This window comes from Hyalella azteca, unplaced genomic scaffold, assembly GCF_000764305.2.
Source record: "Hyalella azteca isolate HAZT.00-mixed unplaced genomic scaffold, Hazt_2.0.2 contig13248, whole genome shotgun sequence".
Lineage (NCBI taxonomy): Eukaryota > Metazoa > Arthropoda > Malacostraca > Amphipoda > Hyalellidae > Hyalella > Hyalella azteca.
The window spans coordinates 231,322-293,995 of NW_025943177.1; the positions used below are offsets into that span (position 1 = coordinate 231,322).

General features: G+C 39.1%; 3 protein-coding genes across 4 annotated transcripts; all 3 read right to left on the minus strand.

Moving 5' to 3' along the window:
- Positions 1-2,694: 2,694 nt before the first annotated feature.
- LOC108672894 lies at positions 2,695-7,262 on the minus strand. The gene is made up of 4 exons (XM_018160650.2): positions 5,548-7,262; positions 5,012-5,185; positions 4,758-4,826; positions 2,695-4,275 (listed from the first exon to the last, which is right to left on the minus strand). Exons 1-4 carry the CDS (start codon positions 6,451-6,453, stop codon positions 4,042-4,044), a joined length of 1,383 nt encoding a protein of 460 aa, XP_018016139.1. The 5' UTR covers positions 6,454-7,262; the 3' UTR covers positions 2,695-4,041.
- A 9,967-nt stretch (positions 7,263-17,229) lies between these two features.
- Positions 17,230-40,487, minus strand: LOC108672881 (glutamate dehydrogenase, mitochondrial). The gene is made up of 12 exons (XM_047883574.1): positions 40,346-40,487; positions 36,542-36,768; positions 35,821-36,028; positions 28,983-29,183; positions 27,617-27,742; positions 27,353-27,360; positions 25,095-25,262; positions 24,080-24,241; positions 23,434-23,638; positions 20,526-20,617; positions 18,803-18,865; positions 17,230-18,317 (listed from the first exon to the last, which is right to left on the minus strand). Exons 2-12 carry the CDS (start codon positions 36,758-36,760, stop codon positions 18,198-18,200), a joined length of 1,572 nt encoding a protein of 523 aa, XP_047739530.1. The 5' UTR covers positions 36,761-36,768; positions 40,346-40,487; the 3' UTR covers positions 17,230-18,197.
- Positions 40,488-43,411: 2,924 nt separating this feature from the next.
- LOC108672889 (high affinity copper uptake protein 1) lies at positions 43,412-50,737 on the minus strand. 2 transcript variants are annotated; one of them, XM_047883575.1, is made up of 6 exons: positions 50,534-50,737; positions 49,718-49,851; positions 48,850-48,951; positions 47,062-47,091; positions 45,050-45,957; positions 43,412-44,949 (listed from the first exon to the last, which is right to left on the minus strand). In XM_047883575.1, exons 1-5 carry the CDS (start codon positions 50,681-50,683, stop codon positions 45,756-45,758), a joined length of 618 nt encoding a protein of 205 aa, XP_047739531.1. In that variant the 5' UTR covers positions 50,684-50,737; the 3' UTR covers positions 43,412-44,949; positions 45,050-45,755. The 2 variants fall into 2 exon arrangements, with proteins under 2 accessions (XP_047739531.1, XP_018016134.1); XM_018160645.2 differs by lacking the exons at positions 43,412-44,949; positions 47,062-47,091 and having other exon boundaries at positions 45,553-45,957.
- Positions 50,738-62,674: the final 11,937 nt, after the last annotated feature.

Genomic DNA, 62,674 nt, shown 5'->3' on the forward strand with positions numbered 1-62,674 from the left:
CGGCATCAGATGTTAGGCTTCCACAGCCTTCTTCTACATGAGAGTTTTTGCAATAAATTCCAACGAAAAAGTAGTGTACTACGGCAAGCTTAGTGATTTGGGTTACTTAGCCAATTGAACTGTAAAAGTTTGGATGCTTGATGAATTTCATACATTATTTTCCTATGAAGCTAATAACTTCAAAAACATTTCTGCAGATGAAACAAGAATGTTAATCATGTAAGTGAGAATATAAATGAACAAGAGGCATCGGTGCCCGTCTGCAGACTGCTTTCATACATCAGAATTGAAACATCACATTACGAAATTTTATGCAATCTCTGTTAGCCCCAGAAGTTAAATAAAAAATAAGTGTTGGGATAAACGTCAACATTAATACTGAAATTCTCATTTCAGTTAGATTTTTGCCATATATACCACCACGATTAGGGGAACTCTCCGGTCAATTATTTTTCCACGCCAAAATAGCCAAACTCGAAAAGTTACGATCAAAAATCAATTCATGATGTTGCTGATGAAGTATACACAAAGTAACGGGTTGAGAAATTCTTAAAGCAACATAGGAATAAATTTAACATAACATTATTAACATAGTGATCTCGGCGCTGAATTGTAGGTCTGATGTGGCCTGTCGCCGATTCTTTTCCTTTTCGTGCCGTGTTCACAGAAGATCTAAAATCGTGTCATTTGACCGGATCTTTTCTTGACTGACGATAGTTTGAAATAGCTACTCGACTTCCACCGGGTTCGATATGTTGCTAGGCATTTCAAATCTGAACATATATTTTTCCATAGCTTTATCTAGTCTGTTCTTGAACGCGTTTATACTTGGAGCGCCAACGATGTCATCGGGGAGGTTGTTCCACATGTCGGCGATTAGAAGCGAGAAGAAATATTGGCGCGTGGAGAAGTTGCAGCACAGTTTTTTTAGTTTACAGCCGTGGCCCCTGGTGTTGGTTCTTGTTTCAAATTCTAGTAATCCTTCTGGGACTCTGTTTAGACCATGAGTATACTAGTATACTTCAATGAGGTCCCCCCACAGACGTCGATAACTGAGGCTTGGAAGCTTCATAATCTTTAATCTTTCTTCATAGGACTTGACCTTCAAGCCTGGAATAATCCTTGTTGCACGTCTTTGAACATTCTCTATTAAATTTTTGTCTTTTTCAAATTTCGATGACCACACAACGTTTCCAAACTCCAGATTCAGGCGCACGATAGCAACAAACAACTGCTTCATCGCTTCTGCATCTAGTAACTGGTATGAGCGTCTGATTTATATTAATCAGCCATGTGATTTTTTCTTTTCATCAGCATTCCTGGAACGGTGGCATTGCGTACTCTACCCTGGAGGATTAAATGATAATGTAGACACTAAATCTATATAAAGTGTCAGAAAAAAATATTTGTGTAAGAGGTAAAATCTGCGTGTCATTCAGTTGCGTACAGCTTGAAAATACGAAGTAAAGCGATCTTTCAAAGAAATGGCATTGCAGCCTGACTATACTCCGGCATATATATTTTTTTTAATTTTCAACGCAGTCTTAAAGGATGTAGAAGTTAATGCAGTTTGATATCGGGCAATTTTTTGAGACACTAAGGTGACACCATTGCAATAAGTCGCATTAGAGGGCCAACAATAATCTATGAAAATTCTAAATACAGGAATTTTCCATCATAGAAGTACATCCATCAATAAATTTGAAAAAAAAAATTCGCGACCAAAATTAGCACAAGCGTCTCTCACAGCAGCCTTTACCTTGATAAGAAAACTTTAGAAGGTCGCTCCATTCAGAAATTAGAAATCAAATTTGGCACCTTTTCAAAATTAGAAATTCTAGATTAAGTTTTCCGATTACTTTAAGATTAAGAAATGGATACTTTACGTGGCATATAAATTTAAACGAAGTAGTGGACACTAAGACCAGATCCGATGGTGACGCCTACGTGCGTTCTACTGCAATTTTTCAATATTACAATAAATTATCATTCTGCATGCCATTCACTTCGTTAAGATTATCCCGGTCAATTAAACTAAATTATATTACTAATTGCATGATAATACCGGTCCTTTAAAACTTTATTTTGGGCTAATCTTGCCTTATTCACCTCAATTACTGTCTTACTTGTTAATCATTAGAGTATTTGGTAAATTTGGCGACTTGCTTCTTAAATGGACCAATCACTTAATGTATTTTTTTTAGTTGATAGGATCACTCAATTTGCGGATTTTATTTGTCCTGAAATTCAGTATAATCTGTGCATATTTTGTTGACAATTATTAAAGTTTACAGCTGTTTGCAACAGAACACCTGGGTGACGCAGCCATATCTTCCGAACGCGCCTCATGCAAGCGTTGCAGCTGCCCCTGATCATTCATTAACAATGGAAGAAACTGCCGGCTAAAACCTTATCCACATTTTGATGCACATGAGTAACAGCGAAGCTGCTACAGTTGGAACTATTCATTTCGTTATTCAAAGGATCGTACCTTGCTAAACACATTCAATAAATAACCCGAACTGCTCATAATTGTTTTTGTCTTATACTACCATTACCAAAAGTCCATCGTTTGCGTGGGACAGCAGTTATCAGCTCAACCCTGACATGTGAAAATTTTCAAGTTGACTGGTTACGCCACATAAGAGAATAGAAATTTGACGTTTCTCCCAAAATTTATTAAAGTGGAAATTAAAAGAAAAGAGTCATTATTTAATGCTTAAGCCTCTTTCAAGCATACATGTTTTGTTACTTTGAATATCTTTGTTCTTAGAAAATATTACCGAAAAATTGTCCATCAGCTGCTGCAGTGGAAAGTTTTCTTAGAAGGACACGCAGTAAAATTGTAAAGATGTTTCATTTGAACAAATACTATATATTTATTTCTTTACAACTTTCATTCTAATTAAAATAAACTTCTCAACGTAATTATGGTCAATTTATTTAAAGGATTACACTCGTCAATTGATTCGATAACACGCTATCTGAAGTAACACATTGTGATTTACTCATAAACATACATTAATATCAATTAATAGCGCGTTCATATGCATAGGTTCATTTTGAATTAGTTTGCGTATTAAGGGCGACTACATTTAAAAAAATTCATTCATTCATTAGCTACTCATTGCTCCTTTTCTGGGAAAACGACCAATAATAGCTGAGATTTTATCCTCGTCAAAAGTTAATCAGGATTATGTTGGTAATCTGAGCCTGAGACCCGACCATAAATATAATTCTATCGGTTTAATGCACATTGAGTATAAATACTAAAGTATTCAACAGTTATATTATAATTGCGATTTAAACCAAGTTGAAACATTAACAAGTGAAGCTAGTTTAACTAATATACAATTTTGAGACAAGGTGGATTTTCGCAGAACTAAATTTGAAAATATCTTGTGTCGTGACGCACATTGGACTAGCTATAACAACTGAGAATAACATCAATTATCAAGGACCCGGCCTGATCATCGTTTCTTCATAATCGTTAATAATTTAGATCATTCAGAACGCAGCCTGTAGGTAGTACTCTGAACAATCTGTGCGTTCTCGTGCTCCATCCACTAGACAACAGCGAGAAGTAATACAATTGGAATAGTCAATTTTATAAATAGAGTCCTGCGATTATAGGCAGAGCCCGTGATAACTTGAAGTATGAACCTCGCATCATCAGATAACGACTGCATAATATCAAGTTTACCGAAATATTATGTCCACAGAAGCATGTGCTTCCTCAATAACTGACCCGTACCTATGATGGGTGTAGAGTTTTATACAACTCATGGTCACCATTTTTCTCCTCATTTCTTCCTCTTGACCCATTCATTTCTATACTCAGCAAATAAATTCAATTGCCTATCAACTTTCCTGCTGGTTGATTATTATCAAGGAAAAACCACAATTGTTGCGAGTAGAGCTGCATATATCACTGGACACTTCCGTCCACCGAAGAAACATATACAGCTTCAGACCTAAAACGTTGTACAAAAAGACCGTCTTCAACATATCAAAAGCACAACATTGACCACGCTAAGCTCCTTAGCGCCACCATTCTCCGGGTATTTTCTTGCGTTTTGCAGGTTGCGTCGCTCCGTTGTCGATGAGATGCCTGAGGGTAGCGAAAGCTTCATCCAGCCCGTCGCCCGTGACGGCGCACACGCAAGCAACGGCCCAACAGGAGACGGGCACGGCTCCACTGGGAGGTGCTTGCCCTTCCACGGGCAGCGACAAACATTTGGCGATAGCTGGTGCAGAACGCGCCTGTTTACGGTCCTGGCAGAGCAAAGTAAACACGCATTGAGAAATATTCTAGAATGCCCACACTATTTTTCTGATGCAAGTTTGAAAGCTAACATGAAGAGCGATATAGCTTAAGTTTACGTTTAGCTATTGAATTTAATTTCGTTTATGTCCTGATGTCTTAGCTAATAATGCAATTTTTTCAGATCTCAGAGGGAATTTCTTAATTGTGTGGTTCTATAAAGATAAAATAAATATGCACTATTGTGATCATTTTAAATGAGAATTCATATGCAAATTCATATATCAAAGAACTTATAACGCTAAAAATGTGATTGCTGCGTCACCACTCTCAGCTAACAATTTCCTCCAGTGTTTGCTTAAAATGCAATCAACTTTGAAATCGTCTTAGTGGAATCATTTTTATTTTCGTGTCACCTATGAAATTCAGGAATATTTTTTAGATCAACGAACCATGCCATGTGCTGCTTAAGTAAACAAATCGCACTATTCACCTGAAAGTTTGCCATGACGAGTAGCGGTGGTGGAGTCCGACCCATTTCTATGGCGATCGCTTTGGCGAGCTGTCAAAAAATCGAATCTTGAATGAAATTGAAACAATAAATCAATATTAATCATTAATAATATTGCAATGAATATCATATATAACTATTACTATTAATAATAATCGCCAATGGGACCAACCCGGTAAATTTAAACAAGTACAAAAGACAGTAACTTTTGAACTGAGCCATATCACCAGCTGTACCTTCATTATTCTCGCCAGCTCCAGTCGAGCTTCCTCCATGGTGTCCGCGTTCGCGGATGCGTCCACCACGAACACCACGCCGTCCGTGCCCCGAGTGTACGTCGCCCACAGTGATCGCACTCGCTCTCCTCCCCCGACGTCCCAAGCCGACCAGCGGAAACCTCCAGCGCGAATCTAGAATATAATGTCCAGCAAATAATCTCTGTCTCTTTTATTGTATTCAGCTACATGAAATACTCAAATAAACTTTATGTTTATTATAGTTATACTTAATGCACCTGTTATACATATTATATTTTATGTTTTTTATTAATATTATTATATTATAAAGTTCCGCATGAGCCCAAATGCCAGAAGTAATTTTGTTTCTCTATTTTCTCTTCTAAATTAAGTTCCACAAGCGAACTTTATTTTTCCCGAAATGATAGGGTATAGATTCAAAAAAATAGGTAAATTTATGTATTCAGCAGAAATTTGAAATGCTAAATAATTCAATATTTCAAAGGTTTTTATACAACCAAACTCTTGGGACCAACCTTCTCGTGGTTGAAGCCGACAGTGGGAGTAGTGTCGAGCTTAGCGTCGTATTTAAGGCGCATGAGTATAGTAGTTTTACCCGACCCGTCGAGCCCGAGCAACACCACATGTTTCCTCCTCTTAATCACACGTGCCACCGACCGGGACAAAGTTCCAGTGACCGACGAAGTGCCGCCTGCGTTGCGCGCATAGCTGGATGCGGTAGATGGCCGTCGAGTGCTGGTTACTTTCTTTTCCGTCACGCTCGGCGTTCTTTTTATTTTGAAATCGCTAAATCCATAGTCTTCTTCCATAGCAGGCGCCTTGTAGTTCGGATTGGAAAATCCTAAATTGCATAAATTAGATTTTGGATGGTCGTAACGTATCTCGAAAACGGAAGGATCGAATTCTTGTCTGAGTTCATATCTCACTGGACTGCGAATTGCTCTATAATTCAATTCATTCAGAGTACGAAACTCTCCGGTAGTTTGTGTCTGTGAAACAAAAGACATGTCGTGCGTATTTTGATGCTGCACTGAGCCATCCCAATGAACATTCTCGTAATTCGTCCCATGTTTCGACCAACGTCGCGCCGGACGTCTGTTTTCTTGATCCAAATTACGGTTATGAGGCAACTCGCTGTTTCGCCGAGCATCCCTCAGGTGTAATCCTTGATTTGTGGTGTCTTGCCGGTGGTATTGAAAAGGAGAAGCTTTTTGTAATTTAGCTTTTTTATGTTTCAATTGAAATTGTTCTGGAATATTTTCCTTATAGGGAAGACGTTCGGTAAAACTTGAACTGTTCAGTGTCTCTCTGTAGCTATCGTTTATCAGACCATTTCGTCCATCAGGCGGTCCTGTGCGGTATCTAATCAAAAAAGGGTTGTTTGTGCCGTCCATGGATTTTTTCCTGTAATTTTTCATCATTTTGTAAACTGATAATTTGCTAACGCAGAAAAACTTAAATGTTACTTAGCAATTTATCTGGAAAGCGAAATTCACACCTTCTTTAAAATTTTAATATGTCAAGAAGTACCTATCCTGAAGTTAAATTCTGGCATTTCTTCTTATGTCAAAATGAATCATAGAGTAATTCATTGTTAGCACTTTCGCTGAAAATCCATACTGAATTAATGTTTTCACTTCCTAGAGGAAGCAAGTTTCTATTACCTATCAGCCGAACGATATGTCACAAAATTACAATCGATCGAACAAAATTCCACTGATTTGATATTAATGAAATCTATCGAAACATTTTTAAAAGTCAAATTGAGGGTTGAGACAAATAACCAACTGGTGTATTTCGTAGCATATATTAGTTCAGGTATTTTATTTTTGAAGATTAAGAGCGCTTTGAGGATCCAATAAAGCAGAAATAAGCCTCACTGTCGATAATAATAACGCTTATTAAGCGCCTCTGATAACGTTCGTAAAGCAAGCTTGTGAAGCGCACATTGAGAACCAATAAAACGTACAGTGGCGAGTGCTTCTGATGTTCAACTCGATCGTTGCCAAAAATGTTATATTTTTTCATTTTTGTAACTTATATGAATGAGTTGAACATGTTGTCATTCACTGACAAGAGAGAACCTACATATGGTTTTCAATCCTCCACAGAACATGTTTATTATGGTCTCGAAAGCACTTTGTCGAACACATATCGTGTGAGGCAAGATTTGCGCCAGCCTAAATAACTCCGTAGCGCTAACCATCACACTGACATGACCACACCGAGCCGAAGCTCTCAGCAGACTGACGAAGGCTGGCTTCCTTCACCTACAGAGGCTCTAGTGGCAGTCACAAGCTTATCCACATCGATGACGTTACTTGTGACCTCATATGATAGTGTCACTGTTAGGATCGCTTCTTCTTGCCTCTTATGTGTGGTGCTATGAGCCTGCACCATCGCCTTCAGATGACTTTTCGGTTCTATTTTGGCAACCTGTGTTGCTCCTCAGAAAGAATTATTGCCTCTCTTAATTAAGCTAGCAATTACGACTGTGAAGTGTGAACAGCACTTTGTTAGGGTGCACTCACAAGATGATTCAGTTTTTGCTGCGCGGGTCTTCAGCTGAGATGGTGCATTCAACCATGAACAAGGTATGCGAGTTGCCCATTTTACTAATTGCTGTTTAATGATTATTTATACGAGATTTTCAGCTATTCCTTCTTTTATAAAATTCGTTTGGAGGCAGGCGGCAATTGATGCGTAAAGTCTGCTATGAACAAGGAGCCGTACACTCCTCTTGACATTTTCTTGATTTACCTGTCCATCTGAGGGACACGATCAAAACGTGTGAGGTTTTGCCTATCAACGCGTTATCTCAACTGATTAGCTATCAGTTCACAATTTCTATTCACCTTGCAATTGTAATGAGCAAGTAGCTTCAAGCAAATCGTATTTTTCTCAAGTTTTAACCTGGGAGCTCTTTAGTAGCATCAATAAACTTCGATTTATTTGCCTTTTGTTAAGAAATGTCTCTTATTTCTTTTGAAACGCTCTGCAGCCTGCAGGTAGTATATACATCATCTAGTTCGTTATACTGTATAATTTAGAAAACAATTTTTTTTCAACCTCAATATCGAGGATTCTGCAAGGTCGTATATGAATGACAAAGAAGGAGAAGTTATCTCAAAACTTCAATAATCATTTTCATTTGATACTGGTTCACCCGAGTCAGTATATTCTTTCTATAATTCATTGGACGCAGTACTTAATTTCGAACTTACATTCACTTCAGCTTCTATCATATCCATGTTTATAACATACACATTTTATTAAGATGAGCAACATAGAATATGACGTCATAAGGAGCAAGGCGGCACCGTTTTTTCGTTGCCGAGGAATGTGAGTCTCGCGTGGCATGCGGCTAGCGCTCTCAGCCTCAACGCCGATCAAGGCTTCCCCACTCTTCCTGTTGCGTGGGAGCGAGGCGCGCCTGACGCGAGTGGTGCAACCGTGGCGCACGCATGCTTAGAGCGAGAGCACTTCACATCCGGCCGGTGCAACCATTTGAGGCGTCAATTGCAGCCATTTGGGCATGACGTGGAGCATATGACAGATGACCAAAAAATATAACTTAGTACTCATTGCAGTGAGTGACAGAGAGCGCATTTTCTCGTCGACGAAAACGTGAAGTTATGGACGGACAGACAGACGGACGGACATAATGAGCACAATAGCGCTTTTTTTCCATAAATGAGAAAATGCGCTAAAAAAGGCTAATGATAATTGAAGGTTTGGGGAATCTAAATTTCCATGACATAGTATCTCTTTCATTCATAAGTTTGAAGGAATAACAATACTTCCTATAAATGATTTATAATTGAAATTAAGTTCGCATGGCGCTGAAGAATATAATAGGACATTCCAAACTTCAGTGTAAGCGGGAAGCATTGCCTCATTATGTGTTGGCTGTGAGTGACTTATTTTTTTACATAAGAAGGCCTTGTGGCCACGCAGCGTCGCAGGAATGTGGCCGGAGACGCTGTGGGGCGCGGGCCATCCCGGGCTATCCCCACAATCCTGCAGCGCGACAATATTTGATTTGGATGATGATTCTTATGGCAATTGATTGGGATGATGATATTTCTTCTTCAGCTGGATTAATTTGCCGTTGAACAGTTAGTCACTACTATAAAAAACTGTAATGGTGAAATGCATAAATGTATGCTTATTTTACTGCAAAACCATTGAAAACTCTTTAACAGTGTTGGCTGGGTAGACACTGAGATGTTGCGCATGTAATGACGTATCACTTGCGCTATTGACAACTCCTCGATCAGCCTGATATTTACGCGTTTTTAATAGCTAAAGGAAATTTACAAGTCAAACGAGATGTCGCTGATGTATATTCGTGTACAAGATAACTAAGAAATCCAATTAAAGAATATTGCATGTATGCGCCCAATTTCAATTGATAAGATAACGTGTCCACCGCGCATGAGTACGGTGACGTGGGTGGCCTAATTTTCGACCTACACTGGAATGCACCGGCCGCCCCCGAGCGTGACCTGGGTGCAGGATCTTGCACGCGCGTGTCGAGGGAGCAGTCATTCAAAATTAGCTACTATGGACAATTTTTAGCGCATTTTCTCATTTATGGAAAAATGCACTATTGTGCTCGCCATGTCCGCCTGTCCGTCCGTCCGTCCGTCCGTCCGCGACCTCAAGTTTTCGTCGACGAGGAAATGCGCTCTCTGTCACTCACTGCAGTGAGTACTGAGTTGTATATTTTTTGTTACAGACTGCATCTCATCATAACTGTTGTTATGCGAGAGATAGTACATGAGGAAGGTTGGATAGGATGGTCCTATTAAATATTTACATTGGAAACTTACTCACTATAAGACTGCAAATATTTGTTTCTCACATTTCTGGAGGCGAATTAAAGTTGTAGATCAAATGTTGGATTGAATGAGTCTGCTTTAAATAAACATACATTTTCTTTGAAATTATTCACTGTATTCCGGCTCGCGAGAATTCCAATTCTCTCCTGAAGTGTGTGTAAAATTAAAATTTTAAATGATACAAGTTAAAATTTGCTTGAATTTCACAATTGAGGATAAATGGGATATTGCTGTGAATTACGGGTGTGAATGGATCTTTCGTTCATCACATACATGTATAATTATCATTTGAACTCGGGATAACATATTTCTGAAATCTCATGGAAAATGTCTCAATGACTATTATGGGAAAATATGTTGCTGTCTTTCGGCGCATGTCTATAGAAAATTAACCAAACTATTTAAATGTCTTAAAAAAAGCATAATGTTTGGACAAAGAATTATTTCCCTTGTATCCCTTAATTTATTGAAATCGTGTTTTATAATCTCCCGCTTTAGACCATCTGCTATGTACTAAAGACATTCTGCCGACACTAATTTTTCCCATACACAAGTTCACGCTTTCGCGAGTCACTGAATGCCAAGTAATGTATTTAGCATGTATGTATTCAGTAGCAATATCAGATTTCTGCATTGAAGAGTATCTTCTAGCCTTTACCTTATGTGAACGTCTGACACTTCAGATGAAGTGTCAGAGCTTCGTTGAGTTTGAAGGAGCATTTATGTCCTGAGAATCATACATAGTCTGGCAAGCAGGATGGCACCTACACATCAGACATGCCACTGCTTGTATTCACGACCGTTCCTGTTCACTCTTGTACTTGCAAGGTTATCCGTGTTTGTTCGCGCCTGCTTTGTGAGGTGATGTGAGGATTTAAATAAACTTTGATGGGGTTATGACTAACTTCAATAACGGTAATAGAAGCGAAGCTGGCTTTAAGAATACAGGCGCCTAGAACATTTTTTAGACAAAGACAGTACATGTATCGTTGAAAAATTTATTTATGATGACGAAAAACTAGAAAGTTTATCCATTTTGAAATGCATTTCACATTTGTCAAAGGTCGAGTGTCACTTTATAGAATAGTGGTTTCAGCGTTATTAGGCCGTAGGCCTGTCGCCGATTCTCAACATCGCAGAACATTCACAGCATTGTGCGGTCTCGAACTCGCAACTCACTGCTACAATATACTGCTGTGCTTAACCGCCCGGCCTCCTTGCCGATTCTGACCAGAAACTGGCGCACAGAGCTGGGATCGAACCCACGCCTCTCTGCGCCAATCTTGGTACTCTGAACTTTAACCACTGGGCCTTGAGATGATCCGTCTCATCATCTCAAGCGTCTAGAGAATCACAAGTCGTTTGATATGACTTTTATTGCCCACTTATCAGAGGTATGCTATCTGAACCTGAAATCATCATAATTATAACGTACAAATAAGATGTACATCATATTTTTACTAATTCAAATGCAAGATACTGAAATATGGAGCGCATTTTATGTACTAATATTCCACCTTCAACCTATTTAAAAAATATTCTACATTCTGATTCTAAGCGGGTGGTGGGCGAGGGTTTCCTAGATAGCTTCTTAAACAATTATTCTCATATTTAGTATGTCCAGTTAGTTGTACATGGACTATGTTGAAATCAAAGGATTTGTATTCAGCACAGAGCATGTCGAGAGCTTGCCTAAGTCTGAATAATGTATCAGTCCCAAACGGCATCGTGGTAGAGATGTGATCTGTGCATGGTAAGCTTGGACGCTGCGTGCCTTGCAAGGATAAGCGAGGCATCGCTCAAGGCTCTGAAGTGCTCTAGAATGGCTTAGAGACTTGACTTCTGATACTTTTGTTCTCTCAATCACTGGCCTTCTCTGCTCCTTGAAAGCTTGAAGAAAGAAATCTCTCTGGTGGCTGTCCTTCTCCTATAGCAGCTCCCACAATACGGGGCTCATGGTCCCACTTGAGAGCGGTTCTCGCTAGCAGCCATCAGTCATGCCCTCTTCGGTCTCCTCGCATCGTGGGAGTGATAGGGGAAATGAACCCCTGTTTTTAGCTCCCGATCTCAAGGCAACAAGTTTATTAAGAATTAAAAGTTGAGCAATATTTATAAGTGCCCAAATTAAAAAACTTTTGGTTCACAATGAATTGCTGCTAACGATTATTGGGGTTTAAACATTATTGTTAATGCTATAAGTGTAAGTGTAACTTTAAACATATAACGTGCAAAATGAAGACTTTATTCAACGTCTTGGCATTTGTTCTGCTAAATTCTTTTACTGGAACAAGTAAATGTAATGGAATTGTTCGTATAGTTCGTTTTACGACAGCAATTCATTCTCTGCCTATTGGGAGTTTTCTTAGGCCTTGGATAATGATCGGTTTGGCGAGGTTTTCAAGTGAACTCCAGTGAAAGTTTTGTACGTGTGAATTAATTTCAACCTTATTACAGCGTGCGATAGGAACTTAGTTTGCACCCTTGCATTCCGAATTAATATATGAAACTTTACTAAACAAACAACCAGTACAGTCCGAATTTGCATTTAGTCCGATAGTTCTTACAGTCCGATAGTTCTTACAGGTATTCTCTAATTCAGTACGTTATACTACATGATCTCGTAAGCAAGTGTTAATTTTTTCAAAACTCCTCGTCGAGGATTAAAATTTGTCAGCATCGAAGGGGAATCCCCACTTGGCCTAGACAACACTCCTGCAGTCTTGTGGCCTACGGAAATGTAAAGAATCTTGGAGGTATATCGAACCATGTTAACAATGCTAGAGCAAATAAATTAAAATTCATGCGTTATCAACAACCATGTTCAATTTTAAAAGTGATTGCTAACTTTAATGATTTTTCAGATCACCACCCACCTAGATGCTATGCAAAATATAACTCAATATATAATCCTGTCACGGTTGACTTTGAATCTTGCCACATTTATGCCTCGTATGAATAATATGTTTCGCCTTTTCGGTGCTTAACGGCTGATACGAGTTCTAAGCATATCAGATTGTGTGTTTGTAATTCTTGTCCCATCGACGGCCGCGCTGTTGGTGGGTGGTGCGTGTGGGCCGAGCTACACGGCGCCGAAGCTGTCCTGTGGTGCCATAAAGAGCAGCGGCGACATCTTCTGCAGGCCGATGACCTGTGGTCTCCTCAACTTGCATCCTATCTTTTCTTCCTCATACTTAGACATCTGATGACTCAGAACAAAATCTCCTTTTTATTTTCTCATTGTAAACGGGAAGAAAAAATTACCGTGCAATTAGTCATCTGATGTTAACGGCGAAAATGAAGTCATATGAATGATATGAGCAGGAGACGTCTGTCCGAAGAGCTCCAGTCTTGAACCATCAAACTGTGGCTCTCTGTTAACGACTTTGCTCGTTACTAAAGTGAGCCATAACGTGAACAGTTGAATCAATACACAAATCGGAAAGATTCCTCTATGAATAGCAGGTCTTGCTGTTTAATCATTCTCGAAGTACGCGTGCTCGTGGAACTGAGATTTCAATAAATTGATTGGGAAAACATTTTTTTATTGGCATGACCAATAAAGAACAAATATGGAAATTGGAAACCATATTTGTTTGACCGAAAACATTCAATATGTGCAATAAAAAGTCTGACCTCGCTAGGCTTTCGTCACTCAATCGTTTGTGGTCATTTATGGTCTAGCTTTCTTACAAGCATAATGTACTTTTATGCTTTACTGGTTGGAAAAGTAGGGAGTTTAACCGAGAATTTTAGGCATTAATGTTTAATCAATAACCTTTTTACATTTATATGCCACTAAAGGTATTTAATAACTGATTTTCATATAGTGATTTCTCTCCTCGCAACAACAACCAGGCGGAAGCGCTAATTAGTTTAATCGGATTTGATTTAAAAAAAAAAGTCAGACAATGTACAATATTATTGAAATTTAATGAAAATTTTTGCCTTCACGTTGTTTGAGGCAACCAGGAACACAAGTGCGCACATGTACAGTTGATCACATGGCGCCGTGTGAGTGGAGCTATCAGAGTGCAGTGCAGCCACCCCTTCCGTTCGTTTGGACAGTTCGCTTTGCGTTTAAACCTAAGCTGATTTGCGCGTTCAGTAGAATAACTACAATGAGTGGACAAATTTTTCAGTTGAATGATGGCTCTGTTGAACTTCATGCGAATAATCAAAGCTTGTTGTTGATAAATTCATTAACTAGAGTTTGTATTCAATGCAAAGAAAGATTTTCTCCTGGTTGTCGAGAACTATAAAAGCCTCACAAGAGTAAAGAGGAGAATGTTGTAAAGCATTGGAAAACCACGAGGGCGACCGGAGATGAAGCTCAATTGGTGTTCGGGGAGCCGCTGCCACCAATTACTTGCATGACGAAATGCGTCGTCACGGACTCTTTTATTGAGCATATCCTTCCGCCACACTATGCTCGAATTTCCTAAGTATTTACTTAAGTTTAGAAGTTGATTTTAACCCTCTACCGCCTGACATGAGTAACCGGAACAATATTGTCACAAGCTTACTTCCTAAAAAGGATACGGTCTAGTGAGCGCAAAATGACTTGCGCTGATGGTTGCCGCCGCGTACATCTTAACATGTTCTCTTTTGCGTACAAACGTTCTCTGATTGTTACACTCATTAGTTAACGTATAATTTAAGTTAAAAGTTATGTTCCCGGAGAGTGACATATGGCAGTAGAGGGCATAATTTCAAACTCTAAATAGCCGTTTTGTAGGCTCATTCAGTCGAGCGGGGCAACTTTACTCATGGTGAAAGATAATCGTGGGCCGACAGAAAATATTTTTACACATCGGTGGGTCGCCTGCCGAAGATCACCACTGCCCTGGATGTAATGGACCATCATGATTCCTGCCTTCCGGAACGTAGCCTTCAACACTTAAAGCCGTCCGTATCTAGGCCGTGGGTCGAACCAGCCCTCGGTCGAACGGCCACTTGTCGAAGGACGATAAATTTTGGAACAGAACTATGCTATCTGAAACCTGACCTCAGATGCAGTGAACGTAAAATTACGTAATTTAACGATGGCTGGAAGTCATATTCGATCCGCGGCCTGGTGGTGCACGGCAGGTGGTGGTCAAGGCCGGAAGAGGACAAAGACGAGTGGTGCACGGCTGATTGGTGTAGGTCAGGAGAGATCCAGGGCGTTCGATTCAGGGCTTATTGGTGCACGGCTGCGCTCCCCACATGGGTCATAATTGGAGTGATAGCACAGTTAACTTGTATCATATTGAAAAATAACGAGCAAGCCTTGCCAGCATGATCATATTGCACAACATAAAAATACATCGCTGTTCCCATTCAATTTAATAATCAAGATCTTGCAAAATTATCCAAGCTTTCAACGACGTTGTGGAAACGCCACTAATGTTATCGACAACTTGAATTACAAACTCAATTACATTTGCATGCCGGCAATTTCTTTCGAAAATCGTCGTTTTTAATTCAAGATTGTGTACTTGAGTAATTACCGTTATTTTTCCAAAAGAATTATTGAAAACGAAACTAAATTGGGAGTGCAAACAAAGTTCGCGATGTATTTGATTTGCGGTCTTAACATCGTAAAGTCGATATGTTGCTGTTGCTCGCGTTCCTGTAGTGGACGAAGCAGCTAAATAAATTAGTCTGTCGATTATTTATTAGAATTATTAGCAGGATTTAATAAATATTACGCGATGGTCAGAACTCAAAATGGTTCTGATTAACTATTTGCTTATCTTCAAGCGTTCTCGTCTATATAGCCTTCGCGAGGTGAAGTCTTTTCAATGGGATAAAGAAACCATGGGAAATGTCAAGCATGTATAGTGCGAAGCCAGACTGGCTGATTGTGGTCAAGTGCCTCTCCTGAAAAGTCCACTTGATCTGGCGAGCGTAACTCGAGAGCGTTCGATCAGTGCTACGCTCACCTGACAGTTTCTCGGTAGAATAGCATCAGCTTCGTAGACTTCTGGCACAGTCTCCGCATGCGCCCATCACTCAGACTGATTAGGTTGGTTAACACGGTGACTCTTGTGCTTTCATAGGCTGTTGAGCCCAATATACTCGTGCGCGTGGTTATTTTTGGTTTTGTTATGGTGATGGGGATTTTCTTCAAGGGAATATCTCTTCAGACCGTCCCGTAACGTATAAAATATACAAGGTTATAAACGTACAGCTTGTTTTATCAATTACGTGAAATTAAATTGTTATGTAGTGTTGCAGTAACTTTTTATGATGAACATACCCTCGTTAAGGTTATTTAATCTAGATTTTGAAATTATTCAATACAGGACTTCATGCCCAATTATTGCACTGGTTGGATAAAGACTAAAAATTACGGCAGACGAGAAAATACTTTCAGTCTTACAATGACGAATCATTGACATGCGGAAGAGTTGGAATTGTGGTGAGAACCAAAAGCCGCATTACTTGCACTTGCTTGAGCCACGTCACCGTGCAACCGCTGGTGACGAATTCTCAGTTTTCTCCACTTTATAGAGCCAATCAAAGGAGTACCGCAATGAGTGGCATAGCCAATGATGTTCTCGCTTGATAGAGGCATGTCATAATCATACATGGATATCAGTCTGGAAGAAAGAACAGCCGATACATTTTTTGTCACAGTTTTCCGAAGCTCGAAGCTATCTGGCACTCAGGTCAACACGACAGTAAAAAGTTTGACTTTTAAGGCTTGTAGTCAGAATGCAGCAACGTCTGAGAGCAAGGTTTTCGCGACCATCGTGTGAAATTCTTGATTTGCCGAAGCTCGGCTAGTCGCTACCCTCGAGCTTGTACTCTTGTACACTCAGCAGTTTGTTTTCAATTCATTCGCGAAGCTCAAATTCCATTTAATGATTCAGATTCTCGGATAATCCAGTTCAAGACACACCCGCAATGTGCATCAAGTTTTCAGGGTAGATACAGTACTCCAATTCAAGGGGATGAGGGGCCGATGAAGAGTTCGAAATTTAGCTTCAGATAGTAAATTAGCCAGTCTGCCAGACATTTTTCGGCTGTCTCAAGCATTACAATCCGAATAATCTCCATCGCCCCACGCTGGCGTGTGTCGTGGATATGCATTGAGGAAAAAGTTATTCCCATTTGACCTGGTTTAGGGTTAAATTATTACATACATTTCCAGTGCACCACAGCAACACATTTTATTCCCTAATAGAGCGCTATATTTGAACTGTAGCTTTCTAGTGAAAAATTAGCTTCTTTTTAGCAGAATCAAATACTGTGTACATGCAATGCATGAATATATTCCATGCATCGTTCGGCGGTTTTCCTGTTGAAAACCAGCATTTCTACGCTACGTAAAAACAATTCTGCATCGCATGAATGAAAAAAAAATTAGAAGGTTAGATTATATTTATTAGAAAATCAGGTGCAGCTTAAAGCTCGTAAATCAGAAACCGATCTGTACAAATCAGGGCCAGAAGCAAAGGCGGAACAGCTAACTTATTACGGCGACGTCGGTGCAACATGCCGTGTCCGCTGCAGAGCGTCGAGATATCACAATGCAGGCAAGTGAGGCGCTTAAGCTTATTACTTTTCAGTCTCTTTAAAACGTAACAACGATCGTAGATAAATTGTGACTCGGCAAGAATTTTTTATCACCAGTTATTTAAAATTAAGCAAAAGAATTCTATACACTGCTAACTAGTCGAACACATAGACAATGAGTGGAAACAAAACATTCAACGTACCAAATGCTAAAACCTGCCAGCAGTGAAGAGCCCAAAATATTTTAAAGAAACTGGTGTGGCTGACAAAATAAAACAATATACGCGTCAGAAGAGCACTTCTTGGAATTTCAAAGTTTCATCGTCCACTCATTTATTCACCTAATTAAAATCTCAGTGATCTTGTCAATACACAATACACATATGAAATTATGAAATGAAAATGGATGAATATGGTATGGAGGCTTAAAAATTCAGAAGCACGAAGAGAATATCAGCCTAGTTGAGGCTGAAACTAAGGCCTGCCTCTCAGTAGACCATAACCAGTCGTCTCTCCTATCCATGCTGTTGTGATATTAACCTACATTATCGTACGAAATATTGGGCCGAGACAACAAAATTTAAAACGTTACGCCGTACAGAATCAGACAATTTTTTTAATGAGTACTTAAATTCTTTTCGTCCATGACAACAATCTCATTATTTATCCTTCAGTTTCTCAGTGAACACACGTACAATCGACATAGAGCACATTTTATTAGTATGTCACTGGGTCACTGGTAGAAGAACCTCGAGGTCAATCCTGCCGCCAACGTTCAGTTGCGGACACTTAGGGGTGGCGCCTGCTGGAGGGCACGTCTACGTGAAGGTGAGACCCGCTGAGTTGTAGGTCGTGAAGATCTTTTCAATTGAGTTGATGTAGGCAGCCAGCCTCAGATCAATTCCAGTGTTGTATTTGATGGCCGTCCTCATGATGGCCTGCAAAGTAGGGTCTACGATTAGTCCAAATACAATGAGCATTTAACATCGAATGAACGGAAGATATTCATTGAGCCCTAAAACTGCGACCCGCGAAAGTCTCGTTGGCATCTCAGTGAAATGAAGAAGGAATAGGAGAAGAGCACAGAAACGAAGACAAGAGCATTAGACGTCAACCAGTCGAAGGACAGACATGTAAAAGAAAGGTAAAAGTAAACCTGCCTTCTTAACAAATTACCTAAGAAACGCTAAATTTCAACAAACTTCCGAGGCGCTAAGAACTTCCGAAGCTACTAAGATGAAGGGATGGGATACTAAGGCTGAACCAAACAAAATAATTACGTTTAAACCAAATCCAAAACTGGTGAAACTAGAATAATTTGGGTGGCTTTCTAACATTTAAATAATTTGGTTTGCTGTTATGAAGATGTTAGCGATACAATGCATGGCCAGCGCAAGTGACATGGAGGTGAGGCCTGACTTACCCGGGCGGAGCGCTCCATGGTGTAGTCAAGGCCCGAGTGGACGATGTCCTTCTCGCTCGCGCCCTGCACATGCAACCAGAACATATCAAACACAAATTAGTATGAGTAGTACAGATAAAGAATCGCTTAACTAATCGACTCAATAAGGCAATCAACTACTTGACTCAAACTAGCATGTTAGAAGCTGGGATTTTAAAAGCAAAGATGATGCCAAGAAAAATTAACAATATTTTTATTGGTAACGTTTGAATATAAATTTTTCAGTAATTTTCTTTCCTTCTGAATTTTTGCCGGCTTTAACACGTTGACTACGATTGATTCATCTTGTACTATTATTTCATTGTTTGTACTGTTTTTAAACAGGGTTGCCAGACGGTCTTTTCTTCCGGACGAAATCCGTGATTGAGTTTTTCTCAATTGCGTTGGCCGGCTTAAATTTATGATAGGGGGGGGGGGGGTACTTCCTTATAAATTTTAAATGCTGCAAAAAGGAAATAAATGGATTTTTATAGCGGAACCTACAAATAAACTAGAAATATATATTGAGTTATCGGGCTGTTTTGGCCTTTTTTGTTCTCGGATTTGGCCGATTTTAGGCATCCTGAATTATGTACCACTATGTCCTGAAGAAATACATTTCGTGGTACGCATATGTACCACTTCGTAGTCAACGTGTTAATAAAAAGTTATTTAAGCTATAAAAAAACAAATACCGTAATATAAATGTAAATTTAAAAATTTCAGAACTTAAAATTATCTGCAATAGGATTAAGCAGAATAAGATAAATAAAAATTTTAATAATGGAACAATTTTACACTAAAGAAAATGAACTTAAATTCAATAATCATCGATTAGACTAGAGTAATCCGTAAACCTTTCAATCATTCGGTTAAAGGGTTAATCCAGCAGGCAAAAATGCATTAATGAAATTAAAATCAGGCGTAGATAAAACGTGATAAATTTTGAGTAAATAAGAATGCAACCCCGAGTGTTGATAGTAAGAGAGGGAAGTGTGATTGCTAAACGAAATTTCATGACATGCAAGGAAAAAGTTATCATTATAGATAAAATCTCAGCAAGATATTAGTTTTTGAGTAGACACAAGTTAGTTTACAAAGAATGGCGATTTGAAACCCGCAAGCGCGTGGGCTGCGAGGCGAATTTACTGAATAACTGAATGGTCAAGGAAGACCTATATGACAAATGGTTTCAAACAAATAAGGAGGCGCTTCTTTTTATGTTAGAACCAAAACACGAAACACGTTAGAACAACAGGCAACACGAAACAAGAAGTATTAGGACGAAATTCTAGACACAGGTCATTGTAGCGTGTTGGGTAATCACACCAAAGACTCGATCAGGGGTAAGGTCGAACACAACACACAGGACGTCACAACAGCACATTAGGGACAGGAAATTTACGAATACAAGATAACTTGGAGGCGCGACGCGTCTAGATGGATTACTTTTTAGTGCTATCCTTCAGCAAAACGACAGTCCTATGCATGCTCGCTATCCCTCCACACGAAGGACTCGTCCACTGTCCCTTCATCGCGACACGAATAGTACAGAAATTTAGCGAGACTATAGCTATGCGTACTGCACTGTAACTCTAGCGTTCATTAGTAAGCGGCAACGCCACACCAAAGTTGAGAGAAGCATTAGAGAGAACAAACAAGACCAGAAGTAAGTCGGCGTTTCAGTATCTCAAAGGCTACGTACAGAGATCCTCGATTGGAAAGACTCTGAAGGTTCGATGGGGATGCGTCCGCCCACACGACCAAAGCGCCTCTCCAAAGACTCCTGAACAGATTCTGTGGAACACCAACATCATCAAAATATCGGCCCATGTACATGCAGCACAAACAACCTCCACGCGCGACGACTGACTCGACACAAACAGAAGGTCTAAATAACAAAATATGTAAGCTGAGCTAATTAAGGAGAAGCTTGAGCTAGATAAGAACGCACAGCAGCCGTTCAGTAATCAATACCACACAACGAATACGAATGCACTGTAGCGCGCCATTTACTGAGAGAGTAGGAACGGACAAGGAGCTGCAATGCAACGGGAAGCTCACCGTACCAAGAAGAGCGGAGAAATGTCCCGGAGGCTTTCATTTGACGACGACAAATTCATGCACGAGTAATACACGACAGGAAGCAATCATGCACCAACTGTAGAACTGAACTGACTTAAACTGACTCAACTAAATCGACTTATTTTCGAAAAATAAAAAACCGAGAACAGGAAAAGCATGTAAAACAAAAAGCATCAAGCACAATAACATGGAAGACATGAAGACGTAACCGCTTCCAAACCTGTTCTCAACAAAGATTGGTAATTAATAAAGTTTTAGCAAAATTACATAGGAAAGAATAGGTAAAATGGGGAACTTAGGCGAAAGAAAAAATGTTCGACTTTAGAGAAGGTGTAGAAAGTGAGGCATAATAGAAATAGTATGTAGGCCATAAAATAAAATAAGGGCTGGGAGCAAGGCATCCATGAAATTAATAGTCGCAAAGGGAACAAATGCCGCTCAAGCCCAAGACAAGACGACGGCGAGACTCACGGCGATGCGGGCAGCGAACTTTTCGCTAGGATTCACTCTAAGGTCTGCCTGTTTGAAGTGTTTGCTGAGAGACTGCGCCACCGAGTCTGCAAAGGAGCGTTAGTGAAGAACAGTCGAGGCTACAACACACAACCTTAGCGTTTCTTGAAAGGTTAGCTAGAGGAAACTGCCAACAGTTATTCGTCTATGGAACATTTGTCATTTCATTGTAAAAATATCACCCATAAATATATTGGAGCCGAAGCAAAAAGTCAGTCAATTTGGAAACTATTTGTAATTAATTTATGTAAGTAATTTAAAATGACGTTGACGGGGAAAAAATGTTTAATCATTATTTGAACGATCAAGAAACGCCGAACGCAATCGACCACAATAAGCTCTCCGTAAGTCAAAACACAAGCACAAAGTTAGTTGTCAACTTGTCATGCTGAGCAATTTTTGAACGACCTACAGAGTGGCAGAAGATCGCTCGTCAATGTCAGTCCTCACTCTCATTCGTCCCTCTCACGTGAGAAACGAACGCAATACGACGTCATCAACACGAACAAAAAATTAAGACGCATATCAAACACAAAATTTGAGACGCGTATCAAGGTTTCGAATGGCATCCATTGAACTGTAAATTCCCTTCATTCACATAAAGAGAACAACATTAACACATGTAAAATACAATAAACTCTTAAGGTTTTCCTTTTTTGCAATTTTTACAATATTTTTAATTACACTTGCTCTTGCAACGAAAGTTTCGTTGGGGTTAGGAATTCGGCGCATTTGAAAAAAATAACCGCACTATTACTGACGACATCGCTGGTTTGAGAGTCTCATGGGTGCACGCACTTGGACGGTATGGCGTGCGCCACAAAACTGAGCTTCCCTCATATCTAATACAATAAAAAGATGCAATTCAAGTACAAACAACAATCGACAACTTCGCAAATGTTAACCTACGTGTTATATTGGTCAACCATTTTAAAATCGGTTCTTTTTTTAGGTACAAAGATACTCTCCCTATGCATATGCGAGCGTCCCTAGTTTATGAATATAGTTGTGCACGATGTGCATCTGCGTACGTCGGAATGACGTCTCGCAATCTTTATTCTAGGGTCGCAGAACATAATAGCTTTTAGCTCTTACCCGCTTGAAATTGTAAATAGATAGGTTTTACAGCTTAGGTTTTTTGTTGCAATCATGACTGTACTAATTACTGATTTATCTGTGTTCTAGAATTTTCGAACTGACGATGGAGCTGGACTCCGAAACGTTTTCTTTAAAGATACTATGAATTTTTGTGGAGTTTTCTTTGCTTTTAAGTATTTAGTGAATTTGCGATTAAAGCAAACAAGTGACATTATTACTTATATAGATTAAATGCTCATAAATAATATCCAGTTTGAACACCATTATTCCATCATGAGAAATCTGAGGCGTAAAGGAAACCCCACTTCCATATGACCGTGACTTCAGATAGCTTCAGCAATATGGTTTAACAATAAGAAAGGGGGAACTTGGAGGTTAAAATGAGTGCGGGTAGTGAATCACGACTACACATAAGGTTCGTGAAACTTCCGAAAAAAAGAAGCTCCAATTAATCTTATCTAGTGTCGATCAAGTTACAAGTGACATCAGAAAATGTTATTGCTAATAACACATTACCAAATGCACAGCAAAATATGAGGCGGTGTGTTATTCATCAGGCTTGTATCGAGTATCGACTAGGACTAGCTATGAAAACGGTGGACGTGCACACACACTGAGCTGTTAGAACAAGAGTTCGAGGCAGACCTCAGGAGCTAGTAATTTACTTCGTGTGAACAAGCATAAATAAAAAAATAAAGACATCTCAAATATCACTGCGCGGCCATAAAAAAATTATACCTGGCTTTGATATGTAGTCCAGTTGACACAAATAAAAATATGATATCAAGATGTGGCAATGATTAATTTCCCCATCATACAGTTGTGAAGACAGCACCGATGCGTACATGAACATTGAACATAGTAGCCTCATCATGAGCGTGACTTTCATCAAAGAATAGATGAAACGAGGAGAAACTTACCCAGCAAGTGGTAGTTGGACTCTCGCTCGTACTTGAAGGTGAGTCTGCCGTATGAAACGTGGTTCAAGTTCTTGAGCCACTCGAAGTATGAGACGGTGACACCTCCAGCGTTGATGTATAGGTCAGGAATGACCAAAATGTTGCGTTGCTGCAAGATTTTGTCGGCAGCAGGTGTGGTGGGGCCGTTCGCAGCCTCGGCGATCACCTGATGTCAAATATCCAGAATCAGAATAGTTTCGGACAACTAAGAAATGACATTTTGGTTCATATGAACTACATTATCTAGCTAGTAGTATTTATGCATGTAACAACATCAATTGATGCCACAAGAAAAGCGTGCCTACACCATTTCTGTTGAGCAGCGTGAGGCGGATAGTGTAAGACCCTGCACAACCTTAATTTAACCCTTGGTCTACTGACAGTAATTCAAGTTACCAGACCTCATGGTACGGTTAGCGATTATGACGAATAATTTATCTGAAGACGAAGGTTTAAGACAAACATTCTTGGACATGACATTACAAAGTCCCCGCAGTTAAATAGGTTGAAGTCGCTTATATCTACATCTACCAAAGTTCCTTTGCAGCACATAACCTAGTCATTTTTGTTTAGTCACGCCGCAACCTAGAATGAAGTTATGGTCAACCTTGCAGTTGATCTTGTGGGCGTTGTTCTTGTGGATGACTTTCTCGATGGCGGCAGGGATGAGGATGTCGCAGGGCTCATACAGCAAGTTCTCCCCCTCGTAAACTTTAGCGCCGGGGTACCCAACGATGGTGCCGTGCTCCAGCTTGTAATTTTCCAGCTCCTGCAATAATAATGTCGTGTTTCATTGTTCGCACACAGATAATATTTTTTTATTTTTCGCTCGCTATTAATCTTATGTGTGACGTGACCGCGAAGTTCGTTTGAACCAGACGCCAACGATAAATGCTTCGTAGAATAATAATAATACCTACTAATAATAATTTCTTAATATGTCATGCACATCTTCCTTTAGACTTCTTTGGCCAGAAACTAAGATAAAATCAAGAACCAATATCAACCTGAGCACATTTGTTCAAAGTACATATCTTTTTCCAAGCTGCATTTGATGCTAAAAAACTCTCCCAATGACTGAATACTCACAGTATCCCCAAAAATATGGTATGGATGGGAAGTGCGACGTACTTAATTCAAGATTTTGTAGGTTGTATTCAGCACGCTACAGGATTACTGAGTGTTACACCCGTGACAAGTTCCAACACAATACCAGGGGGGACAAAAATCTATTTCGAAATACACGAACACCAAAAACTCTACACGTAAAAGTTGGGCCAAATTGTGAAATGTTTCAGAATGATATTCCAATTATGTTACCAAATTGTAGTGCTACGATGGTACAGAAAGTGACAAAATGATACGGTATATGGCACCAAAAATCCAAATCGCACGGTAAACATGTACCCTAAAATAACATGGGTTACGAGCTGCCTGTGGTAGAGGGAGGAAGCGTCGTCACCTTAGGATCAATGCCGTCGGGGTTGAAGATCTCGCCGTCGACTTCCTTGACGTCGAGACGGTACATGGCATAAAAAATCAAAATCGCACAGTAAACATCTACCCTGCCCTAAAATAATACGGGTTGCGGGTTGCCTGTGGTTGAGAGGAGGAAGCGTCACCTTAGGATCGATGCCGTCGGGGTTGAAGATCTCGCCGTCGACTTCCTTGACGCCGATGCACGTGGCGCCAGCGCGGTGCAGGTAGCGCATCGTGTGCAGGCCTACGTTACCGAAGCCCTGAGGCCGTACAAACAACGCTGTTAACACCCGCTCAACAAGCATTAGAAACTAACTACATGGGTATATAAAAAGTACTACAAGCATTATAAAAACTACTACATAGATACATATATGTTGGATTTTAACACGTTGACTACGTATTGGTACATATGCGTACCACAAAATGTATTTCTCCTGGTACATAATTCAGGGTTGCCAGATGGCCTAAAAACGGCCAATTAAGTCCGTGAACAAAAAGGCCAAAAAGGCCTATAACTCAATATGTACTAGTATATTTGTAGGTTCCGGTGTAAAAATTCAATTTTTTTTATTTAATTAGGAAGCGCACCTTACAACCCCTATCATAAATTTTAGCCGACCACCTAAATTGAAAAAACTAAATCGCGGAATTTGTCCGGTAAAAAAAGAAAGTCTGGCAACCCTCTTACATAATAGTACTAGAAAAATGAAACAAAAGTACAAGATGAAGCAATCGTAGTCAACGTGTTAATATGCAAGACTTACGTATTTAGATATCAATATGCACAGTTTAGGTTAAACCAGCTGTCTCGAAGGTAAGGAGGTAAATTATTAACCTATGAACGTCATTCATATTTATGCAATCATCCACAAATAAATATTCCAGTGATAATAATATCCAGTAATAAATATTCCAGAACTCTTGCTTGAGTTGAAAGATTTGACGATGCATACCGTACCTCTCACCCACCCGCACTCAACTGCCTGGCAGGAATGAACCTCGACCAGAGTTGCTCTGCATGCGCGATCATTGCCATCAAATGAAGGCAGTTCTGACCTGCATGATGAAGGCAGTTCTGACCTGCACGATAGCAGTGAGTGACAGAGAGCGCATTTTCTCGTCGACGAAAACTTGAGGTCACAGACGGACAGACAGACAGACAGACAGACGGACGGACGGACATGGCGAGCACAATAGTAGTGCATTTTTCCATAAATGAGAAAATGCGCTAAAAAGCTGATGAGGCAGTAACCTTTTTTTGCTTATTTGTAAAATTTTATGAAGAAATACCAAATAATTTATGAAATATATTTTTGAAATAATAAATTATTCTGAGCGTGAAAAGTATCAGGTATATTTTAATTAATTTATATGGATTGTTAAGCCTAGATGCAGGTCCGGTGAAAGTGTGAATAGACTCATCAGTGCATGCTCAACTAGCATAGCTGAACGCGGTGCAGCAAATGATCGTGACTACTAACACTTGGGAGAAGTTAAAGTGTACGCCAGTCTATTTTGAGGGGAGACCTACCTATTTTGAGGGCAGAGGACATTGGAGAACAACTAACTTGTGAATATAAAGTGCGACTGTCAGGAGCGAGTTGAGATACTGAATCAGAAACTATACTGTGCATGGGATGTAACTGAAAACCATGACATGAATCTAACACTTCTTCGATAGATGGAAGTCTTGTAGTTAGTTGTAGAATTCAGAAGATAACGGCTCAGAGCTGGTACTGCATATGAATGCAGATGATCAAGATCGCCTTGATAAGAAATTTTAGTACAAGGCGATAAGAAATAAACCTCAACCAACGGTAGGCTTCCTCATTTGACCTACCGATAAGACGAGGTTTCCGATATACAAGCTTTCTCGTAAATAAATCCATATGAAATTATAAATTTTCCCGTAAAAATATTAATGGATCGTTATTAAAATCAAAGTATTGAGTCGGATGATGACTGCTACAAATTAAAGGTCGTAATAGACTACCTACTCGGCAAATGAACTGTACGATCATTAACGTACGAGATAACAAGAGCCGTTTGTACTCGTAAAACGCACAACTAAATGAATATTAGGCGAAGGTAAGTTAAGTGTCATAACACAGTTGGACATGCATTATCGATAAGATTTCTATGTGAATGACTTACTATGCCAAGAAAGTAGTCACAGCTTAGTGAGACGAAACTAGTTTGTTGCATCAATGGCTAGCACATTTAATTTCACACATAATAAGTAATAATAACTGTTATAACACACAATACACAATAATAATTTCACACAGGAAGAACTGAAAAATACATGAAAAACAGTTCTGTAGCCATATAGTTACCGTGTCACTTAGATCGAGAACATTGCTCCATAATTTTTTAATGAAATTATAACGGCACGTACAAGCGAACCTTGATTTGTGAAACACGATTGTTGAACACTTTCATTGGCTGAAAGGTTCTTGAGCATAGATGTTTGACCAGCAAGTTCGTGCCGACAAATGTCTCGCATGAATATTGGACAGTCTTAGTCTCACCAAATACTCACTATCCAGTGACAAGTGAGTAAGCACATATTCATAATATGTATTGCATAATATAATAATATTATATTATCCAGTGACAAGTGAGTAAGCACATATTCATAATATGTATTGGGAGCCATGACCATGAAGAACCTTGCCTCGTAGCAGGGCATGCAACGCACCGATTGTATGGGCGTAAGTGTCGGCGATCCAGGACATCTCGCGCTCCCCGGTGCCCATGTCTGGTGCTGGTACGTCAATGCCGGGACCTGGCCACACACCACAGACACGACACGTGTTAGTGCAAGCAAACAAACACTCGAGCAAACAAACAACTATACGCGGACTGCGGGACCATCTCACTGAAGAGGTGCAAAAATCGTGTAGTAAGATACACGGACAAGAGAGGTGAGCAAAATGAGGTTCTGTAACAGCGTTTGTTGCAATTCAACAATACAAGGTTTAAAAGTGAGATGGTCACGAATCAACGACCGCCTCGTTTTCTGAAGGACGAGGGAACTACACAAAACGTCTGTCGACGAATAATTAGGTAAAAAGTTAAGAACTATTCAGTGTGGAACACGCCTCGCTTCCCAACCGCGAGCTGCAGAAAAACCGGGGAGACACAAAACAGAAGCAGGAGACGGGCAAGAGACAGCCTCGATCGTCGGCCTGACGCTGACTTACCAATGGTACGTGAGTATGTGTCAGCGAGCCATGACATCTCACGTTCACCTGTACCCATGTCAGGCGCTGGCACGTCAATGCCAGGTCCTGACAGTCGCATCATATTATTAAGCAATATTACAGTGTGGGTTTAAAAGGACATAGCATTCCAAATTTATTGAGTACTTAACGTTTCCAAGAAATCTGTAGACACGATATCAATGTATCGATTATAATCATCATATAGTAAATTAGAAGCCTGAATCATCGAACATATCGTTGAGCACTGAACAAAGCTATAGGCAGGAACAATCGCCCGAAAAAATTTGCCGCGACTTCAATTACTGCAGCTAACTACAGAGTAGCAGCTGGAGATGTTAGGAGCACGTCCGATGCTAGCAGATTTCAGTGGGATAAATCCAACGAAATAACTCACCTCAAAGATATTTCACATCACAAAAACCAATAATAAAAAAATTTGCAGTAAAGGCCAAGCTTATCAAGTAACGCTGACACACACGACTTGCTGCAATGGGATGGAGAGGTTAACTCGAGAGTGATCACGTGTGTTGAAGTGGTTGAGACATGAGCTAATGTAAATGATATGTTTTTAACGTAACTGGGTGCACTGAAGCCTAAAAATAATCACAAATGCAGCAGTTAATATAAAAAAATATACCAACTTGCTTATTGTAGATGAACAATTAGAACTTATCTCAAGTAGCTATACGAGTCTGAGCTCTTCGAATGTATTTTGCATCAGAATAAAATCAACATTATTTTGTAATGTTCTGTGACGCTGAGCAACTAAGTTCGCCATAATCACACACGAAACTCACGCACCGATGAATCCCTTCTTAGCGAGCTCGAGTGTGAAGCGCCGGGTGATCTTCTCGAGCTCGTTGACGGAGTAGGTGCGAGGGTCGATCTTGAGACCCGCCTTAGCTCCTCCGAAGGGCACGTCCACACACGCGCACTTGAACGTCATGAGGGCAGACAGTGCCTTCACCTCGTCGGCACACACGTCCAAGGAGTAGCGGATGCCTGGGTGTACGGACCATCACGTGAAATATTATAAAAAATGCCAAGTAAAGGTTTTAATCGGGCAAAAGATTTCAAGTTGCTATGTTCCTAAAATTCCTAAATGACCAGTAGCTTTGAATTTCTCTTGGTGATGATGCAGTTGATCGTCCATTCGATCATAACGGGTTGCATCAATAATATATAAAAGACATGAGCTTTTGTTAAAACTTTTGAAATAAAGACTATATGAGATTTTAAAGCAAACGGTAAGTGATCTGACTAATAATCTGCTGAAGATAATCGTTCTCATCACATATCAGTTCATGTTGAAAAAAACAAAAAAATATGTGAAAAATAAGCTATTTCATAGGATGTCAGTATAGAGGGTGAATGGTTTTCCAGCGCTTCAGATGTCAAGCTATTCGTCTTCCATCAGAAGTCACGAATAAGCATTACCAACGAGGTGGAAGGCCACATCCGAAATCCTCGAATCAAAAATCGTTTACCACGAACAAGGAGCGGGCGGTCTCAAAAGACCGGCCCACTGTAAAAAAACGCGTTACCATCTCTGAGACGAAAAAAAAGGTGAGACAGCTGAACAGCAACGAAGACACTCAAGACATCGGCCTCGAGAACAGCAACAGAAACGAAGATACTTGACTTGCACGATACGTCGGCCCACGGAAAAAAAATACAATAACTGATACTAAGTCAGACACCGCGCGCTCTGTATATAGTGGGAGCGCTCAGGTGCACGAAATCCATTCGGATTTATGGATTGAGCTCTTTAACATGTGACAGTTTTGCCGGGTACCTCGGCCAAAATCTGAGACTTCGTAAACTAAGCTAGCATCTCGGAACTGGAGGCATCTCGTTACATTGCGACTGCAACTACATCTAAGTCCATGGTAGAAAGAGGCGAAGCCAAACGTGTGCCTTAAAAGATCATACTTAGGCTTGTTTAGTCCCCGCTCGAGAGCTTAACAGCCTAAATGAAGTCAAGTGTTGAAAGCCATACTGCCGTATATGTTCACAGATATTGCTTAAGAATGCTTAAGTTGAGCATGGTCATACTCCATCAGGCCTAACCAACTCACGCTGCTAAGTCTTTCAATTCAAAACAAATCTGATCGGACCTAGCCTATCCTCATCGGCTGCGGGAAGTTCGAGAGGCGGGGAAAGTTAGCAAGTAAAGTCAGTTGCAAAACTTCAAAGAGGTTGTGAGTCAAGGTAGCGTGAAAAAGTTAGGCCAGACGAGCTAGGCCGGATGCAGAACTCCTAGCTTTTGAGGGAGCATGCTTAAGTATTGGCTGAAGACCTCCGGCGCTACATCTTTGAGGAGTGTCACTGGTCTAAATTAGGGTGTTCTAGCGTAGACTAGCTTTGAGGCTGAAAATAGTTCTTGCATGCAGAGGTTGGAAATTGGTTCTAGCGCTTATCCAGGAGTTAAATAGGTGGCCCATGGTTTCCCAAATCATAGGCGGCTCTTACGAGCGCAAATATTGAAAAATATTTCGTAATTACATGCAGTTTATGACATATTACTGAAAAAAAAAACATTGTTTAAATACAAATATGAAATTTTATAATTCGATGCAATGTTAATGAAGTATGGAAAAATAGCTATGGCGAACAGGAGCTGCCGAAATGCAACTTCGTATCTTCTAATCTAAATAGAATTCAAAGAAAATGGGCATACTGAACGAAGGCGCGAAAACAGAAAATCTTAACTTGAAACAATCGCTCGAAGCTCGAGCGAATAAATTGTAGGTTTAAAATGCAGAGGAACCGGTCCGTAACATACCCTCTAGCTTCCCGTGTATTGCACACAGACAAACTACACGTAAAAAATTTCCTTCATTGACATAAACGAAGTAAAAGTCGTGCAACTAGTAAAGAAAAAGGTTTACTTGGCAGAAATTTGGGACGGAGAACACAATCATAGCCAGCATGGTGGATGGTAAGCCGGTAAACATAAAAACATTAATTTAGTCCAGATCTAAATTACATATAGTACACTAAAGTACACTGACTGCTTTATTTTGAGAAATTTGCAGCATCTAATGTAAAAATGGAGATTATTTTTAGGTTATTCAATCTTTGACATCTCGAAACTCGAAAGTGATGTGTGAGCAGAACTACTAAGGTGTACCAAAATATATATAACATTATTCAACTATGACAGGAATGCGAAGGAGATTGGCTTACGTCATAAAAGAGTGTTATAGTACGCAGTACCTCTCTGTCGCGTGCCATTCAAGTCACAGTATCATTAGGATACACATCATTTTTTTTCAGGGACAGGCAGTCAATGATTCAACTGTGCAACCAATGACACAGCTTACCAAATTCTTGCACAAACCGTACCTGCAACACGTGCATGTTTGCCATTGAAACCCAATGAGGCAATTGATCAATTCATAGAATTCGAAATTTCTATTTTGGGGAAGAATAATCACACGTAGAAAAAAACGGAGAAAATAGTAGGATCAAATAGCCGAATTATTCAATCGCATTTAATTACCAAAGAAATCTGATAAGTTAACGCAATAACTGAAGTCCAGGCTATTTTTACAACACTTCTCTTTAACTCCACTTTTTACAACACTTCTCCTTAACTCCACTTTTTACAACACTTCTCTTTAACTTCATTTCTTGTTTTTTTTTTCTCTCTGCTACAAATATTATAATCGATATTTAACAAACTTCTACATGTTCAATCGGTCCAAAATTTTGCACACTTGCGTAAAGTTGGAGACAATGCGTGAATCAATTGACAGAACAAATAATTTTAAAAATTTAATTTTTTTATATATTAAAAAAAATTGAAAAATCAATTTCTTTTAATATTTGAAAATAAAATTAGAAATTCATTGTACATATGTAAGATCAAAGACACTGGATTCTCTAGAAGCGTTGTCTTTAGAAGAAGATAGCAGATCGTCGCACTACGAACCTCTTGCATGAAAGTATAGCTGCTTCGAGAACAAAAATCATTGCGTACAGATGGGACGAACTGCTAGGAATATCAAAGCTAACATAACCAGAATTGCGAGGCGAGTTTTTGCGGAAAGAAGCAGAAGGTATAATGAGGAGTGAGTGGGGAAGAGAGGTAGGCACAAGCTTGGCAAGCGCTCAAAAGAGAGGCAGTCGCGTGGCGTGGCTGTGGCCGATGTCTTGTCGACGCTTTACGGGAGATGAAGTCATGACATCAATCATGGCGAACCTTTAGACAAATACTCCTTACCGATTTCATAACATGCAGTAAGACAAGAGAGATGCTATTGCATAGCCCCGACTTGAAGTCATAAAATCAACCGTGGCGAACCCTGAGACAAATACTCCTTACCTATTTCATAACATGCAGTAAGACAAGAGAGACGTTATTGCATAGCCCCGACTTGCAGTTAGCAAGTTAACTAGGAAAGAAGTGTGTACGACCAAACTACTAATTAGTTAATTATTGCTGTTGAATTTACGGCCATGATAGAACAGTTCTTCAATTTCATACTCGGTGTCTGTTTTTCAAACAATTTATTAAGGTTCTCGAGACAATCAGAGTTGGAAACCGACTCAAGCAAACAAGCAAAGGTAACCCATGAGGTTCAGAATTTCAGATTAAGCAAGCTTAAACGTGCAAATAAAGTAAATGAAAAATACAACCTGAGCATCAATAATAGGATTTTCGACATCTCAAGATTTATATGCATTAAAAATATTCTAATTCATCGCGGCGCAACCAGAATTTTACAAGGAATTCGCACAGAACGTTGATAGAATAAAGCACAAGGTTTGTATTGGCCAACAAGGAAGGCGGGTACCAGGAGAGCTGCTGATTGGTCGTTGGAGACGGGAGGAGGGGGAGGGCGTGTCCCTCTTACACATGGGTAGCGTGCCGCCGTGCGGGCCCGTGCCACCTCTACATACTCTCGTCACGTGTAGCTCAGAGAAGACAGGAGTGTCAAATGCAAGCCGCCTCAAATTTAAGCAGGATCTTCAAGACCTTGAGAATTTACGTCGTCAGTTCTGAGCCTATTTGTACTCAGGTCTGTTTACTGCCTGTATCAAGAGAGCTCGGACAAATGGAAATGAGAAAATATGAATGTTACGTTGTAAGAGAGTATCGCTAACTGCATGAACAATCTCAGCATAAAAAGCTTCTGGGCTATAAAAAATATATCCTGACGGTTGTCCAAGTGCCAAAAACTAGAGCGAGTCGACCATCCTGCCACTGGTAATGGCAGTTTCAGTATAAAACGTACATCAGTAAACAGAACTGAACAGACGGGCAGTAAACTTAATGAACTGTAGATGTCTGTAAGATCACGGCGCAAAAGGTTAACTTCAATGATCCCATGAGTTTATGAAGACGAATACTTTGGCTTTGACTTTATCCTAATAAAGTTATCCAAGTGACTCGAGTTTCTAACAAGTAATGCCTGATTGTAATGTTCGACACATGATCGAGAAGGTGTCGCAAGCCTCGGCGGTGGAACGCATCCATGCCCATACGTCACATCAAGCCATTTGAACGCGCGTGTCACGTACCGAGTCGCGCGTGCGCTGGCAACCGTGCAGGCCCCAACGAATTGCGAATTCACGACACACGAACAACCAAAGCTACACCGCTGGCAACAACGTCAACCAATTGCCTATCCAATTTCCCGATTGCGTTGAAATTTCGTGATGAGATTAAATTATCGACGCCAAACTTGACGCGTCGCGACGTGCATGCAACACAAGCGTGTATCAGCGCCATCTAATCCGGCGCGAGCATTGCGAGAACAAACCAGTTTGAGCCTGAACTCTCATACATGTCAAGCCTTTACGCTACATCCGATGTTAATCTCTACAAAAGGCAACGAGGTTAAACATCCTGTGTAGTGATGGAAATATGCTTGAGAACGGCACTGGCAAATAGTGTGTGCGCTCTACGCAGGTATCGGCACACGACAAAACTGATGAACTTTACAAAATATATTAACTTTAACATATTGATCTTTAAAATCACCCAAATGTTCAAAATTATATTCTCAGGAAATCAAAAACTAAATAATCACTAGGTATACCGAGGCGCATTTTATGAACAACAATCAATCTTAAGACGCAGAAGGTTCCCCGAACTTCTCTTTAAAACTTGCGCGATCTATTTCACTGTAATTACACCATATTATTTTTAGCGTAAAATTTTTTGGAAGAAATTTTAATGACTTGCAGTTCACTGCTTTCTATAGCGTAAGACCTCTCAAAGAACTGAAAATATTTCAAGAATAATAAAAGAAATAAATTTGCTGAATAATAATTTACAAACTAAATTCGATTAATTTGTTAAAATTCAGACTATCAATTCAAACGCAGAATGTTCTCAGTTCCGCTTTCGAGTAGACTTCTTAAAACACTATTGAACACTTTCAAATAGTGTTCAAAACCCTATTGAACACTTTCAAAGTGTTCATAACACTATCAACACTTTCAAATAGTGTTCAAAACACTATTGAACACTTTCAAATAGTGTTCTTAACGCTGATGAGAAACATGTACACATTTCTCGCCATGTTTTGAGCTGAGGAACCAAGAAGTGAGCAGTGCTGCAGAGGTCGGCAGCCTCAGGCGTCCGGCGACCCTACAATTACAGCAGCCCTACGCCTCCACGACCGCTGTCGGCTCATGCACACTTCAACACAGAGATGCGCTAGTTTAGGTTAGACAGGCGAAACTACAATGGAATTGGAAAAAAATAGAATTGAAAAACAAAATGGAATTGAAAGAAATGGAATTAAAAAAATGGAATTTAAAAAAATTGAAATAAAAAATTAAAATGTAATTTAAAAAATTTAAATAAAAATGAAATTCAAAAGAAATTAAGTTGAAAAAATTGAATTAAAAAATAAAGGAATTGGAAAAATTTACGTTTTTATTCGGGAATCGAACATTTACGGAATTCGTTTTTATGAGACACGTCCTGTACAATGGCAGCGCAATGTTCGGCCAATGCAGTCGCCGCGGACAGTCTTGGCACGAGTGCAAAATATCTCACAAAGCCACACCGTACAACGAACGTCGTCAAAACTGACATCCGCGTCAATATTAAAATAACTCTTAGTTCTGATATAAAAAATGTGGAAATCACATAAGGTGACGAATGCTGCAAGGTTAGTTTTGAGTGCTGCGCGGTCAGTCGCGAGTAATTATAATTATATAATATATATACTGTAAGTGAGCTTGCTGCGAGCTTCGCCTCATCAAGGCGGCTGAAATTATTGCAGGCTTCCCAGTAAGGATCGCGTCTCGGTGCCACGCAGGCAGATGGTTTCAAACAATATTAACATCCATCTAAACTGACATATGTATACACACACACATAATTCCATTTATTGGGATTCGTTTCAGTTCTCAGCTGAGTTTTTAAACCCTGCCTAGCTATTATTTTACTCGACATAATTCCATTTATTGGGATTCGTTTCAGTTCTCGGCTGAATTTTTAAACCCTGCCTAGCTATTATTTTACTCGACATAATTCCATTTATTGGGATGCGTTTCAGTTCTCAGCTGAGTTTTTACACCCTGCCTAGCTATTATTTTAATCGAGTATCTTCAAAAGATTTACATTCCTGTACAATATCTCACACTATAAGGTGCCTCGCAGTTGTCAACTCACCCCCCTTGGTGGGCGTACGATGTAACGAGTGTTGGGCGCGCCAGCCGCGGATCATCTCGAACTTGCCGTTGTCGCGCTTGACGGGGAAAGCGACCTCGAGTACGTGGTGGCAAGGCTCCATGATCGCCATGATGCCTTTTGTGCGATTGCGCTTATCTTCTAAGGAAATGCGGTCCTTCATCTCCTCTATCAGCTGATCCTCCACAACCTTGTAGGCAAAACAAGAGCAAGAATGAGAGTAACAATTGCCGTGGCAGGGCAGACTCATCAGCCTGCTTGAAACACTTATTGAATCCATCATTTGAGGATTAGTTTTCTTAGTATCTATACCCTAGAACTAGATGAGCGTAATATCGACTATCCAACTAGTTAGAGTCGTCATTACCAAATGTTTTTCTTTCATGTTGAGAACACAAGTGCATTCACACCAGCGATATAAATTAATTTTATGGCAGCTTTTAGTCTATGCACGTAAGGTTACATTCAATTTGATCTCACAAAAGCGTCAGAAATTCTACAATGAAGAATTACTAGTAATATTTGAATCTTTAAAATCTGTAAATAGATCCTAATTTGGATCTATAAAAATTAAACGAAGATTCAATGAGTTTTGAAGCAAGGAAAGGTTGTTTAGAACACAACCCATTTAAGAGAGCGTGCAATTCAAGCACAAGAAGCTCATTTTGAAATTGTTAACAAAAAATCAAAATAATCAAGTCACCTGGCATCCCCGATGAAAGAAATACTCGACCGACTCAAAGAAGGAAGGGTCTTCAGCATCAGGAATGTAAAGAAGCCTTTCAGGGATTTTGTGTTTTTCAAAATCCCCACCAGCAGCACTGAGCTGCTTGGCTGAGCTGCAGAAGGAGGCAGCAGCCCCAGTCTGCAGGACCTCCCGAGTGCCAGCCAGACGCACCAGCGTGTTGCTGAAGCGAAGCATCTTCAATACTGCAGTGTTTAAAAGACAGACATAGAGTTCATTATGATCCTTATGTCACAACTTAGGTATTTAAAAAAACTTTCACCTATCATTATTGTTGTTACTTTTATGGAAAAATGAAAAATACTACAGAACGGAGACTATTTAACATTGGAAACATTGAAGTAGAAACAAGTGAGAGCAGACAGACAATCAGGTTTATTTTGATCAACAAAGCATGGTTGATAACAGCTTCTATCAAAGTTACAACTAACAAAATTCATCCCTATTCTAATAATACACACTTGCAGGAACCACTTGCTATTTTAGTTCAATAAGCCAAGAATGGCACAAATCCATGCAAAAACTATTTCAAAAACTATTATACATGCAAAAACTATTTCATTAACAAGTTAAATGTTGCATTTAAGGATACAAATCCTCATTGTAATAAAGAATGACTCAATGCAGTCAATACTTCCAGGAGGAACAAATTATCAAAATCTGACTGCAGATACAAAGTGCACAGAGATCTATCATTGTTCAGACATAAATTAAGATGCTCCAAGTCTATATATAATTTACAAATTGAAATGTGAAAACAGCAAATGCGCACAGCATATTAGAATGAATAAACTATGTCATCAGTTGGTTTGCCATGCTTGTTGGGACATGTCAACCAGGCACTAAGTTCAACAACCTTTTGATGTAAGAAGAAAGGTTTAGCAATGCTAAGCAACACAGGGAAAACCCTGATGACATGCAATCCCATTTGCACATGAACAAACCTCATTAAGAAGTGAGTAAAAATTGAATAGGCCTTAGAAAAATTGACTTGAGGCTTTGCACTCATGGTGTAATGCTCACAGAACAATTGCATGGTTGGGTAATTGTATACGTCAATGAGATTATAATAACACACTTTATATATATCCTTTGTTGATAGTTGCACACCTGTTGACCCATTCGATGAACAACACTGGCCTAATCAGGTATATACCGCCATGGCTTCTAGCTCTGCTGTTAGCCTGTAAGTCATTCAAAACAATGCATTGAGGCTTGCCAAAGGCTACTCAAGATGTCTTCCATTGACCACCTTAACATTGGGACAGGTGTCCTTCCTATGTTTGTTCACCTGCTGAGTTTCTTCTTAGCACTATCCATACCTATGGGCTTCATTTAAAGCTTATTTCTGATTTTTCTTGTTATTACTAACTATAGGACAACAAGAGAAAAGAGATAAATGTCCCACACTGCTGAGATCACCAAGAATAAACAGGGTTGTAGCTTCATCAACACTACCAATGGCTCCAAGAAAGCCAAGCTCACTCGCCCCCTATTGCTCTTCACAGTCTCAGCTGCAGTCAGACCTATACAGCTCCTTTGCTACAACCTACTCTCATAGTGTGATGCTCCATGAGCATTGCCTGCTCCAAGTGCAGTAAGCCCCTCCACTCCACATGAACACCATAAACACAGCTGCTCTTAGCTCAGTCAGGAAGGACATCTGTCCCTTCTAACAGTCCCTTATCTTCTTGCTGTGGGACATTCTTCAGAAGGCTTTAGACTTTTCAGCATACCTCTCATCATTCATCCTACTCTTTCCCCTCCCCATGGCCCATTGTACCCAGCCTCTAGGCCACCCTCATCAGCATGTCTAGGGCCTATGCTATGAACAACCAATTTTAGTAGTAGCTCTCATAGTTATTGGTAAAAAGCATAATTACCCTATTCAATAGCAAAAGTTAAATAACAGTAGAATGTATAATAGTTCCCAGGGATACCAGAAATTATGTAGTATTTGACAAGTGAACATTCCTCTGTCTGCACAATTAATAGTTATAATTGCATCACATTTAATACATTTATAATCAACAAATTAGAAAAGATGAGTCACAGAAAAAAGTAGAATGCACACACAAACCAGTAAAGCCAAGACAAAGTCATTAAAATTATACTGGTAGTAAAAAATCAAATACTTAAACCATGCTTCTGAGTTTTTACATACTTGAATATGATACATATATCAATAATACCCAATGTAAACAAAAATATGATCAAAATATTAAGAAATATTTGTCATGAAGGAGACCAATGTACAAATGAAATTAAAGGGCTAGAAGGCAAGATCTTGGATGCACCAGTTTTGGAGCAGAGGCATCTGGCATTTTTTCCTCAAGGCAAGACTTTTTAGGAGGACAAATTATGTTCTATGATAAGAATTTGATTTATTTTCAGAAATTCATTCTTTGTTGCTCATTCGTTCACTGAAATTTCTTGGTCAGTCATTAGTTGGGCCACAGGCTGAGATGCTGAATTTGCTGAGTACATCAATATTTGGTAGCCATAGCCCACTAAGTAGAATTTTTTTTTTGTGTCACTAGGATCATTTATTTTATACTCAAGTGTGAGTGTGTGACCAATATTGAGGATTTATTGCCATAAGCCCAGCTTTACATAAAAGCAAGATTTGTTATTAAAAATACATGTATTTGTGAAAAGCAGGATTTTAAAATTCTAACTCGTAACTAAAATCTAACCACTCCAGTAACATTTTCAATACATTTAAAGACAATTTATCTAGAAAGATTCTTGTGAATTGTAGCTGCAAAATTAGAAGTAAAGCTCTACTTGCAGTTTGGAAATTAGATATATTCCATGCCTAGTGAATGTTTCTATCGTTCATGCTTTGACTTGATTTTTGGAATATTAATTTAGCCACAAGTAAATCATTTGCACAGGGCCACAGCCTCCACAGTCATAGGTTTCTCATAATCTCATCAAATCTTATATTATGCCATAAATTGAAGCAACAAATATATATTTTTTTCAACAGTTCAACTAGTAAATAAGAAGCATAGATCCTCTGAATCTAGGTATATGTTTGTAATTTGTAACTAAGTTATAGGCATATAGGGTACTTTTCATTGCCTTATACAAGCTGGGCAACAAAACTTTAATATTAGTCTATGTGACTATGATAACTTAGTCACTACATTTTAGGTGCATAATTTTTGTCAAAGCAAATTACTGAATCGTCAAGTTTAGGATTTTCTTACAAAACCGTACTTGCGAGATTCAAGATTTCAAATTGAAACGATAGACATAGATGCAACCGTGCACGGTGCAAGTATAAATTGAAAGAACATACTTTGAACGTTTGACTGTTTGAAGTAGCTATAATACGGGCCTAAACTGGTTAAACAATGATGTGCAATTGTGCACGTTTCGATTACCAAATGACACATACTAAGATCTGCGGAGATGTTTCGATCTCGCTAGAAGCTTATCAGCTGTGATTGTTTAATGCTTTGTTCATAAAAAATATCTTTCGACTTTTCTGCTGAAGTGAAGGCCGGCGACGAAAGTGCTGTGACAACGTTGTCATTAACGTTAGAGAATTCAGCAAAATAAATTTTCTACAGGACATAAAAACTCCAATCGAAGGTGACAAATTTTGAAGAAATTCGAGTTTGCAAGGCGCAAGCGAGAGCTAACGTATCGAAGATGGCAGCTGATACATTTGACTTTTCACTTAAAGAAGGGTTTATATGCTACTATTTTTAGAAGTAACGAAGGAAATATTGCTAAAACTCGAAAGCATACCTGGGTAGTTTTGCAGATTGAAAGCGTTCACAGAATACTCCCTAGCCCGTCAAGTTGAAATCCTTTCCACTAACAAACGTCCGCAACCCTAACAATACAAAGACGTAAGAGGCACTGAGATCCTGGGTTAAATTAATGATCAGCTGCAGGCTACCAAAGAAGTTTGTCTCCTGTCACCGGATTTTCGTTAAAATGATTCAAATTACCCTAAACATGAAAAATGTAATTTCAGATAAAATTGAAAGTTTGTTAAAATGTATTCGGTAGCCACAAGTTTCAATTCATTTAATTAATATTAGGAAGAAGTAATTAGAAAAATATTGGTGAAAGGCATAGTAGACCGTTCCCTATTCAGACGCTTTTCGGTTACATATGACGGATCCCTATTGTAACCCCACATGTCTGTCATGTCACTCTACCACCCAAATGGTCATGATAACTCTGACAATTTAGGACTAACCTTATTGCATTAAATCTAAAAATTTTCGTTCGCGTTAAGACTCGCCAATGCGCCATTTCAAACTTTTCAGGATTTTGCCCTCTTTGTTTCCAATTAGCGCGCTAAACGCAAAGTTTCAGTAGGTTTTCTGTGCATAACTTTCAAATCAAAACCAATGTAGACCTGAGTAACAATGAAGCTACTTATTCACACTGCGCTCCTGCCAGCGTAGTCAGAAATAAATGTGTACTTTCCGTTTTCATTTACTGCTCTACACGCTAAGTTTGTTTGGTGTGCAATAGATGCTGAAATTTATCGTTTAGCAAGCTAATTATAAACGGAGCCAGCAAAAAATCCTGAACTTACTTAGCTTCAACGTCAGTTTTGGATAGATCTGGTCAAAAGGCCAGTCCCCGGATCTTCAAGTTACAAGTCATGCGCATTATAACTATAAGAATTGGCGACAGGCCAACCTTAGCCTATTCTTTAATGCCGATGTTGCTCTGTCTATTGTAGACTCATTTAATAGACAGAGCCTATATTGCTCTATTTATTTAAGACTCATTTAAGGCGATTTACCCACGCTTATCTCAGTCACATAGGAAGCGAGGTAAGCGGTGCAAAGTAACCTTCAGATAAACTATCCAAACATTCATTCACAATTTAGCGATTAAAAATTAAATTTAAACCTAAATTTAATTGATTACCTAAATTTATATTGATTAATTTGCAGATTAGTTCAGTCGAAGCCCGGGGATATGGCGCATCGCCATTTCCACTTCTTCTTGCTCATGTTTTCTCATTTTATGATATCAAGATGATACGTTTATATTGGTCATTGTCAGCTGTACAGTAAATGTAAAAACGCGTTTTGTATAAAGTCAGTTACACTCAATTTGAATTTATATGGACATTCGCGGACACAATACAACTGCATTTCTTCTTTCTCGATAGACAGCTGCGGATTTTCTTCTTGTTTGTTAAATTGGAAAAAGTTTTATTAAATATTTCCATCATTTCCCCAGTACAACGGTTATTCATATTTTTTTGCACCGTTGCCTTATTCACTACCGTCAAATGCAGTCGTTACGTTGCCGATGAGCCTCACAGAGTTCCTACATGACCCCAACAAGCGAACATTGTCGAGTCATGACTGTATGCAGCATACATCAATACTGTTCTCTTGACGATTCTGTACCAGCTGAAATTAAAATATTCCTCATCCTGTTCCCTGATCGTGGGTGCGGCCGAATTTTTCCATTACAGGGGGAAATTTTAGGTAGAATGCGGTCCTTTTCAATATTAAGTCGCTTACCGGAATTCATGCAAGTTTAGCCAAAAATGCGCTGCAGTCAGATTTGACCAACTGTGATCAGCAGCTGTGAAACAACTTGGAAGAAAGCGCTTCATGCACTAGGTGAGGGTTGCTGAGAGGTCGATATATTGCTCTTATTTTGTCAGCAGAGTTATTTAAGCCATCAATCCTAACAATCACCCTTATGGGGGCTTTAGCGGCGTGTGATGGACACAGGAATAAAAAATTTATTCAATATTGAGATATTCCCTTGAATGTGAAGACATCTCGTGTCTAAGATTTGCGGGAGCTTCTGAAGTCAAGTGAGGCAAGAGATCACGTGCAACCGAAATTAACAAGTTTTCGGACATCACTTCCCATACGAGTGAATTATGGTTACCTCGCCCTCCGCGCCTGCCATTACAATTGTACAGGAAATAATTTGCAGTTATTCCCTCATTTATTTGGTCATCTTAATTTTTTTCGCGATACTCAATCGATGTGTCAATTGTTTGTAGCTTTGGTGAAATAATGTGGCTCAAATATCTTTGTCGATTGCAAACAGGAAGATGTTATAATGAATTAGTAAGAGAAAAGTGTTCCGGTTCTCGCACATTTAGGATAGAACGCTCACTGTGACAACGAAAAACTTTCATTTTTAAAGTGAGATTAGGAAAGATAAGAGAGAATAACGAACATAAACGAGGTTAGGTATTGACACAACAATCAATTACAACTCGAAACCACGTTGCTGCTCCGTCCTGTTCGAATCATAAATTGAGCGCTAGAATATGGCGTGAATAGAAGTTTGACTCTACTATCTCTTGAAACTGAGGAAACAATTTTATACTTAGTTACACGAGGCCTCATATTTATTGGAATACCGTGTATCATGTGGGGAAAATAAGACTCTTCGATCAACTTTCAGATGCGTGGTCGTCGTCCGAGTTTGTTTCCGCGTGCCTGTTCCAATGCAATTTAATTTTCATCGATCACTGTTTCACGTCACTTTTTTTGTACCTCATGTCAATCTTCGGCTCCCGAGTCGTCATCCTGGTATTTGACGCCATTAAATGTCTTAATAAGCCCGACTGCTTCCTAAATCTAAGCTCCGTCTACCCATGTACTTAAATTAACGGTCTGCTTATCGTCGTGTTGATCATCTAGCAACATAAGCGTTGTCTCACTGAACCTAAAGACGTCCAACATCAGCCTGAGGCTGTCGGCACAGTCGTGGCTGATGTTCCATGTCAGCCACTCCAGCTCATGCCCCGAAACTGGGCGAGGCTACACGTGAATATAGAGGTAGCAGGATCTACATTAGGCACAATAATTTATGCTCAATTCATTTGTATTTAAGTTACACTGAACAATATGTAATAGTTACGATAAATAATGTCTTTAAAAAACAGTTTTAATTCATAAATATGGAATTTCAAATCATGACCGAAGGGCGATGAGAGTACAACGTATAACTGACGGGGTTCCCGGCCAGGACCCAGGCAGAAGGGCACCAACATTATTCCATTTCAGGCCGAGGGGTCCACACACTTAGGATTGACAGCCGCTGGTATTAAGCAACTTTTTGCTCTGTTACTTCAATATGAAATTTCAGATTAAGTGACTTCTTATGTACACGACCAACGGCGGGGGCAGGCTACGCAACGATCATGGCGTATCAAATATAATTTGAAACGGAATGAATGCCGAAGTAATGATAAAAACACTCAAGAAATGCTGTATGGTCGGTGGCATTAAAACTATCCAAAAAATAAGCTCCAGTTCATCACAACAAACATTTCATAACATCTAACAAGATGGATCAGTTTCCAGTGAAGCTCTTACGCTGCCAACTCGTCCAGAACATATCACAAAATTGCACAAAGATTATTCTTAATTGTGGGTTCGTAAAGAACAACTTAGATGAGTAATTAAAAGCAGAGTGTAAATGTTTACACGCATCAATTACTAACTTAGGCATAACTGAGAATAATCGAGTATAGAGGATAAATTGAGTCTTGTTCATGTCATGAAATAATAACTGAATTAGTAGCCTGAATCACATAGTTCTTGTTGAACAAGTTCAGTTTTATGTATACTATATAAATAGATCAAAAAATGCTACACAACAAATCATGAGTAAAAATTGAAAGTTTTTTATGCCCATTCTTTGGATAGGATTAACCTATTAGCCAGGCGCAGGCTCTTTAGCTCAGGCGCAGCGGTTGTCGAGGGCGGAGCCAACGGCTGCTTTCTTCTTCAATTCGAAAGAAAAAATAAAATTTTGGGCTAACTAAGAACGAGGTAGAAATGCAAGCACACTAAGGGGTACAGCGACAATCATAGAATGATAATACATAAACCATGCGTAGTTATTACATAAAAAGTGAGGCATAAAAATAGAGCTGTAATCAATCCATTAGTTTTAACACAAATTCAATCGCAATGGTATTCTGACCTGTTATGTGGATTAAATAAGAATAAATGATGCGAGCCCTTTATAGGAGCTCAAGCTAAAGAAGTTACTTCATTGGGGAGACCGTCGCTTTTGATTTTTATGTCTTTTCTTCAAAATTGTAAAAATAATTTGAACATATCTAGTAAGTCCACTTAAGGAACAAGCGCACATTCAGCCTTGGAGGGCAGAGCGCGACCCAAACATAAAACTAATCGTGTCTGCACAAATGAGAGCACAAGAGTTCGTTAATATCGATAAAATATGAGCAAACTTCGACTTCACACCTCATAAACATGCACGTCATTCTTAGCCAAACTACGCCACATTTTCCTTAGCCACAGCCCGTGCTGGCACACAAGCGCTGCCACAGCCCGGGGCGCACTATGGCTGCCACCGCCCGGGGCGCACTAAGGCTGATGCCACAGCCCGGGGCGCACTAAGGCTGCCACAGCCCGGGACACACAAGCGCTGCCACAGCCCGGGACACACTAAGGCTGCCACAGCCCGGGACACACTAAGGCTGCCACATTCTAATAAATGCCATTGCTTGCAACTTATCGTATAGAATTGTAATCCCGGAGAAGTCCAGTAACCGGAATTGTGTGCATGTCATAGTAGTCGTGCTATTGTGCAAAGGTAACACAATTAAATGCAAACCCAACATTAGAATAGAAAGATTTGTCTTTTGAAACGAAAAATCTCACCCTCAGTCACAACATCAATCGAGTGAAGAGTAACAAGTTTACAACACTGACTAAAACATGATGGTTTTTCGTAATTACACAGCAGAATTTTCGCAAAATAATTCAAGCATTCTGAAAGAGAGCTTGGTGCAAATTTCTTGTCCAATTCTCAAATGAGTGAGGAGGTTAAACTAGTATAGCCAAAAAGTACTCGTACTTGGAATTATTGCAGCAATTCGGAATGTTACTTCAGGCTTGAGAGCAACATTTTTTGCTTGAGAAACGGTACTCTAGAAGGAATTTTGTTATCGTGTCGAGCCCGGTTTACATAGGAGAAATAATATCACAGTTATCTAAAAGGTGCCATTCAATACGTTCATACACTCAAAGCTCACGGCTATAATGCACACTATGATCAATGGTCTCATGATGCAAATTATAAGATATTTAACAGAGGGTGACAAGATAGAGGTGCTTCCTCGCACTTCGGCCGTGCTGATAGGAGTTAGGAATTGTGTAGCTAAAGCGGCCTAGTGTTAGTGGCAGTGTTCGGTGAGTTCGACGACCAGGGCTTTCCTCCAGCCGAAGACGAAGTAGCCGACGCCGGCGCCGAGGAGTACAGCGAGACACAGCCACGCGTTGTACGTCATAAAGACCAGCATGAGGAGGTAGGACACGAGGAACTGCACCATGTGCAGGCACGTCTGTATCGCGTGGGCCGAGCTCATCATCTTCATGCTGCGGTAGAACAAATCTCTCTTATGACCTGGTCATTGATGAACAACTGCAGGCATTTCTAGGGCACTCTGCCTGCCATGGGGAATGATATACAAGTACAAAATTTGGTGACATTCACCTCATGGCTATAATTGACAACGCACTGGCATACACTTTATAGCGCATTTTCTCATTTATGAAAAAAATGCCCTATTGTGCTCGTCATGTCCGTCCGTCTGTCCACGACTTCAAGTTTACGTCGACGAGAAAATGCGCTCTCTGTCACTCACTGCAGTGAGTACTGAGTTATATTTTTTCAGATTGTGGGGGTGTACGATCAGAGGGTGGGGGGTGTTCGTACATATAGCAAGGGCAGCAGGCTACAAGCCGCGTGTTGAAAAAAACCTGTCATGGCCCTGACCTTTACTTCTACCTGCCTCATGCATAAGCTTAACAGCAGCCGTCCTGAGCGTCACCTGGGCTACCTTTATAACAGCGTTAAGCTGCAAGCCTTCACAGGATACGACTATTGATAAGACACGGACATATGCTTAAGCATGTTAAACATGTGATACAATTATTAGACAAATACATATCATAATATGATAAGCACGGTTAGGTAGGAGCTGGCGAACAAGTTTGTCGGTAGCGAGAGGATCCCATTAGTGATGGTGAGGCGACAGCAACCGTGCAATACAACAAATGAAGAAACGTGCATGGATCAAAGGAATATAAAATGCACAAAATTGGAGGAAGCCGAAATAGGGACAACGAGTAAGAACGGCAATTAAAGCACGAAATTATACCAAGTTTAAAAGCAACATTAGCTACCTGCATTGGCCGTAAGAATTAAATATCAGCGGGGAAATTAAATGAAAAACTGTGATAAAAACGTCGTGCATTGAAATGTTAGGAACATCGGTGATACTTTTGACAGTGAAGTGCACCAGCTAGAGTCGAAAAGAAGCCTAAGTTTAATGGGGAACGTAATGAACAGAATATCGTCCAAACGAGTTTAGAAGAAAAGGAATAGGAATATCAGGCAAGGAGAGTTAGTCGACGTTGTCAGCTTGCAAATGATATACTACATGGCGCTCAATACCATGCACGAAACTCGTTACTTACGTTGAAGGTATAATGAAATTCTCGTAGCATCTGCAATACAGGAGCTTGTTAGCACGACGTGACCCGCAGGAAAAGTTCACATATGAGGTCTGAAATGTAGCATGTCGTAATGCATACTACACAGTATAGCCAACATATTACCAACACGACATAAAAGTTGTCAACTTTCCAACAGGTTCATATGACGAAATTGTCTTTCAATCACCCCACATACACATTAAAATTAATCACACGAACAAGACCACAAATATTGCATTAATTAGAAGTGAATAAATGTAATAAATATATTAGGAGTGAATAAATTCAACTTTAGCGTGATTCGACCAATGTGTTTATAGACCAACATAGAGTTAATCATTATGATTTAGATTAAAGACATCCTTATATGAGAAAGAAATCCTTACGTATGGGTACCAGCTAATGTTCAATTTATTCTAGACCTCTTCTAAATCAGAGCACTCAGTATTATCACAAATTGTAATCTTAAATAATGTAGAAAAACGTAGTAGTAATCGACATCCCTCAGTGGATCGTCAGTAGACAACCCAAACAATTAGCTCGAGCTGGCCGAATGGTTGAAATCACCACGATATGAGAGCGAGTTGATGGTTTGAAACTCGAAATCAGATGAGAAATAAGATTTGTTTAAACCGGCAATGCAGCTAGGTGGTTACGAACAGACAAACACAGCCTGATCAACACAGATACAAATTTGTAGAATAATGTATAATACTACAGCACCACACAAGGCGCAGGCAGGAAGCTTCGAACTTTTATGTCAGTAAGCTTCAATAGCGCAGCTCTGCTCGCAATGGTGCATTCTGTAAAGGGCGAGATTCTGCCTTCCTACATAGTACATCTATCAGCCAATCACACTACAGACGTCGTTCATCCATCAGCCAATCACACTACCGACGTCGTGCATACATCAGCCAATCACACTACCGACGTCGTGCATACATCAGCCAATCACACTACAGACGTCGTGAATCCATCAGCCAATCACACTACCAACGTCGCGCATCCATCAGCCAATCACACTACCAACGTCGCGCATCCATCAGCCAATCACACTACCGACGACATGCATCCATCAGCCAATCACACTACAGACGGCCGTCATCCATCAGCCAATCACACTACCGACGTCGTGCATCCATCAGCTAATAACACTACCGACGTCGTTCATCCATCAGCCAATCACACTACCAACGCCATGCATCCATCAGCTAATCACACTACCGACGTCGTTCATCCATCAGCAAATCACACTACCGACGTCGTTCATCCATCAGCCAATCACACTACAGACGTCGTACATCCATAAGCATATTAGACTACCGACGTCGTGCATCCATGGAGAGACTTCAGACATCGCCTGGCGTTGCACCATAGCTATCGTCTGGTGGGGAAGCTACATCTGGCTTAGGGAAGGGCACGTGACAAACACTAGGGCACACGTAGGTCTTCTCATCACAGCAAACGCCCCAACTCAAGGTGCTTGTACACGGGGATAGCGCAGACGGCTAGTAGATCTGACAGTGGCCAAATGTCTGCCGCTTGTTGTCTATCCCGCAAGGAAGATTAGACATGAGGCAAGTTTAAGGTGCCGCCGTGCCGGTATCTAGTCGTTACCGGCACGGCGGCACCTCAAACTTGCCTCGTGTCCAAGCTTCCTTGCGGGATAGACACCGAGAGGCAGACATTTGGCAACTGTCAGATATACTAGCCGTTTGCACTATCCCCGTGTACAAGCACCAATAATCTATAGAGGGCGTGATGCTTCACCTGACAGGCTGCTGCTGCTGCTGATCTTCAGTGAGAGTGATGTTGTTGCTGCTTGTGGTGGAGTAACTGACGCGCTGCACAGCTTTCCGGAAAAGGTACTCTCTGCAAATAACATAATAAATATTAGTCTGGGTAGACAAAAATTAAATTTTATTTCTTCTTCTAGATGGAAATGGAGTTGCTCATAACCTTAAAAATTTCAACTCATGCTGCAGAATGTCATCAAAATTTGAAGTAGAATTTGGAAGAGCCAGAAACATGTCAGAAAAAGTGTAGTGAAAATATCAGCATGGTCAAAACTGAAATTATATGCTACTCCAACCAACTTGTTAGTCTTATGTTCTAGTGGGACTGGCACACATTTTCTGTTATAGCCATAACTGAAGTAAATAATAACTAATAAAAGCAATAAATGTCATGTGTGAAGTGATGCAAAAAGAATTGTGCATTTTTTTGCAAACGAGTGGATTTTTCTCTGAGTGCATATGTTTTATACTAGCATTTAAAGCTTAACATAATATTTTGTCAAATTTTTGTGAATTAAGCAATAATGATGAATGGTTTCTATAAACTAATAACTAACAGAAGCAAAATAGCTAAAGCCAGTTTCACAATAAGCCATGCATTCCCTTAACTTGACATTTTCTCCAATATCGCTTCTCTGTCCATACCAAATCACACATTCAATGCAAAATTGGCCTAGTATCATCATTTACAAATGGAATGGATGTAATCACTGCATTGAACCTACAGCACCCACACCTCGAGATACAGTCACCATGTTAATATAGAAAAGGAACTCCTAGAATTAGATAGGGTCTTGCAACCTGTATGAATTTTATAACCTGAAGGTTAAGGATTAGATTACCTGCAGTATTTAAGAGCTTCATATAAGAAGGCCAAGATGAAAATGCCGAGCATAGAGAGCAAAAGCTCCCACACTTCCGAGATGCGCCAGAAGTCAAAGAGGATAACTTCATTGCAGCCTCCATGGAAGTACATCTGAGTTGAGAGGTCACATGTCAAACTCAGCCAAGGATTAAGGCAACAAGGTAAAGATTCCCATTGAGAGATAATTCTATTTGTACTCAGAAAAAAGTTGCATGTCAAACTCAGGCAAGGATTCAAGGTGACAAGGTAAAGATGAAAGATAATCTTATTTGTACCTCCTCATTCAGTTCTTATTTTTATTCGCAATGAATCTATGTACTGCATGGATGTTATAAGAAAATGTTGCCAGAAAATTTTTACAACAAATCTGGAGCACTAAATGAGGTTCCCTCAAAATCTATTGATATAACAAATAAAGGCTATGCTAAATAATATATAAATAATATTAACAATTTCATCATCATTCTTTGAAAAAACTTGTGACATGACAGCTTTCAGATTTATTGGAGTATACAGACAAATATGTTGTTAATTTTGATCATTAGTAGCATTGCACATGAACTGAACTCAAAGTTTCAGCAAAATAATGGTTCAATTGACAGACTTATTTTTGAGATTGTTTATTGGTTTGTGTGTTCCTAGAATTGACATTATGGCCATTTTGAAATATAGTTTTATTTTATGAAATGATAACTGAGCAGCTATAGCTTTTATCAAAACTTTTTTATCCATAGAAAAGTGCACACAATTAAAACATGAATCTATTAAACTATAGTTAAAACTCCTAGCTCACCATCATTCCACCCATGTCCATTCCACCCATGTCCATGGTAGAGCCACCCATGTCCATTCCACCCATGTCCATGGTAGTGGTAGTCATTTTCATATCTGAATTTTCCTTCATTGAGCCATGATGGTGGTGGTGATGATTCGTCATATCCATGATAAAAGGCAAAGGTTTGATTTATCAAGTGGTTAAAAGAAATTTAAATTATCTGAAAAATGAAAATTTGATTATCAAATCATTTTACACTGGTATGTTTAAAATCTGCATAATATACACACAAGGCTTTTCAGGAGAACTTCTTTAACCCTTTTGCAGGCAAGCATACAACTATTCCGAAATTTAACTTTCTGAAGCCAATACCTTACAGGATGGACTATCAGAAGATAAACTTACTCATACGGATTATTCAAAATTGCAGATGAACATTCCACAAAAATTTGTCACTACACTAAAAGAAGTTCAAATTTTATACCTTTATTAAATAAAATGCAAAGTGAAACTATCGAGCTGCAATTTGATTCAGTTTTCTCCAGCTATTTTAGATTAATTAAATTGATATTGCATTTTACAACTTTTTTGAATGTGCAGAAAGAGCATTAATTTCATAATCCAAGTCAGAACTTTCATATAAATGCTCCTATTTTAATCATGGGGCACAGCAGAGGGTGAAGTTAAGTATGAATGGATGGACAGATGACTGGAGATTGACAGAGACATGATAATGTTACCTCAATTACAAATCAGAGAAAAGCTGGACTTTTTTGGTGATTTTAAATGACCATAGATGGTAATTTGCTATGAAAGGGTTACTTTAATGTCACTTACAAGCCAGTTGAGAGCAATGCTAATAACTCATCTACATAAATAATTATAATTATGGTCTAATAAGTTACCTAATAATGATACTAATTTTTGGCACATTAAATCCCTTGCCTTAGAACTCTTTGGGTTATCATCTGTACATCAAACTTCATGGGTTAACTATTCCTTAAATAGTATCTACTGCAGCCACTAAGGGAAGTCTTGTATTGGGTTATGCAGAAACTTTTAAATTGCTGCCTTAACTTAAAACTTAACCAATCAAGGGTTATGATAATATTTTTTCAAATGGTTCTTGAGTATTTCAAGAACTTCAATACATCAGTAATAGTAATTCTAGTAGAATACCAAATAATATATACCATTAACCAGTGAATATTTTATAAAGATAAAAGCTGTATTTGCTACAACTTGTTATAACTCCTCATAACTGCTAAGCAAATACTATATGGCTGATATGCAGAGGTGGGCAGTAGCACGCTACATGTAGCAGCCGCTACATTTTCAGTAGTGGTAGTGGCGCTACATTTAAGCAATTGTAGCGATAGCGCCCGCTGCATTTAAGCAATTGTAGCGGTAGTGCCCGCTACATATTTAAGTAGCGATACGAGGTTTTTGCCACTAAAGCTCTATTGCTACATTTATAGATAAAGCCTTTAGATTTTACTTGATAGTATTAAATATTAGTTAAAATCCAGCATGATACATAAATAATATAAATTACAGAATAAAACTGTACAAGATATTTCAGTGTAATGTTGTCAACCTCAGCATGTTACTAGAGTCAACATGTTAGTTGTTACCAGAGGTGGGCAGTAGCGCGCTACATGTAGCAGTTGCTACATTTTCAGTAGTGGTAGTGGCGCTACATTTAAGCAATTGTAGCGGTAGTGCCCGCTACATATTCAAGTGGCAATACGAGGTTTTTGCTACTAAAGCGCTACCGCTACACTTATAGATAAAGCCTTTAGATTTTACTTAATAGTATTAAATATTAGTTAAAATCCAGCATGATACATACATAATATAAATTACAGAATAAAACTGTACAAGATATTTCAGTATAATGTTGTCAACCTCAGCCTGTTACTAGAGTCAACATGTTAGTTGTTACCAGAGGTGGGCAGTGGCACGCTACATGTAGCGGCCGCTACATTTTCAGTAGTGGTGCTCCGTTTAAGCAATTTTAGCAGTAGAGGTAGTGCCCGCTACATTTAGAGCATGTAGCGGTAGCGGCTGCTACATTTAGAGCATGTAGCGGTAGTGGCTGCTACATTTCAAAGTAGCGCTGCCCAGCTCTGCTGATATGCAAACCAAAAACATGCTATTGCAATTACATTTCTTAACGTACAGCTCCTACTGCCGAAATTGATTTCAAGTTGCACAGCAATTTGTTTCTTTATTGCTTTGTAATAATAAGGTTTCAGGAAAAAGGTTTGAAATTTTTTATATCACCCATAATATATTCAATATTTATTCAATACAAAAGAAAAATTCTGGCAGAAAGTGCAAAATATACGTATAGACACTACATAATAGTATAGCAAATAGTTATGCTGATAACTACATCAAAATACATCAAGAAACTGTAAAATTACATTTACTTCAACATTGCTCAGAGAACTTTGAACTTTCTCCAAGAAAGTCACCAAGATTTCAAGGTTACCTTTAAAAATTTCATCATATTAACCTCCTATTCCTTAAATGGTACCTATTTTAGAATGGAGAAATTAAGGGAGCATCACAGAAATAAATCAATTTATTTATTGACTGATATTTCTGTTACTTCATACACACATGTGAAGAACTAATAAAGGCACATTCAGTTTGTAGGGATTTTTCTTGCTGAAATAAATTGTGAAATGGACAGAAAATGCAATGAAATTACATTAAAAAAATATATAACTCAGTACTCACTGCAGTGAGTGACAGTGCACATTTTCTCGTCAACAAAAGTGAAGTCACGGACAGACAGACAGGGCAAGCACAATAGTGCATTTTTTCCATAAATGAGAAAATGGACTAAAACTGTTCATTTCTAATAGATTCATCGCCAAAATTTTGGATACATAGCATATGAATATGCATAGGTAGTTTAAATGCCTATTGATTCCAAGTTCCTTTTTTATCGCATTTTCTCATTTATGGAAAAAAGGTGCTATTGTGCTTGTCATGTGCGTCATGTGTGCTTGTCTATCTGTGTCTGCGACTTCACGTTTTGGTTGATTTTAAGAATACTTTAAAACGCTTTGTGATTTAGATTGGTTGAAGATACTACTGGTCTTGAAAACTGATTTATGCACGAGAAAATGCGCTCTCTGTCACTCACTGCAGTGAGTACTGATCTAATTTTTTAAATTTTGTTTTTACATTTTAGGGCTTATAATCTAGGTATATATTAATTATATCCAAACCCTTCCAGAGTCGATAGTACTACAAATCAAATGACATATATTTCCACATTGTGGCTTGTTAATTGAAGCAGTAACAAACTTTATTAGCAGAAAATTTCAATTGCTCACAGGAGCCAAAAAATGGGAAAGGTTTCAAAAAGAGGTCAAGATTACAAAAATTGCTCAGTACGTACTGCATCTCTGGCTTACCCATTGTCTAATATTAACAATGAGGGTACTTCATGCACCACAAGACTCATTTTTGTCCAGTTTAGAGGGAATACTAATCTACAAAAATGCTTTAATCCAAATAATATTTGTACTGTGAGAGAATGTTTAATTTGTACAAGTTAGAAACAGCCTTGCATGCTAACCACAGTACTGACCCATACGAGCCAAGCTGCATTAAAAGCACTGTAAACATGGTTACAAAATAAGCTTGAAATAAAACCTCAAGTTTTTATGTTTGATCAGTTGCTGCCTTAATAGAAATTAGTAGCTAAATTTTGCTTGTAAGATTAATTCGGATATAATATATTTTAGCTTACCCCATTATGATCAAGTGTTATAAATTAGGGTTAATGAAGGTCAGTAGTTTCCAAACTTTTGCAGGCTGGTGACTCCTAGGCTCCTCAGTGAATTCCTAGCGCTCCCCCCCCCTGCCACATACACATATGGAAACTATCACCTTTTTCTTGATATTTGGAATGCAGCAATTTGAGAAAGAAAAGTTTAAACACAAATGTGTATTTCACAATTAAAATCCAATTTATTCAACTACTAAATTTTTTTTAGTTTCAACTAACTTAGCAACACAGAATGGTAAATATATTTTTCAAAAATTTACAATGGTTAAAAGGAGAGGTTAAAAAACAGATCTAGGTGAAAAAAAAAAACATTGCTAAGAGCTGTGTGTGGCACATGTTGTGTACAAATTGTCAAAAGTTTAAACTTCTGACTTCAACTTTGGACTGCCACCCAAAGTGATAAGTGTATCTACACTTATCTACATCTACAGTCTTCTTTCTCACTGCCCCCATATTCTTCCACCTCCCTCAGGAGGTAGAACTGCCCACTTTGGGAAACACTGATCTATCATCTAGGTATGAAGATATATTCAAGCATGATATTCTAGATTTATAAATGAACAAGAAACCATGTTTAGGTTTCTGTTGCCTACTAGTTTAGAGCATTTCACAAAATTTGAAGAAGCCAGTCCATTTCCTAGCTGCAATCATTAAACTGTCTTAAAAGTTATAAACAAATCATTTGTTTTAGATATTAATTGACTATGCATTTTTATGGGCTGTCACTCTTACTGCTGAACGGCAATGGACACCTTAACCTAACTCGGTGAATTATATAACACTCCCATCTGATCCGAGTTAATGTGCAGCTAGATTAATTCATTACATTCATGTTGGCTAACAAATACCAATTTATTATTCTTGTATATTGGATTTTTTACCTGCATACTACACCTGAAAATAATATTAGAACCTTTTAATACATTCCCAAATCCTTTCAACAAATAAAGGTGTCCCATTATAGTCAGCATCATGATAATTCTTAATATATATACGGTACCACAAGGATATGAAAGGGTAATATAATATAATATTGTAGATAAAATTAAGCAGGTTCCACTATCATACTTTAAATAACAAAAGCTTAGTGGTCATGGATTAATTAGTTTATGTGAGATGCCCTCAAGGTGCTGATTGGAAAATCTTGTAGATGCCTTGAGAGGATGAAGCTCAACTGCCAGAGCCTAAGAATAGCTTCCCCATGGACAATGATTTCACACATGATCATAACTCTTCACTAATTTTGTATCAAAATTAGCTAAATTTATGTTATTTTATTTTAAAATATTCAAGGACATCCATGAAACATTCATTGCCATTCAGCATCTAAGATATAATTTTGCCAACATTCTTCATAGGCAAAAAGCCAGATTTGGTTCATTTACAGTCTTGCAGTCTGAGCAGGCATATTCAATATTTCAATCAATTTTTTTATGCATGATGATGCTGGTAGGTATCCAAGATACATACTAGTCTACTTATAGGACTTGTAAGTGAACTTGAGGAAGGGCAACAAATAAATGCTCTCCTTAGCCACTATTCTTACTACTGGTGAATTCTATTCCCTTCATGATCAACTGGTGCCAAATAAACTGAATTTACGTCATCTAAAGCTTGTAAATTGGATAAGAATCTCAGTCAATAATCCATGGTCTTTTTTAAACAGAAGAAAAAAAATCCACTTGTCAAGACACCATAGTGGCAAACCAGAGCTTTTTTGGAATCAGTTCATTTCTAATTTCCTCAAAAACTCAAGATTTAAACCAATTTCTTAAGTATGATAATGCTGGTATCTATGATACTTTACTGGCCTACTTATAGGACTCAAAAATGAACTTGAGGGAGAGTCTAAAAAATTCTCTGCTTTGTCACTATGCAAGACACTACAAGAGCTTTTCTATCATTTTTGAAATTGCAAGGTTCTCTCCAGTCCAGATGGATTACACATCTCCTATATAAATATTGATATAACTGAATAATTGAGCTGCATGATTTACAATTTATCTATAACTATAGAAGAAACACAAGATTTCAGCTTTTAGCCTTCAACCAACAACGGATCAAGAGATTTGGGAGGATCAAAGGAATGAAAGGATAACAAACAGACAGCAGAGACAGGTGCTGCAGATGCAATGCATCTTCCATCATGAGTTCCATGAAATCATGAATCCATTTAGATCTAAAAATTTGAATCTAGATTTTATTTTTAGTTGATACTTTGGAATTGATTAAGTTACCAGACTGCATCAACCTTGATTTGAAATTTGAATATGAACTACTCTTCTTATAATTCCACCCTGCCTGTAAGGCTGTAAGTGCAAGGCTGCAAGTTTCTACTGCATTAAAAATGCTTTTGCTATCTTGCTTTTAAGTTTTAACAATAACAATTACTTCATTAATAAATAATAAAAACAATGTGAGCAAAAACATTATTCACATGATTCAATGACAGGAAGAATTAAGAAGCACCACCAGGCACCATCAATCATGGTACACATGATGACACCATGTGTACCAGTGGTGAACTGGTGATCTGACCTTGAAAATTCAGGATTTCAGGTAAACCATGCAATGCATTTCAATGATTTCATGACTGTTTATCTCATCTGTGATAACTGATATCAATATACGGTTTCAAATTAATATGCGTAAAAGTTTAAACATAAAAATAGTTTCAAATTGTCGGTAATCCACTAAATCCAGCAGCCAAATTTGTTCGGGACTGGGGCCCAATCCAATCGTAATAGAAAAGTCTCGAAATAGTGAAACCGTGATTAATTTATTTTTCAAATGGTGTTTTGATAAAAGTTAGTGAATTAAAATACAATTTCAGGATTCGATTCTCTTGTGAGAAGTCATTTGACGAAACGTACAATTTCGGTACAAAGCTAGCAGGCTCTGCGAGACTGCGACGAGCCGGTCACCACTCACAAGACACGGGGAAGAGCTGCAGTCCGCCTCACCAGCAGGTGCCAGGCACTTTAATGAGACATGTAAGAACAAGCAGCAGGTCATACCCCGTTGCAAGACATTCCCGCTATTTATCAAGTTATTCGCCACATCGATTAAGATAGTGGCTTGACTTGCTCAACCAAATTTGAGCAGTGAATTTGCCATTGTCATAAAAGCAAAATTAAAATCCTTTTCTTAGAACTCCAGGATATTTATTTAAAGTTATAGTCGCAATATTTCTAAACATCTTGGTTATCATAAGTGATCAATTGTTGAAAATTTGTGTGAATTTTTTGTCAAGTTTTTTAATATCACGTATAGATACAAGTTTTTTGAAGTAGAATTAATTTAAATACTATATAAAAAAGTAAAACAAGTGTAAGTGACATGCTTAACTTTAGCAATATAACATGAAGAACGTTTTCTTAATTAAACGATTCAATCAATAGTCCCTTTAGAGACAGCTCATTTGAGTTGCTCAGGTCGAAAAGCCTGTGGCTCGTTAGGAGACCGCGTTGATTTTTTTATTGAAAAATATACAGTTTGGAATTTGGATGAAGTGATAAGATGCGAGAAGGTTAATTAAATTTCACCGCGTATAAACCTTCAATAAAAGTGCGTTGTATTAAAGAAAGAGAGTGTCAAATTATGTAATCGAGGCGTATATTTTCATCCAACGCACACACAAAACGCACACATAAAATTTCGTGAATACGAAGGAAATGAACGTTCAAATTTTCATTATGGCATGTTAATGATGGCATGCAGCGGCGAATAAGGTTGTTCAGAGAAGACACACTGGATAAAACGTTAGACTTTTTTAGACTGGAGGCGATGGAAGATTTGTTAGATCAGTCGCGTGGAAAATTTACATTTCAGTCGACATGTATATATAATCTTCCTCAGGTGAGGTGCTTTCGATAAATATTAATGTTTCGTGTTGAATAATCATATCCTTAAAAATAAATTAATGCGCATTTTAATTGCGCGTAAGTTTATTAACCCTGTTCAATGTTTGTTTTAGTTTGAACTTATAAATATTATACAAAATAACATGATAGCCAGCATGGCATTGGCCTCAACGTGCATCACCAGCAGGTAAGATTACAGCGAACTCGAGACATTGGTGCTTGCTCTCGGTGATGAACTTCGTAGGTTATACATAACTAACCTAAGCATAAACTTGCTGCTAGAGTTGTGGATTGGGAGGCGACATTCACTTGCAAATGTCAGACAGCTGACGGTGGTTTGTGATTAATTATTATGTGATTATTTAATGAGATCGTAGCCCTGAGCGTACTGTTTGCGATTGCTGCTACATTAGATAGAGGATACGTATAGGTAAGATTCGCGTTCCTGAACTGAATCAGTCAACTGTACCATGTAATGTGAACAGTTGCATCATTAGTTCATAACGAATATCATCTTTTGCGCACGGCACCACAATCTGCGGACGCGATGTTTATCACGAACACGGTTTAATCATTTTGCGCACGGAACCATTGCAATGTGTAAGGCAACAGCGGCCGGGACAATCGCCACTTGGTTTGGTCAGCCCTGAGAACACGCTGTGTGAGCTCCCTTGAATGATGACTTGAAGAAGACTTATCAATCCGATAGAGAAAGAAGTCCTTGTCCATAGTCTAGAGGCACTTGATAAATCAGGGAATCAACTATTGCGATGCTCCCACAAGTAGCTACTACGCAGTCACATACAAGTTTTATCTTATCTTACCGCGTGACCTTGGCCCCAACATCAGTGATTGTGCGGATCGAATATTCTGCCTGACAACAGGTTGTTAGGCCTAACAATTAATTAGGCAGCTAACGAATGCAGCGTTTTTTGCCAGATTTATTTCTTTATAAAATTACAATTCATTTAACTGCAGGATAACTTTCATCGCATTGTGCTGTTTGGTTCTGTAAAATTTGCAAAGAGTTGCGTGCGCTCATTTCCTCAACTTGCGCCGGTTTTCCCCAAATTCCCGGAGATTTTCCTGAATTAATTTGTGTGCATTAATGCTTCGCGAGATGCTATGCTCCATAAGTCATGGCCGCAAATGCATTTCATTGGTACAAAAGCTTAATTGAATGTCGGCGACGTGGATGGTGTGCGAAATGCCTGCGGTGAAACGCAGGCATTTCGAAACGCTCATACGACGGAAAATGCCTTTATGGAGAAATGCTCTTACAAAGAAAAGCTTACGGCGAAATAATCGTATTGCGAAATGTGTATTACGATATGCATACGATGGAATGCTTGCAGCGAGATGCGAGCGTCGGTATGCATACGATGAAATGCTTGCAGCGGGATGCGTGCGTCGGTATGCATACGATGGAATGCTTGCAGCGAGATGCGAGCGTCAGTATGCATACGATGGAATGCTTGCAGCGGGATGCGTGCGTCGGTATGCATACGATGAAATGCTTGCAGCGAGATGCGTGCGTGGGTATGCATACGACGGAATGCTTGTAGCAAGATGCGTGCAGCTGAATACGTTCGCTGAAATACTCGCGGTGAAATGCATGCAGTGAAAAGCTTGCAGTGAAATGCTTATACGATCGCCTACATTTGTCGTTGAACTGATGATACGTTCTTATCGAAAATAGAGTGAACGTTTGTTTCGCTATTAGAATAGAATAGAATAGAAGTGTCGGCATTGAAGAAATAGGCCCATGGCCTGTTACCGATTCTTGAACTTTTCGTGACTTGATTCATAAGGGATCCGGCCTTTGGAACCCGATCTTTCCATAACTGACAATTGATTGAGATAGCTGCTGGACTTATTGCCTGGTCCGTAATTTGCTAGGCATTTTAAGACTGAACATATGCTCCTGCATAGCTTCGTCTAGTCTGTTCTTGAAGATGTTCATACTCGGAGAAAGAGTACATCTCTCCTCAAGAGTACATCTCTCCTCAAGAGCACATCTCTCATCAAGAGTACATCTCTCCTCAAGAGTACATCTCTCATCAAGAGCACATCTCTCCTCAAGAGTACATCTCTCATCAAGAGTACATCTCTCCTCAAGAGTACATCTCTCCTCAAGAGTACATCTCTCCTCAAGAGTACATCTCTCATCAAGAGTACCTCTCTCTTCATCAGTTTATGAACAAATTAGGCAGAAATCACCCGCAGTTTGTGTTCAGTCAAATAAAAATGGATGAGTCATCTAGTCCACAAAGTGACTATTTTTCTCAGCCACGGCACAAGCAAAGAGCGGACTCAATTTTATTAAATCAAAGCTCTGTTCTTTTCCTCGACCTATATTCTTGTGTCAGCAACGAATTCAATCTGCGCACATTTTTAGCAAACCACGTCATCAGTTTAGTTCATGTTTCAATAATATTTCCCAAATTGTTGTAATTCAAAAGAAATGAGCGTCCACTATTGGTTTCCGGTCACGTATTGATTATAATTATTTAAGACAAACGTTTCCCTTTGCCTTATCTGCATGGCCGGCGCGCGGCAGCACTGAAGGCAAAGCTCAACTGTTGGCCGCAGCCAAGCCCATGTCTCCGACTGCCTCAAGTTTCATGGGATTTCCAATGCCAATATTTTTTATCCGGATACCCAGTGCAGCAAAAAAATTGGAGTCATAAAGGACACGCGTACGGTCAAACAGCGGTTAAGTCGCAACTGTCGCGAAAAAAGTTCAGAACACGCAAGGTGAAACGGAAATCAGGTTTATTGCTAAAATTGAACATATAGGACATTTTGAAATTAATTGGTTTCACGTCCTCTTGAAGTTTCGGCTAAATTTCTGTTATTATTAGCTAGACTAGGATTAATTAACGATATTACGAACTTCATTTTATTGAGCTCAAGACCACCCCATCCTCCAGCATGACTCGATGTTAGCGTATGCTCCAGTTGGTCCATCTGCGCATCATGATATGTGTCGATTGAGGCAATGGAATTAATCTGAGAATGGAAGACTATTGACTGTTCTTGGCTATTATTATAATATTATATAAATATTTATATTGACTGTTCTTGGCTATAAGTAAAAATTATTGCTATTAAGGAACACTTGTCAAATTTTCAGCCGGAGTGCGGCCATATCAAGTCAACACGGAGGTGGTTGGATTTGATGCGCGCATTCCATGCCGTTTTGTGAGGAGTATGCAAATAGGTGCTAAAATTAATTAAGGGTTGGGTATTTGTGTGTCTAGGGAAACAGCGTGAATGGAAATGACAAAAAGTACTTGATAACAGCCACTGCTCTGGATAGGAATACGAGTATTACGTGAAAACTAAACTAGAACATGCTTATCAGTGTTCTATTAATCACATGTTGCGCCAATCCTCAAATAACTTGTGCGTGACAGAGCGCCAATTAGTCAATTATTTTTAGCGCATTTTCCGATTAATTAAAAAATGCACTATTGTGCTCGCCATGTCCGTCCGTCTGTCTGTCCGTGACTTCACGTTTTCGTCGACGAGAAAATGCGCTCTCTGTCACTCACTGCAGTGGGTACTGAGTTATATTTTTTTATGTATCTCTACGCTTAGTATACTAAACTGAGACACGCGACGCCCCATAATAAAATAATGCACATCAAATTGACCAGGCAGATAATGGCGATGTTCATACACCTGCTATCTGATGCGGGCTTCCCGCCTCTGTGTGGGCTCTTGAACGCTCAAAACCTGTCGCTTTACTCTGAGAATAATTTGCTTCCCGAGTGAAATTTTATCTTTTATCAATCTACCACATATAAATTACTCATGATTGCTTTTGCAACGACTGATGAAGTTTAAATCTTCCGCTTTTTCTCCTTTCATTTTACAAGAAATGTTTTAGAATTTTATTTGTCGCATCGCGATGATGTGGGCTGATTTTATACATTTGGAGGAAATTTCGGGTAGAGGCTCAAGGCAGGGCAATGAGTATTAAAGGCAAGGTGCACATCTGGATGAAGAACATTGATCGTATTCTATGTTTTTATTATTCAGGCTATAAAATGAACGTAGATAAGTGGAAGCAGCTAAGAGTAATGTCTTGCGGTATACAGATAAAAACCAAACTTGGCTGAATAATTTCTAGGTACGTGCAGGTATATTTTTGCAAGGTGGATAAAGAATCAATACACAGACTATGAATGTTTCACGTTTATTAAAGCAATACACATGGAAGTTATTATAGTTGTTATTGTATCGACGAGTAACAACTAACAGAACTCGAGCGTCATTTTGATGTCATCCTCACACCCAAATGCCCATGAGTTACGAGCATCGACGCTCCTGGACGTCTCAGGCAGGCGGCTCATGACCGCATGGTTGAACTAGTATATGGTTGAACCGGGGTTGAACAAGTATAAGGTTGACGCCATGGTTGAACCAGTATAAGGTTGACGCCATGGTTGAACTAGTATAAGGTTGATCCCTGATAAG

Excerpts from the sequence above, each read along its gene's own strand:
- LOC108672894 (XM_018160650.2), bottom strand. The coding sequence starts at position 6,453 with ATGATGAAAAATTACAGGAAAAAATCCATGGACGGCACAAACAACCCT. Across the intron at positions 4,827-5,011 it reads AGCTGGCGAGAATAATGAAG|CTCGCCAAAGCGATCGCCAT; the intron begins GTACAGCTGGTG and ends ATTTTTTGACAG. Across the intron at positions 4,276-4,757 it reads TCGTCATGGCAAACTTTCAG|GACCGTAAACAGGCGCGTTC; the intron begins GTGAATAGTGCG and ends TTGCTCTGCCAG.
- LOC108672881 (XM_047883574.1), bottom strand. The coding sequence starts at position 36,760 with ATGCTTCGCTTCAGCAACACGCTGGTGCGTCTGGCTGGCACTCGGGAG. Across the intron at positions 29,184-35,820 it reads TCGTACGCCCACCAAGGGGG|GCATCCGCTACTCCTTGGAC; the intron begins GTGAGTTGACAA and ends CCGTACACCCAG. Across the intron at positions 18,318-18,802 it reads CCATGGAGCGCTCCGCCCGG|GCCATCATGAGGACGGCCAT; the intron begins GTAAGTCAGGCC and ends CCTACTTTGCAG.
- LOC108672889 (XM_047883575.1), bottom strand. The coding sequence starts at position 50,683 with ATGGATATGACGAATCATCACCACCACCATCATGGCTCAATGAAGGAA. Across the intron at positions 49,852-50,533 it reads TGGACATGGGTGGAATGATG|ATGTACTTCCATGGAGGCTG; the intron begins GTGAGCTAGGAG and ends CTCTCAACTCAG. Across the intron at positions 47,092-48,849 it reads CAGCAGCAGCAGCCTGTCAG|ATGCTACGAGAATTTCATTA; the intron begins GTGAAGCATCAC and ends CCTGTATTGCAG.